Here is a 72,089-nt window from a genome sequence, read left to right on the forward strand (position 1 = left end):
AGAGAGCTCGGTCGCTACGTAGCGACCGAGCCATGTACGTGCTCTAGCGACCGAGCTTCAGTGAGAGCTCGGTCACTACGTTGCGACTGAGCCGAGCGACCGAGCTTCGGTGAGAGCTCGGTCGCTACGTAGCGACCAGCTTTTGCGCTGGTTGCTACGCGGCAACCTTGTTCGAGTCTTTCTCCGAAAGATTCCTCGTAAAAATAAATGTTTTTCTAAGATTTATTTTTCGTAAAAATGTTCATGCCGATTTTTACGGACTTTCAGACATTGATTCCGTCGTGACCGATTTTGACCCCAACATGCTTGTGAAGCTAAGATGAAAGGCTCGAATTTGTTGTACCTGCAAATTAAAATAAAGAAAACGTTGAAATTAATTTAACCTCATGTATGGCAAAAAAAGAATTTGTTGTACCTTCGTCCACCATTGACATCAACTACACCGAATTTGTTAAACCAAACATCTCTGTTGACGACGGGGTCAAACCATTCACATTTGAAGATGACGCATTTCAGCTTCAATATCCCTGGGAATTCGACTTCAATAATCTCCGTCAAGATCCCGTAGAAATCTGTTTCCCCTTTCACACATATTCCATAGTTACTGGTCGCCCGCTGTCTACCATTCTCATATGTGTGAAAAGTATAGCCTCGTGTGAAATACATCTGTGATGTGGTGACCTTTACAATTGAAGATTGAATTACTTCGTGTAACCATTTAGGATAATCTGCATCATCGTCATAATCAACCTGCAAAAATAAAGAGAACGTTGAAATACAGATAATGTATGAAAAAATTAAGAGTTTGAGTTAATACCTGATTCTTCAATTGATCTTTCCTTTTGTCTACGTCACTTGTGGATATACTTGAGAATGTTTCTTCGACTTGAGAAACAAATAGGCTGTAAAATCCCATTTTATATTAACTAATCTTTGGTAATTATATAATTTATATTTATATGTGTTTAGAAGTGTCCATATATGTTACCTTTCAAAATAACGCATCAATGGATCCTCGCAATTGAGTAGAATATAGGTGTGTGCACTATGAGCGTCTTCTTCACTCGACCACCAAACCTCTTTTAATTTTCCACCGAGTCGCGCAATCTGGCTAAAGATGTCTGGAACACCAGCAACTGCATATGTTGGCGCGACACCACCATCATCATATCTTCTTGGAGCTCTTTTCCGGGTACGTACTTTTGACGCAAAGTAATACGATGTGAAGTGAGAAGTTTCTTCCGTTAAACTTCCAGCAATTATTGAACCTTCAACTTTTGCGAGATTCTTTGCTTTTTCCTTCAAATATTTCATGGCTCGCTCATACTGATACATCCATCCGTAATGTACAGGTCCACGAAGCAATGCCTCATATGGGAGGTGGACAGCTAGATGATCCATGACGTCAAAAAATCCCGGAGAAAATATCTTCTCCAAGTTGCACAATAAGATGGGAATGTTCTGCTGAAGCTGTTCCACGACTTCTTCTTTAAGAGTGCGTGTGCTCATATCCCTGAAAAATACTCCAATGCCTTGTATATCCCAAAAAAAATTAAACACATTATATTAGTCATATATTATTGCAAACTAAACCATTATAAAATTACTGCGTTATAATATACTACCTGCAAGTGTTTCATGTACGTTTGTTGGGAGTAGCTCCGCAAATGCAAAGGGAAGTAGTCGTTGCATAAAGACATGACAATCATGACTCTTCATCCCGGAGAACTTTTGACCCTTTTCAACACATCTAGAGAGATTTGAAACATACCCATCGAGGAACTTCACTTCTGATGCCACCCAGTTGAACAACACCGACTTTTTTTCTGAAGACAATTTGAATATCGGAACGGGAACTTGTCCATTGCTTTTTATATGTAACTCACTTCTTGAGCAAATATCCGGCAAGTCCAACCTCGATTTTATGTTGTCTTTTGTCTTCCCTAGGACATTCAATATTGTATTCATGATTTTCTCATAGAAATTTTTCTCTATATGCATCACATCGAGGTTGTGGCGCAGAAGAAGATCCTTCCAATATGGCAACTCCCAAAATATACTCTTCTTGTGCCAGTTGTGATGAACACCGTAAGAATCTGACATATTACGAGGGACGTGCCAATTACCACCACAACGAACTATTTCGTTAGCTCCGTATTAATCGATTTGCGCTTCAATTTGTTCTCCAGTTAGATATGGAGCAGTGTCTCTGACAATCCTTTTGTGCCTAAACAAATTCTTGTTTATTCGGTACGGATGGCCAATAGGCAGAAATCGACGGTGACAATCGAACCAACTTGTCTTCCTACCATTCTTCAGTTGAAACGCATCTATCGTTCCATTACAATATGGACAAGCTAATCTCCCATGTGTAGTCCATCCAGACAACATCCCATAGGCAGGAAAGTCACTTATGGTCCACAAAAGCATCGCTCGCATCGTAAAATTCGTCTTCGTTGAGCAGTCATACGTTCTCACCCCTGTTGCCCACAAATCCTTCAACTCTTTTATCAGTGGTTGTAGGAAAACATCCAGGGACATTTTTGGATGGTTCGGACCAGGTATTAATATGGTTAAGAATAGCAACTCCCGTTGCATGCACATCTCCGGTGGCAGGTTGTATGGCGCAAGAAAGACTGGTCACAATGAATATTGTCTCCCTGACATTCCGAACGGACTAAATCCATCTGTGCATAATCCGAGATACACATTCCGGCTATTGCTAGCGAAATCCGGATGTACTTTGTTAAAATGTTTCCAGGCTCTTGCATCTGATGGATGAGTCATCTCACCATCCGTTTGAGTATGCTCGGCATGCCATCTCATCTTTCCAACAGTCTGCTCTGCTTGGTACAATCTTTTCAACATGTCTGTAATTGGTAGGTACCACATCCTTTGGTACGGTACCCTATTACGTCCCCGTCCTTGCGGCTTGAATCGTGGCTTCTTGCAGGATCGACATTCTTCTAACTTCTCATCTTCTCATCATCTACCCAGTAGATCATGCAGTTGTCAATGCAAACATCTATCATCTCCGAAGGCAACCCAAGACTATAAACCAGTTTCTGAATCTCATAATAAGAATCAGCAGACACATTGTCTTCCGGCAAATACTCTTTAAACAAGTCTGTTCATTCATTCATGCAACTTTCAGGTTGATTGTGATCAGTTTTAATATTCATCATTATAGCAGCCAACGACAATTTAGAGAGTCCTTCTCTACAACCACTGTAAAGTGGCTGATTCGCCGCATTTAACATTTCATAAAACTTTTTTGCATCTATATTAGGTTTTTCATCTTCATCATGAGCTACGAATGCATCAGCTACCATATCATGAACCCTATCATAATCTACCATCTGCTCTTTCTGATGGTAACTATGTTCATTATGCAAATGATCAACCGGTTCTTCCTGAAAAATGCTATTACTACTACTAGCTTCATTCTGATCATAATTATAACCTTCTCCATGTTGGAACCAGATATAGTAATTTGGCGTGAAACCTCTATTTATTAAATGCTTCCAAACGTTTTCACGATTTGCCAATTTCGAATTGTTGCATTTCCGACAAGGACAGAACATCTTACCACTTTCTTGGGCGAGCGGTGTGGAATCTGCTTGATGCATAAATGTCTCCATCCCCGCAAAGTATTCTTTTGTCACTCTCCCGTTAGCATCTCTATGCATATACTACATCCACCTCCGCAACTCAAAAATATTCTCGGAGCCCGACATTTTTTTTCACGTTTTTTTTTCTTGTTGGTGTGTTTAAAATGATGTTCAAATGTCCATATTTATAGGAAATTTTCGAATCTGGTAGTTGCAATTTTCCTACGAATTTACGACGAAATTTAGTTAGGAAAAACGTGTTATTTAGTGGATTCAAAATTTTCTCGCTAAGTGGACGTAAAATATTTCCTCGTAAATTACACGTTATATTTACGTCAAGTTTACGAGGAAAGAGTAGTTCGTCGTTAAAGACACGTGATATTACACCGGCTTTACGACGTAATCATTTTGTCATAACTTTACAAAGAAATAATGATGATTTTATATTTCCTCGTAATTTCCTCGTAAAATCGACGTACATTTACGATGAATACTTTTCCTCATTAATTTTCCTTGCTAAATTTGTGTGTTTCTTGTACTGAACTTCTAAATTGAATACCCATCTTAGAATATGGATTATTGCCATTTCTTTCTTCGCGTTGTATACAAAAATGTGACTACTACCACCTTGTTGGGTTTACCCGACATATGATTTTTCAATAACTTTTTTAAATAATCCACCATCGAATTACTATTTTTTTTATCCCAAACACACCAAATTCAGATTCAACAGTTATGATGAATGTCATGTTGATAAAGCATTTTCTTTGGAAAATAATGACTCTGCGTTATTACATGTAAGAGCATCTCTAATTATTCTTGTTTATTCTTAAACTCTATTTTAGAGTTAAATTTTTCCCAACCTTTCTCTATTTTCACTTTTAAATTAAAAAAAAAAAACTACTGCTTTACTCCACAGTCCACACCTTGTTACGAGCCTCCACACATTTTATTTGTAAAATTTACTCAATTTTTTAATCATATTTACTTATGATTAAATAAATTAAATAATATTTTAATAATTATTAATATAAATTAATTCATTTATAATAAATAATAATATTATTTATTAAATATTTAATAAAAAAAAAATCAGAATCTGTTATGTTTCTAGAAATAATGTTTTGATCATTTCTGGAAAGTACATCACTATTGATACTTAAACTAAAATCTATTATGTTTTATATTTTATATTTTATAAGAGTTATTGTAGTTCTTTACATATCAAATATATTTTTTAATTATATCATATATGATTATTATTTTTGTAAAATTAAAATAAATAAGGTTAATTTTTAAAGTTTATAAACAACTTATGCTGTTAATATAGTATTAAAAAATATTATAAATATATTTTCTTAGAAAAACAAAATACATTGAAGATGATATGAATTGTGTCGGTAGATAAAGAATGTGAAGCTACAAAATGGTAAGAACTCTGAGCTCTACTTCATGATCTCTTTGCTTACTCGTATACATTTAGACCTAATAAATGTGTGAATCTGTCCCGCGGATCCAGGCTCTCACATGACAAGTTGTCACCACTTGATCATAGAAGGGGACAACATTCCCAAGACCTCACCCTTTGGAAAATTTACGCACCGATTGTTAGAACGGGATGAGGTCCACAGGCCGAATGAGCGGGTGTGGGTGGCTCATTAGCCATGGACGGTTGGGGCATTACAAGTGGTATCAAAGCCATGTTAGCCATCTCGGTTCTAACCGAGAGACGTCTTGAGATCTGTCGTGGGGCGCAACGAGGATGTTGCGTTCTCTGCGTGGAGCTGAATTGTAGCATTCTGATTTTTGGTATATGTGGAAAGACTTAATAGAATTGATTTGACTACCTATGTCCCAAAATTGATTTACTTTTTCCGTCACAAATCCGTTTAGAACTGCAAAGTTAGCGTGCTTGGGCTGGAGTATGATAGACCATGGATTTGACCCACTTTTACCAATAGTTTATAAGTGTTTTAACTACTAATTATTATATTATAGAGTCTATTTAGTATATTTATAGGATCATGAGTGATTTGAAGGAAAGTGATGATTTTGGAGCATTTTGGAGATATTTGGAGTAAGCACTCGAGATGGCCATCGAGCACGGCCATCGGTCAATATTGAAGAGGAATAATGGATCGATGTTCTCATCGTGACATCGATTGACAGCGAAGCGCGCAGAAAGCCCGTTTGGTCTCAGCCGACTTAGAGCCCAAGTCTTCACCTATTTACAAGATTACACCTGACGAGTTTTAACCTAATTATATAAGCTTTGTCAACATGTTAGAGGCAAAGTGTGCTTTACAAGATTACCCCTGACGAGCTTTAACCTAATTATATAAGCTTTGCCAATATTTTAGAGGCAAAGTGTGCTTTTTTGTTTTACTGATTTTACAGCAAAAAGTTTTTAGAATTTTTAGTAGATTGGAGAGAAGATCCAAAGAGATTTGTGATTGGAACTCCATTAATATCTATCTATTTATCTAATGCAGTTTTCATACCTAATTGCTGTTATGAATTGCTTGGCCATGTCTGAGTAGTTCTCTTTGTTAGATTTAGGGTTTAAATAGGTTATGAGGGATTAGCCCCAACTATAGATTTCTAAGTTGTGATATTCATCATTAAGATTGTCATTAATGTCTGTTTCTACATTAGCTACCTAGAACTTGCCCTAGGAGTTGTAGACATAAGCGATAACTTGCATCTCACCCTGAAACCATCCTAACTGAGCTAAGACTTGCTAAGAGTAAGGCGAGAGCTGATCTATTCAGCTTAGTGAGCACATTCAACCCGCGCATTAACGCTTGACCAAGAGCGTCAATCGATATTCCAATAGAATAATTGGTCGACGTTTCATAAAGTGTATCGATAGATATTCCTATAGAATCATCGATCGACACTGGTCAATAGACAAACCTAGAAAGCGAGAGCCTAGTGGTTTGTTTATAAGTGTTGAGCTCTACAATATCAGGCATGCAACTTATTAAGCATCTGTAGGATTATAATCCTGATTACCTGAATAAAAACCCTAAGTCTAGCTATTTTCATATAAGTACCAAAACCTCAATCAATCAATCGAGCAATTAACTTTCTCACAAACCTATCTTTTACATTCAACAATAATCAACCTAGCTTAATCAACTTAATTAGATTTATTAGGTTCCCTGGCTCCCTGTGAGTTCGATCCCTAAGTACTACAACTGAACCTTTTATTTGAGAGAGTAATTCACTCCTTAGGGTAATTTGAGTGATATCAAATTTGGCGCCGTTGCCGGGGAGCTTTGATCGCTTGATAGATTTAATTCGATTTAGTCTAGGTTTCTTCTTAAAACCACTTTCTGACAAAAATATTTTCTTGTCTTTTTAGGTACATGCCCAGCAGTACCAGAAGCAACAAGGAAACTCAACTACTATTCTCATCAGATCCTGCAAGTTTGGAATGTTCAATCCGCAAAGGAATATGCTCCTCATCGATCGACAACAACACCTGTTCGTCGCTCGATTTTCGTCAGCCACCATCGACCCAGACACCAGTCTTGTCAACCGACACTCGCTCATCACCGTCGACCGATGGCACTCTTTCGTCGACCGACATCTACCATCCGACGTCGATCGATACTCTAGTCGAAACATTGATCGATACTGAGCCGCGAGACATTGTTGCAGCTTTGATACTTGTACGTGATGATAATGGAGACATGTAAGACCAGGAGGATCATCTGAGTAATGCAACATGTCAGAGGATAGATGCTCAGGGGGGCTGCAATCCCTGAGCCTGACACTGATACCACATGCACTGCTCGGACTGTAGATGAGGCCACTCGACCCAGAACGCTAGCTGATTACTACCGTCTAGATCAGTTCTACACCAACAAATCAGCTATGCATCCAAACTATCCAGAGAGGGGATTTCGAGTTGAAGCCGCAGTACTACACACTCGTGGGACAGACACCTTACCATGGGTTATCTCACGAGCATCCTATGGACCATCTGGAGAGGTTCGATGATCTTATATCTGCTATTAAAGTCGAGGGAGTCTCTGAGGACTACCTACTTTGCAAGCTCTTCAAGTACTCACTTGCTGGAGAAGCTTCGCACTGGCTTAAGCAGTTACCAACATGATCTCTCACTTCCTGGAGCGACATCAAGAATGCATTCCTATGCAACTTTGTTGATGAGGCGCGTGCTGAAGACTTGAGGAGCAAGATTGTCACATTCACTCAGGAGCCTACAGAGTCCTTCAGAAACTCCAGGATCAGATTCAAGTTTTATCAGAGATATTGTCCACACCATGGATTCAACAAAGTACAACTGCTCAGTACTTTCTTCAGGGGCATCGCAGTGTAGTATCAGATGGCTCTCGATGCTTCCAGCGCTGGGAACTTCAACACCAGGAATCTAGAGGAGGCTGTGAGAGTTATTGAGAACTTAGCATACATCAACATCACCAAGAACACTGATTTTGAGAAGAAGAGATCTGCAACCATCCTTGGGAATGACCAAATGGATGAGGTGAAAGCAAAGCTGGACAGTGTTCACAAGCTTCTCAGAAAGCAGACATGCTTAGTTGAGGATACAGAAGCTGTAGTCACAGAGGGTAGAGCCGAGGTAGAAGAAGATGTGAACTTCATTGGAGGAACTGGATTTCAGAGTTCTGGAAACCAGAATGGAAACTTCTATGGACAGAGAAGTAATTTCAACCAGAGTTCACAGCACCAGAAACCCTACAGCAACAACATGAGTTATGGAAACTCATTCTACTATAAGCCACCACCGCCTACTCAAGATAGCAAGATTGAAGCCATGATTGATAAGGTTCTTGAGGGACAGCAGAGCATGACGGTGGACTTCAATGGGAAGATTGACTCTATCTACACCAACCTGAATACAAAGTTTGAGACTTTGAGCGCTCATGTGAAGAAGATGGAGATGCAGGTTGTTCAGACATGAGAAGCTGTTAAGAGGCAAGAAGCCTTAACAAAAGGGGTAGGAGATGATGTGATGAAACACCACGTGAATGCCATCATAGATGATGACTTTTGGCAAGTGGTGAAGCAGGAGAAGCCTCAAGAAGGAGATTTCGCACTGGTGTCGATCGTCGCTGGACTTTGAACATCGATTGACGGACTTCAATCAGAACCGATCGACATGCTCTCCAGAGCATCAATCGACGACACCTACGGAGTCGACCGCATCTTACAATGCCGTGAGGATCATGACTCATGAGGAGTTCGCAGCAAAACACCCACATCCGCCCAGCCCTGTTTATGTCAAAATTGATCGACACTCTGATCCAGTCATCGATCGAGAGAGAGAGACCGCAATCGATCGACAACCTCCAACGCCCATTGATCGACGCGCACCTCTCACATACTGAGTGCAGATGCCAAAGATAGACGTTGCCCGTCTAAATTCAGTTAGGCCACAACCCAAACCTTCAGATAACCCACCAGAGGATACTAGTCCACACTCAGATGATGCATCAGAACCTATGGAAGTTGATAAGGCTACTATGGGGAGAACCTTGAGGAAGAGGGAGGAAAAGATTGCTAAGCATCTGAAGAGGGGAGCTAATGAGAAGGAGATGGAAAGCTTTCGCAAGAGAGTTTTCAGGATACCACTTGAGAAACCATTCGATGAGGCCTACTTTACCCACAGATTATGGATGTTCTTCAGAGAGACCAGAGAGACTGAAGAGGACATTAGAAGAATGTTCTTTGAGGCTAGAGAAAAGATGAGGAATAGGATTACACTGAAGAAGAAGAGTGATCCTGGGAAATTTGCAATACCATGTGCGGTGAAGGGTATTGAGTTCCCACATGCCTTGTGTGACACAGGAGCATCAGTCAGCATCCTACCTAGGGTTATGGCAGACCATCTGGGTCTGCAGGTGGAGCCTTCCAAGGAATCATTCACTTTTGTGGATTGTTCTCAGAGGAGCTCAGGAGGAATTGTAAGAGACCTAGAGGTGCAGATTGGTAATGCCCTAGTTCCAGTTGATTTCCATGTCTTGGATATCAAGCTAAACTGGAGCATTGAGTTCCCACATGCCTTGTGTGACACAGGAGCATCAGTCAGCATCCTACCTAGGGTTATGGCAGACCATCTGGGTCTGCAGGTGGAGCCTTCCAAGGAATCATTCACTTTTGTGGATTGTTCTCAGAGGAGCTCAGGAGGAATTGTAAGAGACCTAGAGGTGCAGATTGGTAATGCCCTAGTTCCAGTTGATTTCCATGTCTTGGATATCAAGCTAAACTGGAACTCTTCTCTACTACTTGGGAGAGCCTTCTTGTCAACAGTAGGAGCAGTTTGCAACATGTAAACCAACCAGTTGTGCCTGACGCTCATAGATCCTCATGTCCACTACAACCCTATTCCAGTCAAGAAGCCACAGACGTCCTCCAGAAGAATTGATAATCCTGGACTCATCGCAGCATGCCACTGTGGAGCTGAGTATGAGACAGAATATTCGGCATCGATCGAAACTCACACAACCAAATCGATCGACAGTGCCCATAAAGAATTGATCGACAGTCGAAAGAAGAATCGGCCGACAGTAGTCCAAACGATTGGGAGAACGACTACTATAATCCCACCATGGCCGCACACACTAGAGACACCATGCATACAGAGGAGTATGATGAATATTTTGAGGAGGAACGAGCTATAGAGTACAGAGCCATTCTTGATGAGGAAGACAAACTTCTACATCATTCCTCTTGGAAAAGGAACACAGAGTCGATCGACAGAACCGTCTCACCATCGATTGACACCCATCTTCATCAGACAAGCCGAAAACGAGCATCGACCGACATTGCCTACTACCCATCGATCAACACTGGAGTCGACCGTGCACAAGAAGGGGACTACTCGATTGGCAGTTGGGCAGATGATCACCATCACGAAAGTTATGCAGTAGAAACAACAGTACACAATACAACGCCTGAGATCCCATATGATTTGTTTGATGAAGACTACAGAAAGATATGAATTCTCATCCACAAATTCCGCCCTCTCAAACCAGAAATTCAGGCACAAGCAGAAACATATTCACTTCTTGCAGAAGTCTGTGGGAAAGGAACTCATTTCAGCTGAATAAGTGAAGCAGACAGACGTGCAGCGATCGACAGAGAAATACAAGAATCGATCGACAGAGCCAACCTCCCGTCGATCGACAACAAACCTAAATCATCGATCGACATCCGTCTGAACTACCATTCACTGTAAGCGAAAACCTTAATTTTGATAGTCAGTATCTAACACAGGATGAGTTTGGTATTTTCAGGGACCCAGATGGCTATGCAAGAGCAATAGATGGACATGCACTGCAAGTATCCAGATAGGATATTGCAGACATTCTTCAGATGGCTAATGGAGCAGACAATCTCTTCATGCAACAACGCACCGTCCCAGCACATCAGCGGATGGCTACAAATAAGTTCTATGACACAGCCGGTGGCATAGACAATCGTTTCAAGCAGAAGTATAGATATCCAACTCGACCGTCGATCAACGTTGACGTCCCTTCATCGATCGATAGACGTCCCGAATTTGGCAGAAGAGCCTATGATCTTTATGGAAATAGGAGATTCCACTGGGAAGAGAAAGATGAGTATGGAGTCTACAGAGATGATCAGGGATATGCAAGAGATGTAGGTGGACACATCATCCATGTGTCCAAGGATGATATCAGAAAGCTAATGGTAAGAGCTTCGAAAGATGAGCACAGCTACATATGTCTTCCAGGACATGCTAGCTCATACACAGACCAAGCTGGTACCATAGATCTACACCAAGGACGAGATCAATGAGATGTTCTATGGAGTCTGTGGTGCCCAAGAAAAGAATGAAGGTGATTTCCAGATGAAGCTTGATGGAGTCTACTACCCACTGAATGATAACATCAGTTGGTTGACTACATGCATGGAGGAGATGAGGCAAGACATAGCCAAGATACAAACACAACGTGCAGTCGAAGGAACCAAAGCAGCGTCGATCGACAGACACCACTCAACATCGATAGACGACGACCCAAACAACTCATACCCGATGAAGTCTCAACCAGATTTTCACACCAGAGCAGAGATTGATCAGTTGGTAGAAGAGATCTATAGAACTGTGGAAACAACAGAAGAGAGGCTTGATAGGAGATGTGATGACATCTATTTCCCAATGGACCTTACAATGAGTGCTTTGACTTCTCAGATAGAAGCAATACAGAGGGAATTAGTGGAGATTCAAAGATACATTGCCCGTCGACCAGAAGCATCAGCATCGATCGACAGACGTAACAACAAATCGACCGACAATCATAGACATACATCGGTCGACGAAGCTACAAACAGAGGCAGGCTAGTACCAAAGGTGAAATCAGACATGTGTGATACACACAACCATGGCGAGGATATCTCAGCTGACCCTTACGCAACACTTATGAGACATCAGTTCAACCTTGAGAGTCTTGGAGAAGATAGAGAACACAACTGCAACAATGAAGGACAAATGGCGCAGAGGAGATGAAGCAATGAGAGACTTCACTGGTACATGGTTCAACAAGCGCAGAAAAGAGATGGAGACTTGTTTTCCAGCAAGTTCCAGCTTTCAACATTACTAGCCAAATCACCTCCAAAAGTCAAGCTAAATGACTATAACAAAGCGCTGAGTGGGAGGCAACCAACTATTAGGTAATATTTAATTAGTATTTATTAATCTAGTATTTATGTTGGTTTTTATTTATTGCAGGTCATACAAAAAAAATGAAAAAGGTCCTAGTAGACGATTGCCGCGAGTATCGACCGACGAAACACTGCCGACATCGATCGACAGAACATCACATGTCGCGACCGATATCAACACCTTTACATCGATCGACATCCATTCCAGTCTGGTATATCGTTCTAACTTGTTACATTGCGTCCTTATGATTTAGTTATCACCATAACTCCGACTGAATTTACACCAGGGACAGTGTAGTTTATGTCTGAGGGGAGGTTCACTGATAGTAGATTATTCATGAGTTTTATTAAAATGTTTTCAAAAAGTTTTTATTGAGTCAAAAAAGAGATGATGAACTTATTGATTTTGCTTGTTATCTAACCAAACAATTCTAGACTTACTAGTTGCAGATAGTACTAAAGATACCAAAGTGGATCAACCTGTCAACTATGTTACACTTGCTAAGAGTTTCTGAAGGAACCTAAGCTGACCTCCAACCTAATTGAGTTCAACTCTGCTTGTCTTGGGGCTTGGTATACATGGGATTGGATTCTTCAAACAAGTCTAGATGGTAAAGCCTTGTGTAGATTTATCACCCTCTCTCTCTATTTTCGAAATATAGAGATATAATTATAGACATTGAAAAAAAAAATCTATTATAGATTAATTAGGAAGGGATTCGAACATAACTTGGTGGCTACAACCATTAAGACTTGCTTCATAAGAATTCTATAGGTAAAGGATTAGAACAGGACTTGGTGACTACAACCATTAAGGCTTGATTTTCAAATAATCCTAGGATATAGGTTAAAAAGAAGTGAATAGGATTTGAGGCTACAACCATTAAATCTTGATTCATGGAAGCTTGTCCAATCTTGGTCAATGCTCTTGCAATATAAGCAGACTTTGACTGAGAGAGAGAATTAGTAGAGAGAGAGGATATGAACTATTGTTTACCTACAGATCCATATACTTGTTTGAGCATCCTTGCATCCTGTGATTGATACCCCCAAGGTAAAGCCTACACTTTATTTATGTAAGAATTGAGGTTGGTAGAGGGGATTGTCAGACATGATTTGCTAAGTTGTTGACTAGATGAACTTGGTTGCTAGACTAGGATATGGTATAGTGTGGTTCTGAGACTAGGACTGTTTAATGTGTTAATTCTAGTTTAAAATTATGTGAGTCCCTGCTGTTTTCAAACTTCTTTCAGAGAGACTGCCAATATGTTTTGCTTGAAGACAAGCAAAAGGGTAAGTCTGAGGGAGTTGATAGACCATGGATTTGACCCACTTTTACTTATGGTTTATAAGTGTTTTAACTACTAATTATTATATTATAGAGTCTATTTAGTATATTTATAGGATCAAGAGTGATTTGGAGGAAAGTGATGATTTTGGAGCATTTTGTAGATATTTGGAGTAAGCACCCGAGATGACCATAGAGCACGACCATCGGTCGACATTGAAGAGGAATAATCGATCAATGTTCTCATCGTGACATCGATCGACAGCGAAGCGCGCGGAAAGCCCGTTTGGTCTCAGCTGACTTAGAGCCCAAGTCTTCACTTATTTACAAGATTACCCCTGACGAGTTTTAACCTAATTAGCTTTGCCAACATGTTAGAGGCAAAGTGTGCTTTCTTGTTTTACTGATTTCACAGCAAAAGGTTTTTAGGATTTTTAGTAGATTAGAGAAAAGATCCAAAGAGATTTGTGATTGGAACCCAAGTCTTCACCTATCTATTTATCAAATGCAGTTTTCATACCTAATTGTTGTTATGAATTGCTTGGCCATGTCTGAGTAGTTCACTTTGTTAAATTTAGGGTTTAAATAGGTTATGAGGGATTAGCCTCAACTATAGATTGCTAAGTTGTGATATTCATCATTAGGATTGTCATTAATGTTTGTTTCTAGATTAACTACCTAGAACTTACCCTAGGAGTTATAGACATAAGCGATAGCTTGCATCTCACCCTGAAACCATCCTAACTGAGCTAAGACTTGCTAAGAGTAAGTCAAGAGCTGATCTAGTGAGCTTAGTGAGCACATTTAACCCGCGCATTAAAGCTTGACCAAGAACGTCGATCGATATTCCAATAGAATAATCGGTTGACGTTTCATAAAGTGTATCGATCGATATTCCTATAGAATCATCGATCGACACTGGTCAATAGACAAACCTAGAAAGCGAGAGCCTAGTGGCTTGTTTATAAGTGTTGAGCTCTACAATATCATGCATGCAACTTATTAAGCATTTGTAGGATTATAATCCTGATTACCTGAATAAAAACCCTAAGTCTAGTTATTTTCATCTAAGTACCAAAACCTCAATCAATCAATCGAGCAATTAACTTGCTCACAAACCTGTCTTTTACATTCAACAATAATCAACCTAGCTTAATCAACTTAATTAGATTTATTAGGTTCCCTAGCTCCCTGTGAATTCGATCCCTAATTACTACAACTGAACCTTTTATTTGAGAGAGTAATTCACTCCTTAGGGTAATTTGAGTGATATCAGAATAGTGAAAGGATGGGTGACCTATCGGGAAGTGATTCGTGATACCGTTTGAATGAGGTCAAAACACGGGAAAAGGTCGGTGGTGATTCCAGAGTCATTAAACAATGATTTCTAGCCTTTGGAAAATTTACGCACCGTTGGAACGGAATGGGGTCCACGGGCTGAGTGAGCGGGCGTGGGTGGCCCATTAGCCGTGGGCGGTCTGGACGTTACAAGTTGTATCAGAGCCAGGTTAGCCATCTCGGTTCTGACCCGAGAGGCGTCTTGAGACCTGTCGTGGTGCGCAACGGGGGCGTTGCGCTCTATGAGTGGGGGTGAATTATAACATCCCAATTTCTGGTATATGTGGAAAGGCTTAATAGAATTGACTTTAGCTATCTATGTCCCCAAAGTTGACTTACCTTTTCTGTCACACATTTGTTTAGAACTCCAAAGTTAAGTGTGTTTGGGCTGGAGTAGTGAAAGGATGAGTGACCTATGGGGAAGTAATTCGCGATACTATGCGAATGAAGTCAAAACACGGAAAAAAATTAGGTGGTGATTGCAGGATCAATAAACAATGATTTCGAGACTTGGAAAACTTAATGTACCGTCCGTCCGTGAGATGGGCATTAGCCATGGGCGGACAGGGGCGTTATAAAATGTTTGATTATTATGAGTTTATCAGACTCACTAAATAAATAATTTTTTTCTAGATGTATGTTTATATATTTTGTGGATTCAAGATATAATGAGCAAACATTTTTTTTTAATGAGCAAACATTTGACCCAAAAAAGTAAGATATAATGAACAAACGATGTAAAAAAGGATAAAAATTTCTAAGTTGTATCACTTTGGAATATATAATACTTTTACCAGATGAGTTTTAATTTATGCTGGAAGGAATCATGCTCGTTAAAAATAAAGATTGATACATGGTAGAAGTCAAATGAACAAGAATCTCAAAGATCACACGGTTTCCATTATAAAAAGTAAACCCATAGTGAACGTTCCAAGATAAAAGTAGAAAGACCTTTATGACTACTGAAATTTTTGACTATAAACAGAAAACCGAAGATAAAAGTAGAAAGACATATGACTACACGATTTTCTACAATTTTCTTCGTACGTCTTTTAAGTTTCATTATTATCACAAGGAGAAGGCATTTTGTTTTTGCAATTTGTTTGTCTCTTTGTATTCCTTTCCAGCAAAAAAACATGAAACTCTTTCTTTTACTTTCTTTCAGTGCTCTCATGTTACTGGAAGCATACAAGTTTACCGATGAAACTGATAAGAAATCGTTGCTCGAGTTCAAGGCTCAAGTATCTGAAGGCAGAAGATCTGTCTTGTCCTCATGGAACAACTCATCCCCTCTATGCAACTGGACAGGGGTTACATGTGGCCGGAAACACAAAAGGGTTACTGGTTTGGACATCGGAGGATTGCAATTAGGTGGGGTAATATCACCATCTATCGGTAATCTTTCGTTTCTCATATCACTTAATCTTGAAAATAACTCTTTTGGTGGAACCATCCCTCAAGAGGTTGGAAACTTGTTTAGACTTCAACACTTGTTTATGGGATTTAATTACCTCGAAGGAACGATTCCAGCTGGTCTTTATAACTGCTCTAGATTATTGACCATTGATTTATTTTCAAATTTCATTGGACAAAATGTTGGTTCAGAAGTAGGATCATTGACGGAACTTGTTGTTTTAGATCTTGGTCTAAACAAATTGAATGGAAAGCTCCCTACATCTCTAGGAAACTTGACATCCCTCAGAGAACTTGGCCTAGGAGATAACAATATAGAAGGAGGAATCCCTGACGATATGGCTAGGCTGGCTCAAATGGTAAATTTTGATTTATCAGTGAACAGTTTCTCAAGTGTTTTTCCTCCTGTGGTTTACAATTGGTCCTCACTTGAGTATTTGAACATTTTTAGAAATGGTTTCTCTGGGAACCTGAGGCCTACTTTTGGTAATTTACTACCAAACTTACGAGGGTTATATATCGGAAACAATTCTCTTACTGGTGCCATTCCAACAACACTTCCCAATATCTCAACTCTTCAAGATTTAAGAATGGAAGTTAACGGTCTAGTTGGAAGTATTCCTCCGGGTTTTGGAAAACTACGGAATTTGCAATCCATATCACTTCATAGTAATTTTTTGGGAAGTAACTTTTCTGGAGATCTTGACTTTCTTGATGCTTTAACTAACTGCACCCAGCTGCAAAGCATAAGTGTGGCTAACAATACACTTGGGGGTGACTTGCCTACCTCCATTTCCAATCTATCAATCAACCTCATGGAGTTAACCCTTCAAATGAACTTTATTTCTGGAAGCATTTCTCGTGACATTGGGAATCTCATAAGCCTACAATCACTTTGGTTGGGAGAAAATATGTTAACAAAAACACTTCCAACCTCCCTTGGGACGCTTTCGGGATTGGTAGAATTAAGTGTCTATTCAAATAAAATGTCAGGAGAGATACCATTTTCTATAGGAAACATTACTCGGTTAGAAAAACTCTATTTGTCCAACAATAGTTTTGAAGGAATCATTCCTACAAGTCTCGGTAACTGTAATTATTTATTACAGTTATATGTTGAGAACAATAAGTTGAGTGGGACTCTACCTCTAGAGATTCTGAAGATTGTACGCCTTGTTGTCCTAAGCATATCAGACAATTATTTGACCGGATTTCTACCAAAAGATATCGGAAGACTTGAAAATCTTGTTATGCTATATGTTGAGCATAATAAACTATCAGGAAAGCTCCCAGAAACTTTGGGAAAGTGTTTCTCAATGGAAGAACTTCAGCTGCAAGGAAATTTTTTTGAAGGAACCATTCCAGACATAAGTGGGTTGGTGGGTGTTAAAGAGGTTGATTTCTCCAACAATTACCTCTCCGGAAGCATACCAATATATTTTGCAAACTTTAACTCGTTGGAGAATCTCAACCTATCTATTAACAACTTCGAGGGAAAAGTGCCAACAGAAGGAAAGTTCAAGAATGCTACTATAGTTTCAGTATTTGGAAACAAAAACCTATGTGGAGGCGTCTTGGAATTGAAACTAAGTCCATGCTTATCGCAAGAACTTGAGAAAAGGGCGAAACACTCATCTCTTTCAAAGAAAGTTGTGACTGGAGTAAGCATAGGTGGCTCTGTATTTATGATATTTTCCATAGCTTCAGTTTCTCTTTGTTGGTTCAAAAACAGAAAGAAGAACAAAACAAATGCAGAAACTCCGTCCACCGTTGGGACTTTCCATGAACAGATAAGCTATGGAGATCTTCGAAACGCAACAGATGGTTTCTCTTCAAGTAATTTGATGGGGTCAGGCAGCTTTGGTGCAGTGTTTAAAGCATTGCTTCCAGCAAAAAACAAGGTTGTTGCAGTGAAAGTTTTAAACATGCAGCAACGTGGAGCAATGAAGAGCTTTATGGCAGAATGTGAATCCTTGAAAGACGTAAGGCATCGTAATCTTGTGAAGCTGTTGACGGCTTGTTCAAGTATTGATTACCAAGGAAATCAATTCAGAGCTCTGATCTATGAGTTCATGCCAAATGGAAGCTTGGATATGTGGTTACATTCGGAAGAAGTGGAAGAGATTCATAGACCATCAAGAACTTTGACACTTCTTGAAAGGCTTCGCATAGCGATAGATGTTGCTTCTGTTCTGGATTATCTTCATGTTCATTGTCATGAAGCTATAGCTCATTGTGATCTTAAGCCAAGCAACGTCCTTCTAGACAATGATCTAACTGCGCATGTTAGTGACTTTGGTCTAGCTCGGATCCTCCTTAAATTTGACCAGGAATACTTTCTCAATCAACTCAGCTCTGCTGGAGTCAGAGGAACCATCGGCTATGCTGCACCAGGTAAAACTATCCCATGTCTGTAATGTTTTAATTATTAAAAAATAGTATAAATTCCTTGATTGCTATTATTTTTGATTATATGAACTATGGTACAGAATATGGACTAGGAGGGCAGATATCAACACACGGAGATGTGTATAGCTTTGGGATTCTTGTTCTGGAAATGTTTAGTGGGAAACGACCAACCAATGAGGTGTTCGGAGAAAACTTTACCCTATGTAGCTATGTCAAATCTGCATTGCCAGAGCGAGTATTGGAAGTCGCAGATGAATTTATTCTTCACAGCGGCCTTAGAATCGGCTTCCCTGCAGCCAAGTGCTTGACGCTGGTTTTTGAGGTGGGACTGAGGTGTTGTGAAGAATCTCCAGTGAGCCGGTTGGCAATGAGTGAGGCTGTAAAAGAATTAATCTCAATCAGAGAGAGTTTCTTCAGATCCAGAAGAAGAGCTGCGCGTTGAAGTGTTTGTCCTTCCCTCCACAAACTTGAAGACTTATTTGATATAATTGTCATGTATATTATGCTTGAACGTTTTGAATGTATGCTATCTTGCTGTGTAATTTTCTGACACTGGATGAATGTTGTTTGACCAAGTTTTTTTTGTAATTTCTTACATTTCACATTCAGCTGTGTTTCAAAATACAAATTAAAGAACCATATTTTTACAACAAAGGCCGAGACATTCTCTTACAGACAGATAAGAACCATCTCAAGACCAATATATTCGTGGTTACATGATTACAATAACAACCAAAATAAACAAAAAAAAAGTAAATAAAAATCATTTACTCATTTGCCATAATAGTGTTAAGACTTGGCTTCTTGTATCTCCTAAGAAGCAAAGAAGAGCAAACTACACTAACCGAAGAGAGTGCCATGCATGCTCCGGCGGCCCATGGCGGCAGTTGCACTCGCAAAAGCGGGAAGAACACTCCTGCTGCTATAGGGATCGACACTACGTTGTAAGCCATGGCGAAAACGTAATTCATTCGGATTCTTGTTAAAGTTTTCCTTGAGAGATCGATGGCTATAATAACATCTTCCAAGTTGTTTCTCATCAGAACGTAATCAGCTGCTTCTATCGCTACATCAGTCCCTGCACCGATAGCCATTCCCACGTCCGCAGCGGCTAGAGCCGGCGAGTCATTGATTCCATCTCCAACCATCCCCACCGTGCTTCCGTCTTTTTGCAGTGAACGGACCACTTCTGCTTTCCCTGCCGGCATTACTTCCGCTCTCACGTCTTCGATACCAACCTACTCATGCCACACACAAAAAAAAAAATTAACCGAGATATAAAGAACTACAGTAACCAAATTAAACAGGAACCAAACACAAAGAAAGGAAATGATTCTAACCTCTTTGGCCACTGCTCTTGCTGTTCTCCAGTTATCACCTGTAACCATTATGGATCGAACGCCCATTCTACGGAGAAGCTCCACAACCATAGGGGCTTCTCGCTTTAGTGGATCAGCAATTCCCATCACGCCGACCAGTTCGCCACTATAGGCTATAATGACTCCCGTCCTTGCGCCTTCTTCAAGCTCCCCAACAAACTTGTCAACGTGGTCGGGGATGGTTATGGAGTTCTCCGACATAAGTTTACGGTTTCCCACCTAACCCAAGAAAAAATATTTTCTTTCAGTTAATTAACACATAAACAAAAGCAAAAGAATTTGAGCTCTTAGTCATGTACCTACATACTTGGTCCAAACCATATATTATATCAATTTTTTTTTTAGTGTTCCAGAAAAGGAAGTTGATATGATATATGGTTTAGACCAGTCCTATAAGATGTACAGGACTAAAAGCTCAAAACCTCCTACGCTTTAAAAAAGTATATATCTCTATTAATCCAAACCAGAATCATCTTGTTGTTGACTAAGCACTGAATCCCTTTTCCGGGAAGAGCAGAGAAATCTGATGTATCGAGTAACCATCCAGAGTTTTGAGACTCTTTGCCGTCTTCAGCTGATTTATCAGTGGAGTGGAACTGGCTAGCGTAGTCCACTATAGCTTTTGCCAAGGGATGTTCACTGCTAGCCTAAGGAAATCAAGAGACACAAGTGAAATGATGTTAAATTGTTAATGATTAAAAGTCTCAGTTAGTTGAAGAATTAATAAACTAATACAGAAGAAGCTAACTATTCACTGAGAAACTAAAGAAGCTAATAAAGAATATTGAACTTACCTCAGCTGAACCAACAAGTGTGAGGAACTCTCCACGGTCCATCTCTGAGAACACTTTTGCGGTTGTAACGGTAGCTTTCCCTTGAGTTAAAGTGCCTGTTTTGTCAAATATTATATATTTCAGTTTGTGAGCTTTCTCCAATGCATCACCTCCTTTGATCAGTACCCCATTGGTTGCACCAACTCCTGTTGCCACCATAACAGCGGTGGGTGTTGCCAAGCCAAGTGCACAAGGACAAGCAATTACGACAACAGATATTGAGAACATAAGCGAGAACACAAAGTGAGTTCCGTTTTCCGGTATCCATTCTTCTGGGTAACCTCCAACAGCTCCAGCAATTGACCTACAAAATCATTTGATTCTAGAAATGAGAACAAACTAAGAGAGATTGGTAAAAGCTAAGGTACTGAATCTCACCAGCCCACTAAGGTGATCAACGACAAAGTAACCACTACCGGAACAAAGATACTTGCAACCTACACATGAGAAACACAGAATATATTTTATGCCTGTTAATAATTATATCACAAACTAACAGATGACACGACTACTTACATAATCTGCAAATTGCTGGATAGGAGCTTTAGACATTTGTGCCGTCTCGACCAAACTTATGATCTGGCTTAGAACTGCATCAGATCCCACTTTTGTAGCTTTAATGTGAAGAGCACCATGCGTGTTAATAGTACCTCCAATTACTGGTGAACCAACCTCTTTAGAAACAGGAACTGATTCACCAGTCACCATACTTTCATTGACGTAACTTGAGCCCCACACAACAACACCATCTGCAGGGATCTTCCCACCAGGAACAACTTTTAATGAATCACCAGGCTGAATCAGCAATGCATCTATCTCCCTTTCCCCTACAAACTTCTCTCCTATAAAATAGAAGAAATAAATGGAAATAAACATTAAAAACTTAAATACTATTACTACTAAGTAAAGATAGGATTAGGACAAGTAACTACCTTTGCCTTCAATTAGTAAAACCGCTGTTGCTGGAGTAAGTTGTACTAGTTTCTTCATAGCATCTGAAGTTTTCCCCTTTGCAAGAGATTCCAGATACTTTCCAAGTAAGACAAATGTTATCAACATAGCGCTTGCGTCAAAGTACGTTGGTGACCAAAACCCAGTGACTGCACCATATAAAAGAGCCCCAACAGAGTAGAAGTATGACGCGGACGTGCCCAGAGCGACCAGAACATCCATGTTAGTTGAACCATTTCGAAGAGCTCTCCATGCAGCAACGTAGAAGCGCTTACCAATAACAAACTGAATAATACTTACCAAGCCCCATTTAAACCAATCACTCATCATGAAAGGTCCACATCTCCATACCAGTACGTTATTCAAAGCAGCAATGTAGGGGCAGATTACTTGGATACAGAAGAGAGGAATCTGGATCAAAAAAAAATATTGTATTAAATGACATAAGATAACAGATTTAAGACGGTGAATTCCCGGGCCGGCTCTAAGATTTTTGAGCCATAAAAAAATTATTAAAAACTTTATAAGAAAATTTATTATTATTTAGAGGTTTATATCTATGTATATAAATTGGTGTGTGCATTAGAAGATAAAAAAACTCACAGCCAGAGAAAGACTGCAGATAAAACGACGAAACATTTTCGAAGCCTCTCCAGTATCTTTGGAAGTCAACCTTTCGTAAGGGCTCATGGCACGCAACTTGAACTTCCCATAACCTTCTCCCTCAATATCATCAACCAACGTTCTCGAATTCACAACCTCCGGATCAAACACCACATCAAGCTCTCCTGATAAACTGTCAACGCGAAACTGTCTAACCCCGTTCAATCGGGTAAGTATACCTTCAAGAACCTGAGCGTCAAGCTCGTTTAGCACACCATCAACTCTTAAAAGGAGTTTGTCCTGCTGATTGCTCTGCACAAGGGACCCCTCGAAGCCAGCATCTTCGATCGCAGTTATAATATCATCTTTGTTGATTATATTTGGGTCATACTCAACTTCTCCCAACGATGTAGCTAAAGCTACCACTGCTCTTTTAACGCCAGGAAGGTCTTTTAGAATGCCTTCAACTGAGTTAACACAAGCTGCGCATGTCATGCCTCCAACAGTAAATTGTCCCACTAAAGTTGTCTTCGTCCCGGCAGTAACAGGATCTGCTAGAATCTCTGCCTCAAATCCGGCATCCTCTATAGCCTCTTTAATGTCCTCTTCCTGCATTAGAAAGAAAATAAATAAAGATGAAATCATCGGGAAATAAATAAAAATGAAAACAATTAATTTAAAGAATAGGCACGGGCTTTCGGATAACCATTCGAGTTTAAATCGAAGTTTGGGTTTTTGGAATTTTCCTATTTAGTCTCCTAAGCCTTTTCGGATTATGTATATGTTCATGTCAGGTTCGGTTAAATTTAGATAGATTTTATACTACTGTAAAATTAATTTGGGTTCTAATTTTTTTTGAGCTTGGTTAATAATACTTCATATTCTGCATTTTAAAATATTCTATCAAAACAATATCAAATTAAGTATTTAATTATTTAGTTAGAATTTGAATGGATACGAATTTATATTCGATTTGCTATTTTAGGTTTTCCTAATATTCAGGTATTTTTTTAAATGTCCTTCCGGGTTTGAGTTGGGTTTGATAATATCCATGATCCGAAATATTATTTTACAAAATCTATTAGGGTATTTCATCAATGAAATATGAAGTTGAGTTATTAAGTTCGGGTTATGTTCGGATTTTGGGTTTGATAATATCCATGATCCGGAATACTATTTTACAAAATCTATTGGGGTTATTTTATCGATCAAATACGAAGTTGAGTTATTAGGTTCGGGTTGTGTTCGGATTTTGGGGTTCACTTAAAGTTTAAGTGTTCAGGCCGAAGAAAGGAAACAACTAATATTTTTTTGGACAACAACGAAAACAATTAATTAAAAAGAGAAAAACCTTGATTAATTTGGGGTCGAAAACGACATCGGCTCTGTTCTGTAGTAAAGCGACAGAGGCTTTGAAAACGCCACTAACGCTCATCAAAGCTCCTTCGACAGCATTAGAACAAGCAGCACAAGTCATACCGGTTATTCCGACCTGAATCTTCTTCAAACCGGAATCTCCGCTTCCACCCTCTATCTTACTCAGAAAATGAGCGTTCTCTTCGTCGTCATCATAGGAATCAAGAAGACGAACTCCCTCCATCTCTTCGTTCTCCGCATCCGAAGAACCAAGGCTGTGTCCGGTGATCCGTGTAAGCTGTATATCTCGTCTACTCGGCGCCATTTTTACGTTTGTGAGATTCCGACGTCAAGCAGACGGAGAAAATGGATCAAATTGATGAAGAAGGTGAAAGAGGAGAACTTCTTCCGCGATTGATGTTTGAATTTCTGAGACTCATTTGTTTCCTTTTAAAGTATAAAAAAATTAGAGGATTACTTTTTGTGAGATGGAGAAAAAAAATAGATTATTTTTTTACTGGCAGAATCTATTTACCCGAGTGATATATATAGGAGACCTTTTCGGTTTAGAGGAAAAATAAGGAAAATGAAGCTTTCTGTGGGGATCAATCAAACCTACGGCCTCGGGATTAAAAGTCACGCACTCTACCATTGGGCTAAGAGGGCTTTAATGTTTACATACCATTCTTATGATATATCATAACTTTTGAACTATATATTATCACGAGAAGAGGACATGCTATTTTGTTATTATAAATGAATTCAGGATATATGATTACCCCAGTTTCGTAAAAGCCGGATAAAACAAAATTAATCTTGTTAAGATTTGAGAGAAGATTTATGAGAATGTGTTGTATATTTCTTATTGCTTACATCACTATATATAGTGGTTCATACAAGGTGGAGTCAAATGGAAAATTGATTACAAAGATAATCTACATAATGACATGGTCAAACTCATAAAGACTAAGGTTGAATGGGTCTTCCATGTGGCTGAATGTAAACCCCCAATGGACTCTAGTCTTGAACTTGTATGGTCTAGGTTATGGACCATCCACTTCATGATTCATAACACTCCCCCTTGGATGCCATAACCATATAGGGTTTGTAACATGCTAATGTTGCCTCATTAAAACCTCTCCCGGAAAATCCAAAACCCAATGTGGTAAAAAGGGAAACCAGAGAGAGGAAAAAGAGTACAACACACATTACTCCCCCTGATTTGGACATCACTGAAGGTCCTTGAGTCTACACGTGCCAATCTTGTTGCATGAACTTCATGAATGTGCAAGAGGGCAATGATTTGGTGTAGAGGTCGGCTGAGTTTTCACTAGAGCAGATCTGAAGGACGTTGACCTCTCCAGTTTTCTGCAACTCATGGGTAAAGAAGAACTTGGGTAGAATACGTTTGGTTCGGTCACCTTTGATATACCCGTCTTTGAATTGAGCAATGCAAGCTGCATTATCTTCATATATGATGGTCGGACCCGTTGGGTCGCATATGGACGCATAATGTGGTCCTATACCTTTTGTTCAAAGATGAACTTCGATCTTATACCTTATCTTTATGATAGCTTATTCATTCATACCACAGCTTGGTTGGTTCATGCTGAGAATTCGACCAACCATAAGTATTACCAAAATTTGGCTAATTTGTGGTGATGGTCTATAACATTTTCTAAGGTTTAATGAATAACCATTTAACTTATCTTAGGCTGGTTAGTATAAAACACAAGGAATTTAAAATTCCTCTATGGACTGATTTGAATTGTTCTTATAGAACTCTTCACTTGCTTACATGTAGTAATTTAATTCAGTCCATGAACAACTTTAGGAAAATGTTGTTCAAGAGAACTTCTTTTCTAATCTTTTGATTCTGAGCTCAATACCGTTTGGTAAACCTTTTGGTACCAATAATATTATCATCATCATCCAGTGAGTCATATATAGCATACTACATCTTTTGAATTTCTTCCAGACATCATATGTAGTGAAATATGTAGTAGTATCCACCACATTGGATTATATAGACCTTTCCCGGTCTGTCTCAAGATTTATCCTTCTTTCAGGATTTATATATTCACTGGGCATCATATGGCGTTTACATATTCATGGCCAATATAATACGCCTTTTATATATCACTTTAAACCCCACGTTTCTTTCATTATTCATTATGAGTACTCTTGTGTGGGTTTATGATCCTCGATACATATCTTTGTATTCATGTGCTACATACTTGCGCATTTTCTATGAATGTATGTGTCGACACACTTATATATATATATATATATATATATATATATATATATATATATATATATATATATATATATATAGTTCCTTTTGGTTCCAGACATGGTATAAATCAATTTGATCTAGGACCTTAATAACCTTATAACTTGGCATCCCAAGCTATATAGTATGGTACCTAGTTGTTCAGCTGGCCAGCCTTATATCTCAATGTCTGGAATGGTTTCCTTTAATAAAACTCGGATTTTATCTCATGCACCTTTCTTTCTTTCCGAGGTACCTTAGAATTTATGGAACTTTATTTGGAACATTTATTTGGTCTATCATATATAGACTTTGTAGCAACTTGGTTGTGTCTTTAATACATCAAAACCGTGTGGTGCTAAGCTGGGATGACATAGTCATTCTTTCTCTCGGGTCAATGTGTCTGGCATTTTATTTTGCTATCATTGTAGCATATGGACGTCTATAAATTATTTTCTAGTCCGAGGATCTTTGCCAAGACATTGATGGTTGATATCAGATGGTAGATACCATTCTTTATCATTCTTTATACCAGCTTATTACTTTTCTCCTTTCATTGTTGGATATTCGGATTCATAAACCTTATGTATCAGCTATAGGAGGCCTCATCTCATTATTCTTTAGCTCAATGTATCTTTTCTGAAGCTTGTCAAATCTGTTGATGGTATCTTTGATTTTCTGCTTTCTTTGTTCAGAAGCCGAAAGATATGACAAAAGGTCATTATAAGTGGTGAACTTCTTAGCCGTGTGTAGCAACAGCACATCCTTTGGATGGAATGTGGAGTAGGTCTTATATAATAAAGAATAATGTGTTATCCTTTCACCACATAGTTCAAGACTATAAGCAATATCCATCAGAGCAGAATTATATTTGTCCACGGATTCAAAATCCTGGAATCTGAGGATCTCCCATTCATGGTTGGCTTTTGCCACGATACCGGTTTGAACCTTTTCCTTAACTGTAACCAAAGGTCACAAGGATCCTCAACATGGAGATACAGGTCTCTTAATTCCTCAGTGAGATGATAACGAATAATCGTTATAGCTCTATGCCTTTCACTATCAATGATATCATTGTACTCATTGATGCATTGTCTGAGCCTTCTGATCTCAGGGAAACAAGAGTATTCTTTACCCATTCTAGGTAATTATCTCCAGAGAGATTTAGGGCAGAGTAATCTGAGGGTTCAAATCTCGACATCTGAATATTTAACGAGTAATTCAAGCACTCAGAATTCTATGTAAGCGATAGAATAAATCAATGTATATGATTTCAATAAGGCTTTTCCCCAAATCATATAATCTATTTGATTAAGCAATCTTAGTATGAGAATGATCAATTGATCATTGCATCTAGTAATCTTTTTAATTATAATTCAAACTGGATTGATTATATATATAGGGTATTAAGGCCCTTTAGAATTTGAATAAGGATCAATCATCATTTTATTAAATGAGATCAAGCAAGATGGGTGAAATCAAGCAAATGCATGGATCAAGAAATAGCTGAATGCATGTTCAGAACTAAGCATTGGACTTAAACAATCTATATGTGATTCCTAATGCATGAGGATATTTGGTTTTCAAAGATCATGAAGCAAAAACCGATTCTTTCCCCCTTTTACAGGGTAAACCAAGACAAATTTTTTTTATAATTTTCAGGATATATCTAGAACAAATTCAATTAGATTTTCAATCAATCGGTTTCAAAGCTGGTTTATTATTTCAATTAAAGCAAACATGCTTAGTTTAAACAATAACCGATTTAATCTAATTAGATGCAAGCAATATGAATCAATTAGATGCAAGCAATATGAATCAATTAAATTTTAATTTAAATGCACCATGATCAGAATAGTCAATGATATGCAAGCATGCATGATCGGTTTTAACAAAATGACAATCGGATGCATGGAAAAAGGTTGGTTCAAAATAATCCAAGTTTGATCTAATGATTTACTAATCTAATAGATGCTATCAGGTATGCATATAAGATCAGTATATAATTCAATCATCACAAAATCAGTCTTCAAGGATGGTTTTAAATCAAGATTAATTTAACAAGCAACTAGGTGATCAATGTTCAGTATATGATTTAATCATCACAAAATCCGATTTTAAGGTTGGTATTAGATCAAGATAAATTTATATCATTTGTTCAAACTATAATGAACCGATTTCAAGGCCGGTTAAGATATAGATAAATTTTGACAAACAATAATGTGATCAAATGATATCAAACCAGAATTTATTTTATCTTATGACATATTAATTTAAATCAAGACTATAGGTTATAATATTTAAAATACTACCTAGTCAAAGATATGCATTTATTAAAATCAAATATGCATTTATAAAAATTAAATATGCATTTATAAAATCAGAAAAGTTTTTAAAATTTTATCAGTTACAAAAACAAACATCAATGGTCAAAGATATGCATTGATTAGGATTTATTTCGATTTTATTTGGTTTGACTGATTTTCAAAGAATCTAGCCGATAATGGCTCAGGATGTTTTTGATTGTTTTGAATTTTGGATTTGCTGGTTGAGAAAACCAAGCAAGAAGGATTTAGGGGATTGATATGTATAATGGCCATCAAGATACATATTTAGATTTAAGGATTTTGATGGTGAGGTTTTTGATGGCCGGCTTATTCATTCTGCTAGAATAGCTGGTGATGCGGATGATCAAAGGGTTTGATTATGGGTTTTGATCCTTTAGACAATCCGGATTTAAGGTCAGATCAAATAGGAGAAAAAGGGAGAGCCGATTTAAAGGCTTATGATTTTATGATTTTCTCTAATATTTTTTATGATTCGAATAGTTCTTAGAAACAAGATTCATATAGATCTTAGATTATTAATAAGTTTTATAAGTTTTTAGAGATTCTTAGATATTTAGAGATTCAAATAATTTTAGAATCAAAATTCATATAGATCTTAGATTCAAGATTAATATTTGAGATAATTTTAGATCTATAGATTTTTATAAGTTTTAGGATTCATATAGATCCAAGATTCAGATATATGATGTTCTTAGATCTTTAGGTTTTGATTAGTTTACCTTTTACACCACAAGGATTCTGAATGGACCACCGTGAGAGAGAGAGAGTGATCCGCGGATTGAGGTGGTTGAGAGAGAGGTGGAGGAGCTGGCCGGAAAACCGTGAGAGGGATAGACTTGGCCGGCGGAGCAAGGCTGGGGGCCGGAAGAGATGGCCGGAAAAGAGATGATCGCCGGCGGATGGGATTGCTCAGGTGGAGAGAGTCTCGTGCTGATAACGTGTTAAGATTTGAGAGAAGATTTGTGATAATGTGTTGTATATTTCTTATTGCTTACACCACTATATATAGTGGTTCATACAAAGTAGAGTCAAAGAGAGAATTGATTACAAAGATACTCTACATAATGACATGATCAAACTCATAAAGACTAAGGTTGAATGGGTCTTCCATGTGGCTGGATGTAAACCCCAATGGACTCTAGTCTTGAACTTGTATGGTCTAGGTTATGAACCATCCACATCCACTTCATGATTCATAACAAATCTGATTATATTTGTTTTATAGGATTAATTTGAGTTATTTACTTCGTATGGGGACAATTGATGAATGATGACTTGCACAACTTTGGAGATTTTCTCCATCAGCGAATGTTTTATTTGTGGAAACGTATAACGGCAACCCTAAACTAAACGCAAACAAGGAGAAGAAAAGTGAAGTCGTTGGACATGGCCAGAGGTAATTTTGTAATTCTGAGACCGATGATATTTAGTTGAACATAACGTCAGCTGGGCGGGCTAACTAGAGCTGGTTTAGTATCTGGGTGTCAATTTCTAAAGCATTTTAAATGTCAGAAGAGAATGGAACCTGCTAGACTGTTCAGAGTCTTTCAAACTTCTTTTCCCATAATGAATGCATCGTCCACCCTGTCTGTAGAAAATCCAGAGCAATACAACTGACGGCTGATTGATATCGGTATTTAATAGTTCGGGAAGGTCATACATGGCCAGAAGTAAGACGATTTTTAACTGAAGCATTCTAGAATCTACATTATCTGGTATTACACAATCCAAACAAACCAGTTAGATCATTATAAAATAAGCTTCGTCATTCTCTTACACAAGTTTTACAATCGAGAAGAATTTAAAAAGATAAAAATGGTGAAAGTCCCAGTACATATACTGCTTCTTCATTGAGTTGCGTCATACCTACAAAACTTAATAGCCATATAGTACCCACTTTGATAGCAAGGACCTAAACAAAGCAACACTGGTATATTTTCAATTGTAAACTTCAATTGTCACCTGGAGAAATATCAATCACCATCTTTACGGATTCTCCTTTATCTTCTTGTTCTGCGTCCATGTTTGGAGTTTCAGCCTCTGTGGGCTCACATTGCTTGTTTGAGGCATCCTCCGACTGTTGTTCTTCTTGCTTCACATCCAAATGCTTATCGTCTGAATGAATCATAAGTTGATCAGCCTCATTTTTCTCACAGGTTTCTAAATCTGAGTCTCCATCCTCGTTGGTAGATTTTGGTTCAGAGATTTTGCTCTCTGGCGATACTGATTTTGACGTACCAGTAACTTCCTCTAGACTTGGCTTTGGAACTTCAGATGGTTCTTCTGCTACCACAGAATCTTCTTGAGGAGCTGGAACTCTGATTGGCTCGGAGGAAGATGGTTCTGTGATGTTTAAGTTGTGGTGTGGTGAAGTGGCTTGAGAGGACCCAAAAGGTTCACCTGATAGCGATGGTGGAAGCAAAGGAGGAGTTGGTGGATTGCCTTGAGAGCTGCTTTCTGCTACATTATGGCTGCTACTAGCAATGTCTGTAGTCATTTGGCTTGATGGACGTGATTTACGTTTCTTTTTCTTTCTCAGACTGTGTCTTGGATCTCTGGGAACAGGAGGTGGCGGCTCTGGTATCACAAACGGTGGAATGGAAGTAGAATCTTTACCGTATAAAACTCGGACTGATTGAGCTATAGCTGACACGGTTGGAGGTAAGGTGGGTGGTTCAGGTGACTTGGCAGCGGGAACAGTCACAGCATCCCGTAACCAATGAGGTAACTTGTTCTCTGAAGTGCTAGTACCTCCCAATACGTCTTTCCCCATCGGATTGGAGAGATTCATCACTCGGTTTGGATCAAGGAGAGATGGATTGGCTGATCTTCCCAAGAACACATTGTTGCTTGAATCAAGCATTGGAGGTAACTGCATATCTAGAAACAAAGGCAGTTTCCCGCGCTTAATGGCATCACGTCTTTCATCAGTTCTCTGTGTGTTTAAGGAGCTTAAACTATCCAAACCCAGCGAACCTAAGTTTCCCATTCCAAGAGAGTTGAGTGGAAAAGGCTTGTCACTGGGAGTATTTGATGGTCCAGCAGAAGGATCACCAGAAAGGTCCAGAGGAGGAAAAGGCTCACTTCGCAATCCCAAGTGATTAGAGGACTCAAACAACGGAAGGGTAGATGCTAGATCGTTGAATCCGAGCTTTATGTCTGTGAGGTGAGACTGGAACCTTGGAGGAGTAGCATATTTAGTTCCATGTAAAGCCCGGTTCATTATACCTTGAGGAAGACCAGGAAACAAGGGAGTTTTGGTGGACTTATCTGTCCTGCTTGACTTTGATGGAAGAGAAGAAAGACTATCCAAGAATTTACGCTGCTCTTCTTCCCACCTCGCTGCCAAGTACTCTGGACATTTGAATTTGGAAAATTTTAGCCTTGGATCTCTAAGAATTGTCTCCCAATTTCCATACCCATGTCTGCGAATCCCAATCCAGAGAGAATCTAATTCATCCTCAGACCATGCGTCTACTCTTGTTTTCTTTTTCTGCAAGTGCCCAAGTCCAGAGCCTGTTCTCAACATTATGTTCTCCAGAACCTTTCGATGGTTCTCCGGAATAGATGAAAGAGCTGATGAAAACTGATCCAAACCCAGAGGCGGTAACTCCTCTTGTTGGCTGAACACAGGTGGGTCCACAGGAGGGACTTTCATATTTGGTAGAAACGGCATTGGTGGCATGGAAAATAGGTCTTGCATAGAATGACCACTTCCTTCAAATCTTTTCCTCAGCGAAAGATTGGCCATGATTTCCTGATGCGAAGTTCCCATGTTTCTCTGCTGAAATGGAAATCGAGGAAGCAGCTTATCATCAAATGGTAGGTTAAGTAGCGGAAACTTCTCCTGGAACTCAGCCAAAGCAGCACCAGAACTTCGGGGACGCTCAAAATCCCCTGACGGAGGAAACTGCAATGTGCATATAAGATTTAACACAGATATAAGTATACGTTTATTTTTTATGCGTGTGTGTATGGGAAGTAGATGTGTTAGGAGGTAGAGGAGAGAGGGAAATACCGGACGAACTGGAAGCCAACCATCCATATTACTAAGAGGCGGCTGCTGAGAAGGTTCCTCCTTTACATTATGTGGTTTTAGATTACCCATAGAAGGCTCCTGGTTGTTTACTTCCCTCTCAACCGAACCCGATCTTTGGGGTAGACTGAAAGGAAAATGAGGTCCTGGTATGGTCCTGTTCTGTCTACTACTTGGACGAGAATAATTTCTCCGGGAGGGTTCTGGTTGCGTAAAATTAGGAGCACACAGTCCAAGAACCGGCAGATTGTTCGGGGGTAAAGATGGTGGACATTCTGCGCCATGATGATGTTGACTGGGAAGATCTGGTGTAGGATCTTGTCTGGATTTTCTTTTCTGTGCATCACATTGTTGGCTATCGTCCAAGTCCATCATTACAGGGCTTTCTTCGTCTTCATTAGCTGCTTCAGTTACCTGATCCACATTGCCATTAGGAATTGAGTCTTCAACAGCATTCCTTTTTGCAAGCCGATTTTTTTGCCTTTCTCGCAGCTTTGTGCTGTTTTGCAGAAAACAAAGATACCGTTATTCCAGATCTTGAAAGAAAGCATGAAAGGGAGTTACAGAGCAGCAACTTAATATGAAAAATCCAAATATCCTCTAAACAAATTATACGCAAATTGACACTGCTACAGAATCTTATGTCATCTTCCCATCAGGAGAAATCAGAATCTCAGTCTATGCAAAAAAAATATCTGGAAAGGAGGCATGATTTTATCTAAAACTTGCAAATGGAGCAAAAATTTACAACTTCACTATTATCAACCAAGCAAATGGCGAACAACCAATAGATTTAGAACTTAAACTTACAACTTGTCTTTTAGGGCTCGGCCTGCAGGTGTATATTCCTTTTTAAGTTCTGGTTCTTTCTCATCTTCACCGCCATCCTGCAATAGTTATATGATAGGAAAACTAGTAACTGACATGGCAAAGGTATTCATAGCCACAAAAAGATGCTCTTGTCTGTAGAGTAAAACCGTTACCTCGACTACAGCTCCACTGGTATTTGGGGCATATGCTTCCCTGTATGAAACAGCCTTTCTCAAACGTTTTCCTCTACCAAGCGTTGCTTCTTCCTCGCTCTGATATCTCTTCCATCTACAAGTACAATTGCCAGTACGAAAATCAGCAAATAAGTAATAACAAGTAGTGAAAGCAAGAACATATGCTGCGAATTTCGTTTAGACTGAAGCAAATAAACATAGGTAAGTAGCTGAACTAAGAGTAAGAGGGAAGCCGAACCTCATACGCAGAAGCCTGTCCCAGTCATTTTCTTCCGTAAAAGTAACTACATCATCATCTTTCCTTTCTGAACTATGTTCATCAGTATCATCAGCCACCAGAGGAGGTGATTCAGCTCCAACTTGTTCTTCAGCTGTTTCCTCATTCCATTCGACAGGCTGATTAAGAAGAAATATATAAACCATCGACAACAGAAGCAATATAATTATCATTGTGGACAAAAAACATAATAACGAATTCAACTATGTATCTTAAAGCAACCAAAAGTATTCTTCAGGTAAAACAATGGTCATTTCAGTTAATAAGCTAAGTTTTCCTGTCTACCAATTTCAGATGGAATTTTTTCTGCAACATGAGCACAAAATTCAAAAGAAAATCTTGCATCTAGAAACCATATTATAGCAGTGAATATGAACATGTCATTTAGCAAGACAAAACATGATTCCTCACCTTTACGGAGCCGAGCATATCATTCTCCAACTCGGTATCAGCGCCATCTGTGGAGGGTGATTGAATATTTGTCCGATCAAGCAGCTTCATTATTGCAGTCTCGTCCCAAACAATCTTCCCATTTCCATCTGTACATTTGTCCTGGTAAACATCTCCGAGGCCACCACCCTTTTTCCGGCTCTTGCTTTCTAAATCCATGATTACATCTAAGTTGCCATTACTTTCAGATGTATCTTTTTTGTTCGCACCAGCAGAGTCATTGAAAAGTTCTTCAGTCCCCCAGCGCAGGATATCTTCAAATTCCTTCTGAGATCCGGACTTGTTTACAAATAGCTGATCGAGCATCAATTTCTTCTTGGCCAGCTGCAGAATACGCTCTTCTACACTGGCACGGACGACAAGTCTATATACCAGAAGCTGTTTGGATTGTCCAATTCGATGAGCTCTATTCATGGCTTGAATATCAGCATGGGGGTTGAAATCAGAGTCATAGATAATCACAGTATCAGCCGTCGCCAGATTGATACCAAGACCACATGCTCGTGTAGATAACAGAAAAACAAACCGATTTTTGTCTTGGTTGAAACGTGCAATAGCTGCTTGACGATCAGCAACAGCAACAGAACCATCCACCCTTTCAAATGTTTTAGGCCCAAATTCTACGTTCAAGTAGTCCTCCAGAATGTCTAAAAGCTTTGTCATCTGTGAAAATATCAGAACTCTGTGGCCTTCCTTATGAAGCACCTTGAGCATGGAGTGCAACAGAGTCAACTTAGCTGATGCTTTTATTCTCATATCATGAAGAAACTCCAAAGACCCAGACTCGGGCTCCGTGCCTGGTATCAGATATGGGTGATTGCACACCTTTCTCAGCTGCATCACTATGTTCAACATTGATTGTTGTGCTACCCCTTTCCCGATATTTCGTAGTATCTGATAATTCTTAGTTAACATTGCACGATAATATTCAGCCTGGATTGATGTCAACTCAACAGGGACCATCCTCTCTGTCTTTGGAGGAATATTCTGCATGGCATCTTTTTTAAGCCGTCGAAGCATATGAGGAGCAACAAGTTTCTTCAGTTCCTCTACTTTCTCAGCACTTGTCAGATCATGAAATTTCTCCTCAAAAGAAGACAAAGAAGGGAATGAAGATGGTTGCAAGAAGTTGAGCAGATTATACATCTCACCAATGTTATTTTGAAGAGGGGTCCCAGTCAAAAGTACACGGTGTTGAAAAGAGAATGTGTTGAGCAAGCTAAACAGCTTACTTTCTGAATTCTTTAGACGATGCCCTTCATCAACCACAAGAACTTCCCAGGGAACTCCACGTAAATGAGATGAGTCGGCCAGAACCATTTCATAAGTAGTTAAGAGGACATTAAATTTGTAGGGCTTCATCTTCTTGGTTGTCTCAGTAGAGCTCTTAGCATGCCACTCATACTCTCGAATGATGGCTCTGGCTTTTGCGCCTCCGTGATACTCCACAACATTAAGGAGTGGAGCCCAAAGAGAAAACTCGGATAGCCAGTTCGGCATTGTTGAAAGTGGAACCAAAACCAAACAAGGTCTTGCAACTCCAAATTCAAAATAAAGTGAGGAGAGAAACGCACTGGCGGACACTGTTTTTCCAAGCCCCATCTCATCAGCAAGTATTACATTTTTCGATTTATGCCAGCATCTACGCAACCAATTCAGGGCCTCAAGCTGATGCGGAAACAGGGCGCCTCCCCTGAGTTCTGAAGGCTGTTCTGTGAGGGTAATGACTTCACTTTGCTGACCTTCACCTCTTGTCCTTGGGGAAATACCCTTACTTATATCCCTTTCCAATGTCTTCCGCTCATACTTCTGAAAGAGATCCATCAAATGGGGTGATTCCCTAAGAATAGGCTCCTCCAAGCTCTCCCATGTGCATTCATCATAAGCTAGACCAGTCCATTTTACATAAGCTTCTTGATAACCTTCTTTTGAAACCCGGAGAGCAATTATTCGCTGAGGCTGCTTCCATTTATCTTCACAGATATTTATAACAGCTGTTCCGTACTTTGATTTGTAGTTTTCTAGTTTTCTTCTAGCTAGACTTTTGAGGTCCGCCTCAGAAATCCAACTGTTATGGATATTAGATTTTCCCACCCATTTAACAAGAAACTCATATGAAACAGTTTCTCCAATAAGATCTGCAACTTTAGCGGCAACAGGCTCCTCAACTTCTTCCCTTGCCACAGGGCTCTTTTCCCCCATTTCGTGATGTGCATCAACAGAGACAGGTGTTTCACTAGCTTTTTTATCTTCATTATCCACATGTCTACTAACTGTGGCATCAAAAGTGTCTTCTGAAACCATATCTTCTTTCTCATCAACCAAACACTCAGTACCTACAGCAGATTCATCCATATCTCTATCCTTCAGACGTGAATTTCTGGAACTTTTACCTGTCTCAGAAGAGGAATCTGTTCTGTCCTCGGCAACCACTGTATCAGCATTAGTATCTTTCACTGTGCTACCTCGCTGGTCATTATCTTGTAAATTATCAGAACATAAGTCATCTGAAAGAGCACCATACAGCGAGGTCTTATTAGGATCTTGGACTCGACATCCTAAAACACGATCCACCTGATAGGAACCACAAACAAAAAGAAATCAAATATTAACAACCATGAGTAACACAGCAAGAAAATTTCTGATGGCAGTGACACAAGGATTGATTACCTGTAGGTTTGTAGGAGGAATAGAGTTTTTGGCATCCAAATAACTAGAAGATTTATCTGCGTCACGTATTGCACGACGTTCCTCCTTGGAAAGCTTCTGCATTATTAACACATATAATTGGATAAGAACATATACTACATGAAAAAGATAATACAAGATCAACTGCGAAAAAAATGTAGCCAATAAGACAATTAAACAAGGTTCGTTAGATATCTCAACTGTATCTAAAATTGCTTTTAAGAATCCTAATGAATATACGACAAACTATTTCCACTTGAAAGAGATGGGCATGGAGACTAAAAAATATACAGATGTTAAAAAATGTTAAGCAGAACAAAAATGTCACGCTGATTAATAAGAAACTAAAATAATTATTCACAAGAGCACAATCTCCAGGACAGAACAGGAACATTATATGCAGTATTGACCAAGATACACTAATGCACAAGATAATCATCATTAAATACAGAATGTCAGACAACAATTCTGAATTCGTAAACTTTATTAACGATATCTGATCTACGATCTCTATAAATTTGATATCTTTTATGCTACAACACACTAGAGACAAACGCGTGGATGCAACATTTTAAGGTTTCATATATTCCCCAATATAAACACAGAAAGCATGTCTACAGAAACTACAATATTTAAGAAAACATACCTTCACTTTCTCTGGTACTTCCACCTTGGACTGAGTTTTGGACAAAGATTTTAAAGTCACTCGATTTTTCTTTTTCTTCTTCTTCTTCGAAGACTCCGATGTTTTGGTTTTCGGAGAACCCACTTTGGACAAACTTTTCTTTGTACGTTTCTTGTCAGCCTTGCACTCTTTAACAGTTTCCCCATCATTATGTTCACGCTTCCGTTTTTTCCTTTTACCTTTTCCAGTCTCTGCTTCACCAATCGTATTGTTTACCACCATCTCACTGCAAGCATGTTCCACTCTCTCCACGGGTGCTTCATGACTTTTTCCGGTATTTGATAGTTTAGATTCGGGGAGATCTTCGCAGGAGGGCGGATATGCAGTGGGTATGACAGGTGAATCGGGTTGGTCATCCGCAGATACATGACCAAGCTCAGCAGAACACCCATCCATCACTTCCTTTCCTATGGATTTGCTCTCTCCAGCCGAAATACTTTTTCCTTTCTCTGAAGATGGTTCTCCAGAAACAAGAGAACTGCAATATATCTGTGAAGCTCTCTCGCTCTTTGGCCTGTCTTGTGAATTTCTTTTCGAGGTTTTTGTTCTTGCCCGCTTTGAAATGGCATCTAGACGTGTGGTAGGCTTCAGCGCACTGCTGTCTTGGGAACACTTTGGGCAGATCCACTTGCCATTTGGAATCCGCTAGAGGGAAAGAGATAAGGAGTAAGATAAGTTATCCCAATTTGAGTATAGCGAATCTACGTCTACCATTCCGGAAGGACAAATGTACAAAAGGAAAATAGCTTTACCTTAAGAGGAGGAGTGAGGCAATCGGTATGATAGGTCCGAGGACAACTATCACAGCACAGCAAATCACCACCAAGGTCACAGATCACACATTCAAAATAATTCTGTAACCAGCAAAAAAAAAGGAAGTCATTACTAGAACAACAAGCATATATAAAATAAAGAGGAAATTTGAAACAAAAAACTGGTAAGGGAAATTGAGGTTACCCCGTCATGTCCCTTCCTTTTAGAGGAGGTCCCTTCAGGAGTCAAATCAATGCTGGGCTGCTGATTAGTTAGCTTATCAGAAGAAGTGCATTCCGGCGAACCAAAAGCCAAAGAATTATTTTCAGGAAGGGACTGTCCCTTTCTTTTCGAGGTCCGTTCAGGAGTTGGACCAACCTTAAGCTGATGCTTAGTTGGTTTATCAGAAGAATCAATAGCCGCCGCAGAAGAATCCCCTTTTTGGTCTAACAAATCCAGAATAGACGGAAGCTTTCTTCGTTTCTGCTTCATGACCCAATCTCTATCAAGCATTTCACTGCCAGAATCTGTCATATTCTACTTGTGGTTTCATAGCATCTACCTGACAATGCAATGGACAGACCTTCATGTGTAAATCAACAAATACTGGTCTCGGAAGAACTTTGCTTCCACACTATAATTACAAAGAAAGAAACAAGTAGGGTAAATGTTAGTTTAAGATCAAGAGACACTGAAACAAAATTATGTACATGCGTAGAGACATTGCACAAAAAAAATAGTGCCAAGGTAAAAAACAGAGTACCACTCAAATCAGTATTCATATAAAATGGAAAAGGAACTCTTTCCTGATTCAAAAGGTTGTGCACAATCATCAAAGAGAAATAAAGAAGCTAAAAAAACTAAATGATATACGCACTAAACACGTTAGTGGTAGATTATAACGCTAACATCATTTAACAGACTAAATCACGGGTCTTCATTAAAGATCGAAACGCAAACCTAGTAACGAATCTAAAGATAGTTAAACGACTTGATCCCTCACTACTTAACCTTAAGCAAACCTCAAAATGGCAATCACATTAAAGAGATCAAGCCAACCAAAATCACTGGGAAAAAAAGGGGTAAGAGATGAAGCAAAGCAAGTCACGAGCGTTCTACGACACACATTGGCACTAACCATAAGGCTTCATTGATGATAAACCCCAATTAAACCATAACAATAACCTCAGCAAATCAACATCGGAAAAATCACGGAATTGAAATCAACGACAAGGAGAAAAGAGCTTACAAATCTCGAATCGGGGGGGGGATAAGAAGTTAATTCAGATGATCGAAGGGCGATAAATCAGGTGACGGAAGCTAGGGATTGAAGTCGCGGAGAGGAAAGGGGGCGCTTCTAGGGCACGGCCTCGACAAGAGAGAGAGAGAGAGAGAGAGAGAGAGGTTGCGATACGAAAGGAAAGATAGAGACGCGACACGCGAAACGATAAATAAGTAGAGAGAGAGAGAGAAAGTCTAGAGAGAAGAAGGGGGGCCACATGATTCGGATTCGCCGGGCTCATAGGGGAACGGACTCTGACATGGCATGCACCTCACACGAGACACAACCGGAGACCTCACTGTGACCTATTTACACGCCACGTGTCCCTCTCTCACCAAACAATCAACTACAACCTCCTTTTTTTTTTTTGCTTTTGCATTCTTCGTCCAAGTGAGGTTTGATCTCAGAACAACCAGCCATGGATCTTTCCTTTACTTTTTTTCAAAGTTGTTCACTAGAGATCTTCGGTTTCTACTTTTGATGTTTTAGTGTTTTTAAACGGTTTTTCGGTTTGTAGCTTGTTTATGGTTAAATTCGTTTTTTAGATACGACAAGCTTTATCTTTAGTTTATTGATTAAATTGCTTTTTAATTAAATAAAGTTCTAAATGAAATCTTCTGTTTTTATTACGCCGCCGAAAACCATTCTGTAGAAGAACTACAATCCTTTTAACTAAATTTCAAAAAAAAAAAATCGTTGGTAAATTTTTTTTTCCGTTAACCTCTTTATTCTGGAAATAAAAAAAAGTTAATGAGAAATGTAAAGTGGACCATCAAGTTTTTTGGGCTGCACTTAGGTTACATGTGTAGTTGACTGTCATTTGGGACCCATTTTGAGGCCTTCAAAGTTAGAACTCTCATATAAAATCGTTTTCTTATAAATTATTTTACTTTGTTGGAGAAAAAACTAATTTTATTCGAACTGGGTGTTCTGTTTTGCATCTAAAACTTATGACATAGTTTGATAGTACAGTTGGTCGTTTTGTGATAATTAATTATAATAATATTTCACATATAAGTATAATTAGTTTTATTCTCTTTTGGTTATTCCACATATATTAATTAGAATAATATTTTACATAATAATTAAAAATATTATATATATGAAATTTAATGAGAAAATGTGTAAGAGGAAATAAAAATATCAATATATTCAAGAAACACATGTATATGACCAGAAATAAGTTTGTGTGTTTAAGATACTTCATTCTAGTTATTATCATAACTGAAGTAAAAAAACCTTGAAAATGTTTTAAATATTATATATGCATGAAAAAAAATTGGTGGTAGGATAAGTATATAATCTCTAATAAGAATAACAAACCATAAATTGTGAAAATTAATGTCATTTTAGAATGAGAGTAAACTAAACATTTTCAAATGCTCATTTAAACTTTAAGATGTTTTATATTGATCACTAACTCGTAGTACTAATCTATATATATAAAACTTGTTTACTCTCTACTGAACGCGCCACGTCATAAAGTCGAAGATTCATGTGCTAACATGTGTCCCGTTAAGAAAACCGCAACGTTTCATTTATTCTGGTGTACATTCGGTTTGGGCTTCGTCTACATTCGTGGTCCTTATTTTGCTTCATGAAGTATATTTTTATAGAGTAAGTCGATATGTTCAAAACGCGACGTTTTTTATTCTATGGGTCGAACCCGTTTTTCATCTCCTTCCAAAACTGTCGTCTTCTCCAATCCCTAATTTTGCTGCTGTAAGAATGTATGTGTAACGTTTGTAATCCTCATTCAAACATGTCATAAAGGGTCTCCTTTAACTCTCTGCGACCGTCTATCCCATTAAGTTGATTTTAATTACTCTATGGTGGCTCTGTTCTTTAGCAGATCATGACGTCGTTCCCTGCTTTGTAATGAGTTTCATGAATTAGTTCTGAATTGTGCAAATATGACTTGATTTCAGTCTGCTATATGGTGGGATAATCGCGGTACCCCCACTCAGACTGATCCTAAAGTGCTTTTTTATCAGGTTCTTGGTGTTACCAGTTTGTGACGTAGTACATGAGGTAGTTCAAGATATATGTCAAGATGTTGAATTATTGAAATTGCTTATAAGGAGATTGTCTACTGTGACTGCGTGTGTAAGTTGAATTTGGAAAAAGAAAGAGAATATCTTGTTGAAGACAAAGAACGTTTTTCATTAAACTAACTGGTTTTATTTGGAGAGGAAGTGTTACTTGCAAATGAATAAGAAGTTTTCTTACATGGAAATGGAAGTTCATTAAAGTGCATTTAATGAACTTGGAGAACAAGTTTATGATTTATTATATAAGCAGAGACGTGCCTTAGCATCCAGAGATTAAAGTGACAGAGAGTTTTCATTGTGTTCTTGTTGAGTATTGACATTGGTGTTGACGTAATGTCTGAAGGAGTGTTCCGTTGTAATTAGCGTTGTGACGTTGGTGCTGACGTTTTGTGTGGCGGGGTTGTCCGTTGTGTTGTGGTGATCAAGTTGTGTGTTGGTGTTGACGTGCTCGATGGTATCCTTGGTGTGCGTTAGGTGTTGACATACTCGGTGACGTACTTGGTGAAATATTTGGTGACGTACCTTCAGAGATTTGGAGGTTGAAGTCTAGACTCAGGGGGAGTGTACCTCAAGATTAGGTTATCATGATAAAGTCTTAACACTGGGGGAGTTTAGCTCAAGGTTAGTTTACCTTGAAAAGTTTATGCTATAGAAGAGAGCGGTGATTCAAGAGGGTTGTCCGTGTATTACGCGTTTGCGAATTGGTTGTAATTTACTTTGTCATTGTAGTGGATTCAAATTATGGACGAGGTCCCGAAGATTAGGAAACGAACTTTGTTAACAAACTTTGTGTGTCATTTACTTTCTGATTTATTTATTTATGACTCATCCGCACTTACAATTGATATCAGAGCGGAGTTTGATAGAGTTTAAGTCTAGTTTTGAGTAGAACAAAGGTGAGGACAAAAACTGTGTCAGGAAGTACGATAGAATTTGGAAACCGGTCTTGATGGAGTCGTATCAAGAAAGGACGTCTATGACAAAGTCACCAAGCTTGATTCATCTAATTATGGATTTCCATCAGAATGGATATCTGAAGATAACCGAAAATATCTATACTTAACTTTATATTCATAGTTTACTTTTCTTATTTTATTTAAAAATTTATATAGATGCCGCACATGGTTCAAAATCAAATAAAATATATATAATTGAAGACAAAGTGATTTGTTACTCACTTAAAATATGTGTTATCCTTCTTGTTTCATGCATTACCAAAATTTGCATCTAAATCTGATTGTTGTTTTTAGAATTATTTTTTTGATAAGAAAAAAAATCTAAAACCAACAACCTGATTAGTATCTTTCTATTTTCAAAGTTTTATACTCGTACTTATTAATCGTCCAACTTATTATAAATTATAAAATAAATTAAGTTAATGGTCAACTTTGAAGTACAAGGTATCCTAAATATCTGAAACCACTCAAATAGCCGAACTCAAATTAAAAATATTTGAACTCAATCTGATATATAAAAATACTCGGAACAGATTTTAGACCTCAATATTGAGATACCCGGAAATCCGATCCGAGCGGAAGGCCCATGCACATCATACAACGGCCTGATTAACCCAGACCATCATGATTTAATTTGAACAGCTTTATAACCGAATTGCAATGTTTATTATCTTGGATAGTAATAAAGTAACCGAAACCAACATGATTTGAAAAGAACTTCTAAAACAAATTTTGCACAAATATTATTGTAAAACAAATTTTGCACAAATATTATTGTACACTATATTTAAAAACATGATAAACCCGTAAAGTGATGAAATCAAAACTAATAAAGTGATGAAAGTAAAATAGTTTTGATGACACTGATAAAATAAATTATAAAGATTAACCAAAAGAAAGTAAGTTGCATTATCCAAATTCACAATAAAAAATAGAAACAAAAAAAAAAACTACTCAAAGACATTATCCAAATACACCACTGAATTTCCAGAAGAGCGAACAACCAGAGGCTTAATGTCTTCAAATGTTAAGTGGAAACATTTCTAAGACCGCCAGCTCTCCTAATAGGTTTGTTTTTTTGCTGAAAAGCTCTCCTAAGAGTTCCTGGAGCTGAATTTTGCGGAGGGAATGTTGATTCAATTGATAGTGGAGAAGAGGGGAGTTGAGGGAAGCTGTCTTGTGTCAATTCATTTGCAGTTACATAGATAGCTGATGCTGAATCTTCATATTCAATGAAATCATATCCTTCATAAGCAGGGGTTGGAATGTTTCCTCTGTTCTGTTCTGAAACTGTTTCACCTAAACTCAGTTCATCTGCCGTTACATAGCCTTGTGATGTTGAATATTCACTTTCTGTCGTACCAGATTCTTCAGAACCAGGACCTGAAATGTTTTCTTCATAAGCAGGGCTTGGAATGTTTCCTCTGTCTTGTTCTGTGATTGTTTCATCCAATCTAATACTCTGTGGTGTTGAGTCTTCAGCTTGTATGGAATCAGATTCTTCAGAAGCGGGGCTTTGAATGCTTCTTTTGTCTTCTTCTGAAATTGCTTCACCAGATAATGACAGGTTCAATTCGTCACTGAGAGAAATAATACTTATTACACCTACCTGAGCGGTAAGATTGGATCCATCTGATAGTGGTGAAGACGACTCAGAATCAACAATTTGGATACTGCACCTCCTCGACATGGACATCGTGGTAGCACTGCAGCAGAAAAAAGCAAGGAAGCTTCCAAACAATGATGCTCTACGTGAAGTCTTTCCTCCCGAAGGAAGAGATGGATCATGAACTGATTTGTTTTCATTGATATCATCAAGAACTTCAACGACGGGAGCCAAGTCTCTTTCCATTCTTTAGCTTGTTCTGACTTTGTTAAGAGTTGCCTGAGTATAAATATAACTACATGATTTATTTATTTAGTGACAGACAATATAAGAGACGAGATAACATGGAAATTACGTCCAAGAGAAAAGGAAAAACAAAATAAAAAAATTTGAACCAGTCCAGATGCCATAGCCAAATCCATAACCAGGGCCAGGTCTTGTATGAAACCACGTCTTAATAGACTTTTAACTTGGAGTCAAACATATTTGAGGTCAGAGCTTGAACATGAAAACAGAATAATGTGTTCAAATACTCTCATATATACAGAGTGTTTCAAGCAATCAAGACTCCGGTTTAAGAAGATTGAGCTAAATAATTGATGGTCTAAGACCTGTTATGTACATCCTCTCTCGAGTGTCAGAGAGCTGAAGTCTTTTATCTATTGGATTTGTTAGGCTGAGTCTAGTCCAACAACGGTGTGAGAGAGCTCAAGTCTTATATGTAAGTCGTTTAGAGAAAGTCAAATTTCAGACACTTGCAAAACTAACATTTTATCTTATACGAATTACCGGGAAATCTTCTCTGGTATTTTTGAGATTTTTTTTTTTAACAAAGAAAAGTTGGAAAATTTCCAGAGAAGTCGTCTCTAAAAACACACACAGAAAGTCAATTGCAAAACTAACTTATGCATTGACCAGTAAAACTTACATAAAAGTCTTCTGACAAACAAATCCGAAAAAATTGATTTGTAGCTTCAATCAATGAGATAACTTTCTTAGCTTTCTCCAACCACACAAACTTCACCACCAAAGCGACCCACTTGTTAATGACGAAGAATAATGAGCTTGAATGGCTCTTTGAATCTTAAAAAGTTTAGAATCAAAATCTTGGATCTTTTGGATAAATATAGAAAGAAAGTGAAAGATATATTGTTTTAGGGCATAAGAAATAAGATAGGAGGAGTGATGGTTTGATGGGAGCAAGAAATATTAGACCTAGTCTATCACCTCTACATTCGGAATTAATTAGAGTCTTTGATATGGGCAATGAAATGTATGAGGAATTTACGGCAATTTCATGTAACTTTTGCAACAGATTGTTCTCAATTAGTGAAGATAGTTTCAGAACCACATGATTGGCCAGCCTTTGCAACCTATTTAGAAGAAATCAAGAATCTCAAGTCAAGTTTCACACACTCGGCGATCATCCATATCTCAAGAAGACATAATACAACGGCGGACAGACTCGCACAAAGTGCAAGAAAGCAACCGTCATTTATAAGTTTGTTTATGCTGATGAAAAAAAATTGTACTTCCAAAATAAGATCATACCATAGACACATTAGTCCAATTTCAACAATTGTGTTAGACGAAATAGTCAAACGCATAAGGTTAATGTTTGATCGGAAAACGGTAATAAAGAAGATGTGGGTTTAACAAAGACGTCTTATTTATGGTCGGGGCGAACGTTCAGTTGGTTACAAGAGAAACGAAGAGAATGCGACAGAGAGGAAGCCGGTGGCTCGATGAGCTACAGGAAAGGTACAACTAACGGCGAGATGAAGCAAAGGTGAAAACCCTAATCTAGCCGCCAAGTGTTAGTCAATGATTTCGGATCCCCCTCTCGTTGTTTCCCCTTTCCCTTATATAGACGTCCTGATGTTTCGTCCTTGACCTAATTTACGCCATCTCGGTGGGCCTCCTTTGCTGGGCCGAGAAGCCCGTAGACGTCCGAGCAGCCGCTGAGCCGAACATACTTCAGTCGATGATGATCGACTAAAAGTACTCAAGAGTCAAGCCGAGAGACCTGACTCTTGAGCCGACCGATCGAGCCGTCGCTCTACCTAGTCCGGGCCAGGCCTTTCTATTCTTCGGGCCTTGTGGGGTGGTCAAATCCATCCTCTACAGTAAGTCCCCCTCAGTCCATTAGCGAGCGAAGTGCTTTCTGGCTCGTGATGGATTCTAAGGTTTGAAGGTTTGAGGGAATAGAAGGCCTGTCGGAAGGTTGGAGCGATTGGTCAATGAGTCGCACAGCGTCGTTCTCTCGGAGGCGAGCAGGAGAGGCTTTATCGCTCTCTTTGGTCGTTGTGTCGCAGGGAAGGTTCTGGAATATTTCCGCTTGAGATCGATTAGTCGCGGATATTCAGGTCCCGACTGACGTGTCTAGATTAACCGTTGGTTTATTCTGATTTTAAGATGACCGACATCTGATTTAGACGAGAAGCTGAAACGTCGCGAGGGTCCGCTGGACATTTGGGAGAGTTTCGAGGCCCAAACTGGCCCGTTTGAATTTAATGATGACGCCTCGAGTTTCCCCCCTTCTCTTCCTTCCATAATATGTCTAGAAGCGGAATCGTCGCGAGGGTCCGCTGGGTTTTTATGGTGGATTTCGAGGCCCGTTTAGGCCCGAATAGACCTAATGATAGCGCCTCGAGTTCCCCCCCCCCTCTCTTTTCCTTATAAATACGCAGACCCCCTCTCATTTCTTCAAGTTCTCCTCCGCGATCAAAGGTACTTTCTCTCTCCTTTCCTTATCTCTCTAAGTGTTATAGCCTTCTTTCGACGCATTCTTCGCCGTCTTGCTCCACCATGTCGTCAGTTCAGAGACTATCGAGGCAGCAGAAGGCGAAATCAGTTGCGGCGACGTCGGCTCCGGCTAGGAATCCTGACGGCGGTTGCACCGGGGACCTCAAATCGGCTCATCATACGACGATGATGGATGCAGTCAATTTGTCTCGCTCCCAGAGGCTTTTAGTCGCAGATGCGACGAGGCTTGCGAGAGAAGGAAGTGAGAATGTCGCTGTGAGGGACGCGACGGAGTGTGCGAGAGATGGACAGAGCGGGGCGGTGCCCGTTGACTCGATTACCTTGAGAGCTCGCGCAGTGGAATACGTTCCTTCGGAAGACGACGATTCTGAAGTCGAGTTGTTTCCGACGACCTTCTATCCCGAAGGGATTTTCGGGGAGTTTCCACGACTACACCCTGACTTATTGCGTCCTGCTTTCGTGGCTGGTCAAGATTGGGACGGTGTGGACGAGACTAAGTCGACCCCGAGGAGCGTGAAGAGGGTTCTTCGGGCCACGAACGCTACAGGCGTGACCTTCCTCATTCCTACGAAAGAGCAAAGGCCTTGGTCTCCTCCTATCGGGTACCAAATGGTATACGAGTCCTATTTTCAGGATGACACTCGCTGTTGGTTCCCCGTCCCGCGACTGATCACCGCGTACGCTAGGCGGCGAGATCTCGCGATTAGTCAGTTATTGAACGGCTCGCTGCGACTGGCCGTCACTTTATCAGTTCTAGCGGAGCAGATTGACATGCCGATGAGCGTCAGGTCGTTCGAGGAGATGACCTCGATAACCGACATGAAGGACGGAACCTATTCGGTGAAGATGCGACCAAACTGCAATGTGTGCGCCGGTCATCCAAACAAAACGCAGAATTGGCAGCGTTCTTATTTCTTCCTCAAGTCCGACGACTCGGCTTTCGAGGAGCCTCCTCGAGAGGACTATCGGGTTCTATGGAACCGTTCTTGTGGTAGAATATCTTGTCACAAGCTACGTCTGACTTTGTCGATCTTAACGAAACTTTCTTTTTGTTGTGCTTGCAGTTGGCCATCCTACGTCTCCAGTCTATCCCGAGGATTTCCTGAAGAGCGTTCGAGCCGTCGCTTTGCTTCGAATCTACCGTTGGTCCGAAATTACCGTCGAGAGGATTCGCGAGCTTAAGGAAGATCTCACACTTTCTCCTCTCGTATTGGACTCTCAGTTTGTGGATGCTCGAATCTTGGCGAGTGATCCGTATGGGTCCAACGCCGGCTTGATCGATCCGGAGACTGCAGCGAGTCTTCACGTTCCACCTACTCATCCGACTGAAGCGCGGCGCGAAGACCTGACGCCTCTTCTTGAAGGCCCTTTGGCTGATCCAGAGATCGTCCCGAGATCAGATGAAGCGCGTGTTTCTCCGGCTGATCGTGAGTCGAGCGTCAGGGCTTCGGAGCTCTCCGTCCTCAACGATCGTGAAAGCGACCGGGAGGACTAGCTTCTCTTGTATGTTATTTCTTTTCAGTCCCGGAGGACTTGTGTTGTTGCTTTTTAGACTTTTGCCTTTTGAGGCTTCTACTTTGTTGTTTTTCTTCTGTTATTTCCAACTCTTCGAATCGTATTAAACTGTTTATCTTTTATTGTACTTGTCTATCAAATGCATGATTTCTCAAGATTCGAAGTGACTTTGTTTGTTTAGTATAAACATTATTCGAGATATCGAATCGTGGTGGTGTTAAGCTCGTCATGACTTTGTCTCGGTCGATCGTTTTGACTCGCGATCGTTCGTCATTTGAGTTTCATTGTTAATTGCGAGTTTTCGACGTTGACGGTTCCAAATCGATCCTAATGTAATTTCCAAGCGTTCGGTGGGCCAGACCTTACTTAGTAAATAATAGGGTGAATTAGAGTCATTGTCTCGGCCGTGTTGGTTTGAATCGCGACACGGTCGACTCCCGTGGATACGTGTCTGATCAGGACATATCCAACGTGGGATGCGAGTACCAATACACTTGTTCGAGAAGTCGGGGCGTTCTCGTGTAGGCATCGCTCAAGTGATCATCTGCTTCGGGGATCGATTCCTCGGGGAGGGGGGTTTGTCGTTTTTTTTTATTTCGGCTGGAACCTTTTCTTTTTGGCTGCCTTCGTATCCCTTTGCGGGAATCAAGCCATTCGTAGTTCTTGGGTTGCGAGTAAAAGTGGCCTTAGAGGCGCATTTACTCGGTTTTTTTTTTTTTTTTTTTTTAAGAGAGACCGTGACCGTTGGTCGTTCTTTCGCCGTTTGCAGAGAGCAAGTAAAAGTGGCCTTAGTGGCGCATTTACTCGGTACGGCGTTCGTCTCGACTAAGGGTGGAAGAGGCGGAGGTGTTTGGAGTTCCAAGCTCTCGGTATTGCTTCGCATGTTGAAGTCTCGAGGCGGTATACTCCTGGTTTGATGACTTCGACTATCTTGTATGGTCCTTCCCAGTTGGCTCCGAGCTTGCCGGCTTTCCACTCCTTAGTGTTTTCGAAGACCTTTCTTAAGACAAGGTTGCCCATTTCGAGAGGACGCGATTTGACCTTTTTGTTGTAGTAGCTCTCGATTTGATGCTGGTAGTTCTGGATACGGAGTAATGTTTGGTCGCGCTTTTCCTCGATGTCGTCGAGTGCGTCGAGGAGCATGTCGCGGTTGAGTTCGGCGTTTTGTGGCATTCGCGATCGGCGCAGACTCGTCACATTTACCTCTGCGGGAGCCATTGCCTCGATGCCGTAGGCCATCGAGAAGGGTGTAGTTTTCGTCGCTCCGCGAGGAGTTGTTCTGTGGGACCACAGAACACCGTCTAGTTCATCTGCCCAGCAACCTTTCTTTAAGTCGAGTCGTTTCTTCAGACCGTCGATGATGGTCTTGTTCGTCGACTCGGCTTGGCCGTTACTTTGCGGGTTTCTCGGGGTCGACGTGTTGAGTCGAATTCGCCATCTGTCGCAGAATCCCTTGAAATGATGCGAGATGAATTGTGAACCGTTGTCTGTGATGATCTCGTATGGGAGCCCGTGTCGGCAGATTATGTTCTTCCAGACGAAGTTTTGCACCTCCTTGTCGGTGATGCTGGCATAGGCTTCGGCTTCAACCCACTTGGTGAAGTAATTTGTGAGGACGAGGATGAACTTCTTTTGGCGAGATGCCGGCATTAGACCGATGATGTCCATTCCCCATCGCATGAATGGGTATGGAGCAGTTAGGGTATGAAGGAACTCCGTTGGGCTGTGTATGGTGGTAGCGTGACGCTGGCATTTGTCGCACTTGCGCACGTATGTCTCGCAGTCGGCGTTCATGGTTGGCCAGTAGAATCCGAGATTCTTTACTTTTAATGCGAGAGCTCGTCCGCCCGAGGGATTGCCTGCTGCTCCTTCATGTGTTTCGGCCATGACTAGTCTCGTTTCTTCGCCGGAGATGCATTTGAGTAGCACCTTCGTCGCGGTCCATCGGTGTAGTTCCCCGTCCATGACAACGTAGTGTGCACTACGTCGCTTCAGTCGCCGCGCGTCCCATTTCTCGGTGGGCAATAAACCTTCAGCGAGGTAATCGATGAGTTCCTTGCGCCAATCTGTTGTCTGATCATCTTGCGAAGGAGGTTCTGCTTCGTCGATGTCCATCGCTTCGCTAATCGCTGCTGCAATCGCAGTCTGCTCTGCCTTCGTGTCGATGCTCGGTTTCTCGATTTTATGGATTGGGATTGTCCTCTTGACTTGATCGTGTAGCTTACTTCCTAGAGCAGCGAGGGCGTCGGCACATACATTTTCTCCGCGAGGAACCTTCGTGAGTTCGAAGAACTCAAAGTCTCGCGTGAGGTCTTGGACGAGTTTGAGGTAGGCGTCCATCCTTTCGTTGCGGACGTCGTAATCGCCGAGGTACTGGCTTACGACAAGTTGAGAGTCGCAGTAAGCGCTGATTCTTTTGGCTTTCACTGCCTTGATGAGACGGAGCCCTGCGATGAGGGATTCGTACTCAGCTTCGTTGTTTGACGCCGCAAAACCAAAACTAAATGACTGCCGGATGAGTTCTCCTATTGGTGATTGCAGTTGCACTCCTGCTCCCGACCCTTTACTCGTGGATGAACCGTCGACGTGTAGGATCTAGTTTACACTTGGTAGGATAAGGTCTTGCTCCAGCTCTGGTGTTAACTTGATCAAGAAGTCGGCAAGGACCTGTGACTTTACTGCTGTGCGATTCTTGTACACGATGTCATGTTCGCTCAGTTCCATCGCCCATTTAGTCAATCGTCCTGACTGGTTAGTATTCTGCATAACCGTTCGGAGTGGTTGGTTGGACAGTACTTCAATCGTGTGCGACTGAAAGTAGGGTCGCAGTTTCCTGGCCGAGGTGACGACAGCTAAGGCCATCTTTTCGAGTGTTGGGTATCTCGTCTCCGGCTCTGTTATTCTTTTACTGGTGTAAAAGATTGGTTTCTGTTCTCCCCGATCTTCTCGAATGAGCACGCTGCTGACGGCGGAGGATGTGACGGCTATGTAGAGAGACAATGTGTCGCCGGCTTCTTGCTTCGATAGTACTGGGGGGGTTGTGAGGTAATGCTTGAGTTGATTGAACGCCTCCTTGCACTTTTCGTCCCAGACGAACCTCTTATTGCCCCTTAGTAGCTCGTACAAGGGAAGAGACTTATCGGTTGATCGTGAGATGAACCTGTTGAGAGCTGCTATGCGTCCGGTTAGTCGCTGTACTTCGCGGCTGTTCTTTGGGCTTGGAAGGTCGAGGATCACCGAGATCTGCTTGGGGTTAGCCTCGATTCCTCGTTGAGTGACAATGTAGCCGAGGAATTCTCCCGAAGTGACACCGAAGGTACACTTGGCCGGGTTGAGCTTCATCCCGTAGTCGTTCAAGATCTTGAAGCATTCGCGTAAGTTGTTTAGGTGATCGTCGGCCTTGAGAGATTTGACTAATATATCGTCGATGTACACTTCCATGGTGTTGCCAAGCTGATCAGCGAACATTCGGTTGATGAGTCTCTGATAAGTCACGCCGGCGTTCTTTAGCCCGAAGGGCATCACCTTGTAGCAGTAGGTCCCTCTATCGGTGATGAATGTTGTCTTCTCGCGATCGTCGGGATGCATCAAGATCTGGTTGTATCCCGAGAAAGCGTCCATGAAGGTTAGGAGTTCGTTACCAGCAGTTGATTCGACGAGACGATCGATATGAGGGAGTGGGTAATTGTCCTTTGGGCACGCCTTGTTGAGGTCCGTGAAGTCGACGCATATGCGCCATTTGCCGTTTTTCTTTTTGACGACAACCGGGTTAGCCAACCATTCGGGGTATCGGACTTCGGTAATGAAACCCGCGTCGAGGAGCCTGTCGACTTCTTCGTTTACGGCTTTAGATCGTTCTGGACCGAGTTTTCTTCGCTTCTGTCGGATGGGTTTGAACGTCGGGTCAACGTGCAGTTCATGGGAGGTAACTGCGGGGTCGATCCCCGTCATGTCGGAAGTCTTCCAGGCGAACGTCGAGGCGTTGTCTTTGATGAAAGAGATGATCCTTGAACATATGTCATCGGACAGGTAGACGCCAACTCGGATGATTTTCGTCGGGTCGGACTCATCAATTGCGATTTCGCGAACTTCCTCCTTCTGGGGGTATATCTTGTGGAGTGGTTTACTGACGGAGTTGACAAGGGAAGCTTGTTGCTGCATCTTTATAGTTGCGATCAGTAGTTCTCTCGCGGCTTGTTGATCTCTCCGAATCGTCTGTGTTTTGCCGTCTTTTCCGGGAAACTTGACGCATTGATGATAAGTCGAAGGAACGGCTTTCATAGAATGCAGCCATGGTGTTCCGAGTATGGCATTATAGGGTGCTTTGGCGCTGATGACGGAGAACTTGACGGTGCGGGTTATACCATCTGCGTAGACTGGAAGACAAATTGTCCTGATCATTTGCTCCGAGGCTCCGTTGAAGCCGGTGAGCGTGCGAGAGGAAGGCTTCATATCCCTTAAATCAACTCCCATTTTGTCGAGTGTGTCGCGAAAGATGAGATTGACTGAGCTGCCGGTATCAATAAGGACTTTTCCGACTAGGCATTCAACGATGTCAAGGTCGACGAGGAGAGGATCGTTATGTGGCATGTGGACGCCCTTGGTGTCCAGTGCCGAAAAAGTGATCTGGTGATCATTTTCAACTGGAGAAGGCCACTTCTTAGAGGTGGTTGCTTGACGTTTGTAATCTTTGACGGCTCGAACCGAGTCACCGCAAGGTGGTGATCCGCCCATTATGACGCTAATGTGCGGGGCTCGGGTAGCTTGCATTGATTCGAGTTGCTTCCTCAAATCGTCAGTTGTGTTCTCGAATTTAGGAGTTTTTGATTCGAGACGTCGCCGCAGATCGGACCCTTTCGAACGGTTGAGTTGGATTCGCAGGTCGTCGGCCTTTGAATTGAGCTGGTCACGAAGGTCGCCAGTTTGACCGACTCTGCGGGCGTTGCATTTTGAGATGGTCGCACGAAGGTCGGCGGTTCCTGTTTTTTTGCTCGTGGCGCTCTTTCGCTTCAATAGAATGCGCAGGTCTTTATCTGTTGTCGAGGGAGCGAGAGACTGCTTATCCTTGATGTCCAATTTATCGCGCGGATCTGGTTACACTGTCGGGACGTCATCATCAGAGGAGTCACAAGGGCGAGAGAGTATGACTTCGACTCGTCGCCGGCGACGCGGGTGTTCGTCTTCTGACGAATCATTGGCGGGGCCGACGTTGTTGACCGCAGGGCTTGCTCTTTCCTCGCTCGGGGCCGTGTTCTTTTGAGACTTCTGTGCCTTCTTCTCCTTGTTCTTACTCCAGCTTTTGGTGTTTTTCGGTGTCGTAGGAGAGGTGGGCATTTGGATTGTCCCATTAGTGATCCCTTCGAAAAACTGCCCGATGAGGACCTTGCGTTCCTTCGTGTCATGGGAATCCCTTTTGTGGTAGAGGCACCATTTTTTTGGCTCCTCGGAGTTTGAACTCGCTGGTTCGGATGAGCTTGAGTGCTTCGGAGCGGAGTCTCGATCCCAGTGGTTCCAGCCTTTCTGTCGCGTGATGGCTGCTGATTTTGGAGATTCCTCATCACCGACCGAGCCAACGTAACCTCGCTTCTGAGTGGTATTTCCACCGGAGGAGTGCTGGCTGGGCTCAGGGCGGGTGTCGTTTGTTCGGGAGGGTTTCTGTTTCGCTGCTGCTTCTTTTGCGAACTTTGCTCTGGTGTCTTCTTCCATGCGGATAAAGTTATGCGAGCGAGCGATGGCGTCAGAGACAGATTTTGTCGGGTATCGGTAGAGATCTTGACGGAATGTGGAGTCGACGTGCAAGGTTTTCATCAATAATTCGACGGCGATATGGTCGGGAATATCAATCTTCGAGACAATAGCTTTGAATTTCTCCATGAAGTCGCGTAGACTTTGGTCGCTGGCGTGAGTGAGGTTCCACAAATCTGACACGGTCGCTTCCTGGTTGGTGAACATGATATAATTCTTAAGGAAAGCCGTTGAGAGGTCGTGGAAACAGTCGACGGAGTTTTCTCTGAGGCCGGTGAACCAAGTAAGGGCCGGTCCTTCTAGGGTTTCGACGAAGAGTTGGCAAAAGCTGGCGTCTTTGTCTTCGTCGGTCAGGTTTGCGCGTCGCATCGCTATGTTAAAAGACGTGACGTGAGTAGAAGGGTCAGAGAGACCTTTGAAGGTTGGAAGACGGAGTTTTTCCATCTTCTGGAGCCGCACGCCGGTAACCTTTTGCGTGAAGGGTGTACGAAGAGATTCCGCGAGTACATGCTCGATTTGGGGCGCGGACGTCGTCACCTGGTGGATCTTCGAATTGATGTCGAGGACCGACTGTTTTAACGCGGCTAGTTCGCTTGCGGTGTGCGCGTTGATGTCGTTACCGGCGCTTTGGTTATCGTTATCCCGCGTAGGTGCTACGTCGGTGGTTCGTTTTGTGGCGAACAGGTGTCGACGATACTGCGCTGTTGAAGCTTCGGCGTTTGCAGTGATAAGAGCAAGGATCTTTGCTATCGCCGTGATTTGGTCAACTGCCGCCATCTGCGCCACTTCTTGTAGGGCGAGGCGTGCCAGGATAGTTTCTATAGACGCAGGAGGGGGAGTGGAGTTACTGGTGTAGGCGTAGGTGTCACCTCTGGAGCCGGCGTCACCTCGAGAGCTTCGCGCTCCTCGCCTGACGAAGAACTGTCGTTGCTAACGACCATAGTGCTAATGTTACTTTGCTAGTGGCCCCACGGTGGGCGCCAACTGTTTGATCGGAAAACGGTAATAAAGAAGATGTGGGTTTAACAAAGACGTCTTATTTATGGTCGGGGCGAACGTTCAGTCGGTTACAAGAGAAACGAAGAGAATGCGACAAAGAGGAAGCCGGTGGCTCGATGAGCTACCGGAAAGGTACAACTAACGGCGAGATGAAGCAAAAGTGAAAACCCTAATCTAGCCGCCAAGTGTTAGTCAATGATTTCAGATCCCTCTCTCGTTGTTTCCCCTTTCCCTTATATAGACGTCCTGATGTTTCGTCCTTGACCTAATTTACGCCATCTCGGTGGGTCTCCTTTGCTGGGCCGAGAAGCCCGTAGACGTCCGAGCAGCCGCTGAGGCGAACATACTTCAGTCGATGATGATCGACTAAAAGTACTCAAGAGTCAAGCCGAAAGACCTGACTCTTGAGCCGACCGATCGAGCCGTCGCTCTACCTAGTCCGGGCCAGGCCTTTCTATTCTTCGGGCCTTGTGGGGTGGTCAAATCCATCCTCTACAGTTAAGATGCGGAAGTGTTTCCATTAAACAAAAACAATTATAGGAATGAATGATAATAATTAAATAGATCACTTTCACAAACACATGTTTCAGAGCAAACAAAAACCTTTTTTATTAGAGAAATTACTTAAAATGACTCTAATTAATCATAAAATGACTAGATTAACTCATATAATTTTGAAATTACTAGACTAACTTTTAAAGCATACAAATTTACTATTTTGACACTACTAATAATTAAGCCCTAATTAAAAAGAAACACATTTTAATGTCAAAAAAAGGAAAAAAGGTTGAACACTTTATCTTTGACGGGTTTCTTCCACAAGGGCTAGGAAACACTCTTCTTGTTGTCTTGTCACCTCCATCTCCGACCGTCCCTTTTCCGTCACAACCAGCTTCGTCTCCATCACCTCTAACGTAACTCAACTTTCTCTCCAGCATCCTCCACGATAACTCACCTTCGTCTCTGTGTTTCTCGATTTCACCTCAGTCACATCTGGATTCAATTGCAAGCTACTCTAATATGTCAGTCTTTAATTTGTGCTATATTCGAGTTGTTATCATATATTAATTGATAGCATGTTGAAATTTTGAAACCCTAATTCCCAATTTTATATAACCTAAACACGGGTTTGTTGTTTCCTTGATTAAAAAGTACCTGAATAATTCTTTGACGATTGATCTCGTGAGTAATCTCATACCTTCTTGTGAATATATTACTTCTTGATGTGATTTCTTTTTGCTACTTATCAGTCATGTTTATGTATTGCAAGGTTTTATAGTACATTTTTTTTCATTTTCAGACTCATCGTAAAGGAGGAAAATTCATTGTCGTTCAGGTGGCTATGATGGTGGTGATAGTGGTAGATATGGTGGTGATCGTTTAGGAGGATCAGACAACCGTTATTCTGGCGGTTCAGACCGTTCTTCCAGTTACGGGGGCTTTGGTTCAGGAGGTTCAATCGTTCATCAGGTTTTGGGAGATTTGGTTCAGGCCGTTCACAGTCAAGTGGAAAGAGCAGCTTTGGTGGTTTTGGATTAAAAGATCCTAACAGATCTTACTGAGAAGTGTTGCGCGTGAGTTATGATCTATGCCGGCAATAATGGAGGGCTTGGTGACTTGAGACTTTGAGTAGAGTTTAGTTATAAGCTATATATAAATCTGTACTTAGCTACCTGCCTCATAAATAAACATGTTTTATTTTGAAGTTGTTGTCAACACTAATAATTTATTTTCTACACTGGAAGAAGATTTGTTCCTTTCTATTTGTATTTGGCCACTTTCATAAACTTAGAACGATTCTTTCGTCCACAAGAAAGACAAGAGTAGAGAAAAAAAGCTTACAAGAGATCTTCAACATGATGCAAATAAATTTGGTCAGGTGTGGATCTTCATAGGACTGCTCAGCTGATGCAGTTAGGCGTAGGTCGTGGGAACCGGAATTCACACCGTCGAGATTTGTTAATCGGAGAAAAGCCAAGCTAACCTAGCATTCCCTGAAGGTCCCGGTTATCTGCTGGGTCACGCACAACACAATCAATATGAAAGAGTCGAAATAGATCTAGCTGAGCATCCACAAGTTTGTAAAGGACTCTATTTTCGAAATACTGATCCTTTGGACGAACACAAATCATACTCATCCTCTTATGGATGGAGAAGCATCTGCTCAGCTAGATCTCTGGTTAAAAAGGGCTAATCAAAATAGTGGGAGCAGGAAAATCCATCTCTGTATGGACAGGTCCGTGGATCCCCGCTCCTCGCTCGGGGGGGGGGGGGGGGGGGGGGGGCTGAGTTTCAGAGATCTTCAAGATTTTAATACAGCTCTGTTGGCTAAACAATTCTGGCGGTTAATAGATAATCCAGATTGTTTTTTTTTCACAAGTTTTTAAAGGACTCTATTTTCGAAATACTGATCCTTTGGACGAACACAAATCATACTCATCCTCTTATGGATGGAGAAGCATCTGCTCAGCTAGATCTCTGGTTAAAAAAGGGCTAATCAAAATAGTGGGAGCAGGAAAATCCATCTCTGTATGGACAGGTCCGTGGATCCCCGCTCCTCGCTCGAGGTCAGCAATACCAAAAACAAATACTCAATTTTTAAATCCTTCATTAAAGGTGGAACAATTCATCAATCCGATTGACTGTTCATGGAATGTAGATTTGCTTAATGCTTATATACATGCTGACGATGTGAAACTCATTAGAGGTTTTGCAACCACTTGTCAGCTAGAAAGGGCTTTGCAATTTTTTTTCCTTTTTTCTTTTCTTTCTTTCTTTTCTTTTCTCTCTTTTGTTTCTTCGTCTTCTCCGTCGGCGATCGAAACCACCCCTTCTTCGACGGATTCAAACGAGGTCTTCTTTTCCAAATCCTTCATCGCCATTGTTCTCTTCTCCTTCGTCTTCTTCCTCTCCGTGGACTCACTTGCGTTATGCTCTCGTCCTTGTCACTTCTTCATCTCCCGCAACTTCTTCTTCTTCCTCCAACCCGTGAGTCTCTTTGATCACTCTCTCTCTATCAATGTCATCCTCTTGATCCGCGTTTCCTTTTTTCTGTCGATTGCTTGTTAGATGAGTTCTTGATCAAAAAATAAACTACATTGCTTTGTATTACAAAGCCTGTCTTTTATTTACTTGATAAAGTGATTGGCTTTTGTTTGATAAAGTGATTGGCTTTTGTTTTGCTTTTGTTGTTGTTGTCCTAATGGACCAAACTTGAACTTGTTTGTGATCAGAGCCTAACTTGGTTGATCAGAAATTTACAAGGATTTTCTAATTTCAATTTTATATCCAGGCACAGACTAAAATCAATGTGGTCACGGTTTAAAAGGAAAAAGCCCCTCACGCTTAGCCGGTGGAAAAGATTCTTCACCCCTGATGGTAGACTTCATAACAGAGGAGTTGGTTTGTTGAAGAAAGTCCGGAGCAGAGTGAGTCTAAGCTCCATAGCATTTGTGAAGTTTGATGATAGTGTTTTCACAAAAGTTTATGGAATATTCATTTTTCTTATGTTCTCTTGTAGGGCATTGATCCTAGCATCTGGTCAGAGGTGTGGCCATTCCTTCTTGGAGTGTAAGTATACACATTCATACTCTATTACAACAACAATGTACTTATTGCAATTGATTTGTTATAATGAAATCTTGACCTTGTTTCTTGTGGTGTGTTGATATCAATGACATTGTCTGGTTAAGAAGTATTGTCACACTTCTCATTTACCTTTTGTTTATTTTCTTTCTCTACAAATAGGTGTGATTTAAATAGTTCCAAAGAAGAGAGAGGTGCTACAAGAACTCAGAGAAGGTGAGAAACATATGAATCTCAGCTTGACCATTCTTTTTCTTGTCATTTGTGGCTTCATTTTACTTAACCTTTCAAATGCAGAAAAGCGTACGAGAGACTACGCAGGAAATGCAAAAGGCTTCAAAGACAAGACAGCTGCGAGTTCAAGTTAAACAAGATCAATAAACCTCCTCAAGACAAGCATAACGGTTGGTCATGCTCTAAGGATACACTGTTTTATCTTTCAAAAAACTAATTTAATTTTTTTTAAGAACCCTTAATTAAAAAAACTCCCATTGGAGCACAAAATCTAATAGTTTCTTAACTAGAGTTCTTAAGTACAATTAAATACTTAAATAATCACTAAGAAACCTAATTGGGGTTATAGGGTTAATCATGTTCTTAGTTTACATATAAAGCAATGTTTCTTTAACTGTTTGTAACAGTGGTGAGTTGGTGATAAGGTCGAAAAGGCATAACCCATATAAACTAAGGGGGATGTATTCAATTTAACATTTGATGTGATTTGATTTTTAATGGGGTTTTAGATGATTTCAATAAGTTGCAGAGATTTAAGTGACTTTTGTTAAACTACTCTAGAATATCACCTAAAACTATGGGATTTGAGTTTTAATTTTTTTAACTAAGAAATCATACCCAAACACCCTAAAATCATCTGAAAACTTTAAAACTCCACAGCTTAAAATATTTTCAATAACAGTGGATTTCAGAGTACTTTAAAAAATGTCAAATTCAATAACAGTGGATTTTAAATGAGTTTTTAAAATTCATGTTTCAATAACAGTGGATTTGTCATTTTAATACAAATCACCTGAAACTCTCAATTGAATACATCCCCCTAAATCAAACATTAAAATTTGAGAGTTTTCTGTGATTAGTTTGAAAGGTGTTTAACTTTCAAACTCTTGCTCATTTTTGTAATTTTGAACATAAGAATCTTGGTTTTTTCTTCCTCGAGCTATATGGTTTTTGATATCTCGATTGCGATTCTGATTTCTTATTTTTTTTTGTGCACCAATGTCTTCATTACTAAATTTAAACGATTACAAGACTAATAGCAACATCGTACAATTTAAACGATTTCTTATTGTTGGTTTTCTTCTTTCCATCATTCGCAAGTGGAATACAATATTCAGAATATGAGTATATATGTCTGGTAAGTTCCAGCCCATTACTTAGGCTTTTGTTTATATATGATGATAGTGATGGTAGAACTATATAACATGTTATTTCAGTGAATTACTATAGAATTGTAATAGATTATTGGCATTCAGTTCCAGCCTATTCAGTCTGGTATTCGAACCCAGACATGGGCGTAGAAGTTTTTAAAGCTCAACCATTGGGCTCAGATGCTTCCACATTTTCTACGTGTTTAGCAAATGGTTTTATGGTTTAGCAGAACATCTATGTAGATCTAAATTGAGGATTTAAGATCCGGGACAATACATTATGTGGACCAGTAAATTAGGCATTGTTCTTTGGTAGCTTTCTTTTGTTGAAGTCCAAATTGGATATTGTCGCATGAACCTTTCCAATATAAGAAACATCACCTAAAAAATGTCCTACAATATAAAATGACCAAACAATAATACATTATGTGAACCAATAAATTAGGCATTGATCTTTTTTTTTGTAACACTGCTTTATTATGGTATTACAATTATGAGAATGATTACACAGACGATTCGACAACCGACAATATTATATGCCTTACGAGGATCTACCTACCTTATGAGAAAGATTACAATTAGACATTGATCTTTGGTGGCCCTTTTTTTTGTTGAAGTACAAATTGGATCTATATTATTAAAGCAAAATATCTCCTAAGTTTTTGCCCATAGTTTGACACTATAATTATAGTTCTGTGCCACTGAGAGAATATTCTGATATTATGATGAGACCTACTAAAATCGTTAAAACAGGAAAAAAAAATGAAAAAACACACGGGGCCCACCTAAAACATTCTCTTTCCCGGTTTTCCCGGTCCGTTTGCGATTACCGTGATTTTATTGTTCTCTTTGTTGTTATTTTGGATTTGATTATATAGAAAACTAATGATTGCAATGGTATCCAAACAATAATTGCAATGGTTAGCTAAACGCTGCAATGACTTATCACCAAAAGGTACAATCACCAACAATTTCAATGGTTCATCACTAACTTTTGGCGGTTAACCATCACCAAAAGTTTCTGTCACCAGCAGTTGCAATCTTTCATTTAATCAAACAACTATTCATCGAGAAGTTGCAATCTTTCATTTAATCAAAAAACTATTCATCCAAACCAGTGCAATAGTTCACTTAAATAGTTGTAAAGATTTCCTTAAACCTCCAACAATATTTTTTTATTTAAGTGTAATCAGAGATTTAATAAATAAATAGCATATATATATCAAATTACACATATAAAAACTTTTTTTTTTGGTTTACATATGTTAATATTTAATCTATTAATAAATAGTATTGTCTAAGTAGGCCGGGACATTTTATCTAAAACCCTGATAAACAAAACCAAACAGACTAAAAATATTGCACCAAAACATGATTTTTTTTGTCTATCTGGTGTATTGATTAAGCAACAAGAAAATACAACGATGGACTATAAGTAATATAATAAAATAATAAAATTACCCAACAAACTGAATTACCAGAATGTTCTTAGACAATTTCTAAGATTCTTTAACAATACTTATATATATATATATAAGAAAATAAACGAGAAATACAACTCCTTCAAAATTTATGCAATTTTTAGGATGAAAAACATATTCTTAGACTTTTTGAGAACATCTTAAGATGTTATGTTAATTTTGTAATGAAAAGAAGCATGCTTAAATGAAAATAAACTCCATAAGAATTAATTTGATTTTGAAGAAAATATACGTTTTAAACAATTTTTGGATCCTATTATTAATAGATGAAGATGTAAATTCAAACAGTAACCAAAAACAAAGTTGCATTATCCAAATTAGAAAGAAAAAAAAAAAAACTCAAAAGCATTATCCAAATACACCATTCAGATTCCTGATGTCTTCATATGTTAAAGGAAACAATGCTAAGACGCGTGGGTGTCCTACAACTTGGGAAAGTAGATTCGATAGATGGTCGAGAAGAGGGGCTTTGAGGGAAGCATACGCTTTGAGGGAAGGTGTCCTGTGTCAACTCATTCGCAGTTACAGAGGTTTCTGATGTTGAGTCTTCATATTGTGTGCAATCAGATTTTTCTGAAGCAGGGCTTGGCATACTTCTTCTGTCATGTTCTGAAATTGTGTTAACTTCAGTCAACTCATCTGCGGTTACATAGCCATGTGATGTTGAATCTTCACTTTCTATGGAATCGGATTCTTCAGAAGCAGGGCTTGGAGTGTTTCCTCTGTCTTGTGCTGAAACTATTTCACTTAAACTTTCATCTGCGGTTACATAGCCTTGTGATGTTAAGTCTTCACTTTGCATCGAATCAGATCCTTCGGAAGGAGGGGTTTGAATGCTTCTTCTGTCTTGTTCTAAAATTGTTTCACACTCGTTTGCGAGTACGTATCTCTGTGGTGTTGAGTCTTCACTTTGCATGAAATCAGATCCTTCAGAGTCAGGGTAATGAAGGTTACTTGTCTCTTGTTCTAAAATTGTTTCACACTCATCTGCGAGTACATAACTCTGTGGTGTTGAGTCGTCAGCTTGTATGGAATCAGATCCTTTAGAACCGGGGTTTTGAATGCGTCTTCCGTCTTGTTCTGAAATTGTTTCACCAGATAATGACAGGTACAATTCGTCACTGAGAGAAATAACACTTATTAGACTTACCTGGGCGGTAGGACTTGATCCATCTGATGGTGGGGAAGACGACTCAGAATCAACAATTTGGATACTGCACCTCCTCGACATGGACATTGTGGTAGCACTGCAGCAGAAAAAAGCAAGGAACCTTCGAACCAATGATGCTCTACGTCTACGTGATACGTTTCTGGAAGTCCTTCCTCCAGAAGGAAGGGATGGATCATGATCTGATGTGTTTTGATTGATTTCTTCAAGAACTTCAACGATGGGAGCCAAGTCTCTTTCCATTTGTTCTGACTTTGTTTAGAGTTGCCCGAGTATAAATATAACTACATGATTTATTTATTTATTTATTTAGTGACATGGAATTTACGTCCAAGAGAAAAGAAATACAAAACAAAAAAATTGAACCAGTCCAGACGCCATAGCCAGGGCCAGGTCCTGTATAACACCACGTCTTAATAGACTTTTAACTTGGAGTCAAACATATTAAAGGTTAGAGCTTGAACATGAAAACAGAGGAATGTGTTCAAGCGTTAGTATTGAACTTAAACTCAGAAAAATACTCTGATATATACAGAGTGTTTCAACGGCAATCAAGACTCCAGTTTAATAAGATTGAGCTAGTTAATTTGATGGTCTACGACCGGTTATGTACATCCTTAGAGTGTCAGAAAGCTGAAGTCTTTGGTCTATTGGATTTGTTAGACTAGTCCCAACAACGGTGGAGCATCCAATTCGTTACTTCCTAGTTCCTTCAGCATATCAACAACTACAATGCCTTCCTTCATCTAGACCATAGGCGAAAAGTGAACCAGTGCTTGAATTCTGGCCAGTGAGGGTTATAACATACAAAGCTTTTGGTCGTGACCAAAATGTTTCGAGGGTAAACCTTCGATAGGGTTTGGTGGGGGTCTCCAACCCCAGAAAGAAGAATGACCTCCAGCAGTTGAACCTTGCCGCAGAAGGCAATAAGAGGCGACTATGGCTTTTGTTTAACGTTTTGCCTTTTGATCAATTTTCACCATTAACATTTTGGTAATTACATTCAATGTGCGAGATAAGTTTTCAATTTAAATGTTTGAGTTTTAATGTTTACTAGTTTAAGAAACGCGCCTTGATTAGACCGAATCTTCACTGTTCCACTGTGACACTTGATGACATAGACTCGTAACATTTACTCAATGACTTTTGCTGACACAACCACTTAGACAAAAGAACATTTAGTACATAAACATGCAAGTAATGAGAGAACACGTGTCACACAGATTAATTTTCAATTTTTAAGTACACAAGATTTTGTTTTACCTTTTCTCGTTTGACAACTGTTCGTCAAGTGATCGAGAGGCTGACATAGCTTCTGCTACAGATGCACCCTTCTGCTCTACTAGATCATCACCTGATCATCAGGCTTATTTCATGTCTAGCTTTCGCACAAATATATCCTAAAATAAGTAGTATATTTATACTATATAATAACATAATAATGTTTTAATTAAATATGTCAGTGTACAAGAATAATATAGAAACAAAAAACCTCTAAATATTTATTTAACTATTGCATTATTTATCATTTGATCTGCAGTAAAAAGTACATTGTATACAGAAAAATGAAAGTTATAGAATAATATAACAAGAAAGAATAAAATATTCGGTTTCCATTGTAATATAATGATATTCATATACAACAAATATTTATTTCAATAAATTTTAAAAAAACATTCATGCGGACGCGCAGATCAAAATCTATTTTAAAATATACACTTATATTTCTAGGGTTAACTAATCTAGATCTTAGGGTTTAGAGTTAAGGGGTAGAGAATTCGGAATAGAGTTTAGGGTTTAAAAAATAGTTTCAAAAATAATTTTCGAATTTCAAAAAGAAAACTTGAAAAATAAAATAAAATAAATTTTCAAAAAAAAAGTGAAAAAAAGAAAAAAAAATTAAAAAAAATTTCGAAAACATATAATCTAAAAATTTATTTTTTTTTAATTAATTAATTTATTTGTATTTATATATCTAGGGTATAAGAGTCTTTTTATCAATTAAATGAAATATTTTGGTCATTTTCCTCCTTAAAATCTCTTTTTGTGACAAATGTCTATTTAGGACAATTGCCCATAAATTTATCTATATAAAATTTTAAATTTCATAAAATTAGTTGTAGAATAATATTTAATGTTTATAATGGAGTATTCCTTTTCTGATGTATCTAAATCTAACCATATGACTCATATGTAATCAACATATTTAAAATATTATATAGTTGGAAAACAATTTCGTGTTAAAAGAGATATTACTCAAACATATCAATGATTCATTTTTTGTCGAAAGTTTGATATGGCGTATGGATCAATATTTGTTTCCAACATGTAAACTATTTCAAAATGGTGGTTATAAAAAAAATTAAAATATGATAAATATTTAAAATATTAACTAATAAATATTTAAATAATAATTTTATATATAAAAGTGAAAATAAATACTCGCACGGGTGTGCGGGTAAAACTCTAGTAAATAGTTAAGAGAAAAGGATCGTAAACATTAACAGCAAAATAGAAAGAATTTCCATATCTTTCAAAAACGGCGACATCTTGTTTTGAAAACTGTGATACCATATTGTCCATCAAAACCTCAAAAATACATTTTTCACAAAATATATTTTAATCTTGACTTTTCTAGATACTATTTTGACCAAAAGCCATTTTTTTTTTCATAACCAAAATCAATGTACAAATGAAAATTTGGATCTCAGCTTATAAATTCAAATGTATTAATGTTAATATGTAATTTATTAATAATTCAAAATTGTCAACAATTCAGTTAACAAATGAAACTGTTGTAAAAAACAAATGAAATTAATTAACAATCTAAATAAAATTTGTAAATGTTAAAAAGAAAATTTTTTAAAATTTTTTATTGTAAATATATTGTAGATCCATAATTAGTATGGTTAAGATAGAATCGATACGATTAAAACAGGATTCTTTTTATAGAGTTGCCCTTGATTTTGGGATATTACTTTTTGTGCCATCAATTTTGCCTACAAAAAATAATTCATTAAGGGTAAAAGAGAAAATGAAAAAAAAGACAACCAAATCAACAAGGAAAACAATATTATTCTCTCCCTACTTATATTAATCTTGCATACTAATATACGGATATCTAATAGATTCTTTTTGAACATATTAGTGAACAAACAGACGGCTTAATAAATCTGCTAATAAAAATAATTATGCGCTTTGAATGTGCCGGTCAAAATTTAGTCTACATTATTTAAACATAATACTTAGACTCAATTTTATTCTAGGTAGAATTTTTTTTAATTATACTTTATATATTTTCTCATAACCTATACTATTACTTATTACTCACCCTTAAATATAGCTACAATATCTGCGATTTCTATTAGAAATATTACGAACTTCCATATTTTACTAACTTCCAAGATTTCATAAACCTTTGGGAATAAACTCCAAAACATAATACATTGTGCTACATTTTTATTAAATCACTGTCACTAAAACAAAAAATAGGTTCTTCACTAATAATACTTTCGTCGGATAAATCAAATCAAATCAAAATCAATTGACATTTTCATCAAAATATATTTTACAATAACTGAACTTCAAAATAATTCTGTGAAGGGTTATATCGTAATTAGTATTTAACATGTTAAAAACACAACTCACCGTCCTTCCAAATTATTAGGCCCTTATGTGTGCTTTCTTATATGTAATCTACTAGGTTAAGATTCGCGTCATGCACGGAATAAATATTCTATACATAAATTATATTTATGTATTATTACCTATTTTATGTTTTACTACATATTATGAAATAATAAAAATTAAATATATATATTGAATAATTGAGAAATCAGTAACTGTTACGTATATAACTAAATTGGCACGTACATATAAATCAAATGATCACTCTTGTTTATTAACGATCATTTTACAGTAAATAAATCAAAATAATCAATTTTCTTTATTATACATGATATGTACTTAAATTTAAATGATATTAACATAGATATATAATATATTTTAATATAGCTATTTATTAAATGAAGTTCATAATCATATGGTTTTATGATTATCAGCATCTTTTTACAACAAAATTTTTAACCATTGATAATTTTTTTAGTGTGGGATGTTTAATAGTTTCAGTAAATTAAAATCATTTTTAAAAATTTAATGCATATTTAAAAATTAAAATATTAAATTCTAAATATTTTTTCGATGAAAATATCAAAATATAATTGTGTATTTTATATGGTAATAGTTTAATTTAAATGATATAATATATATATATATATATATACATATAAACACCCATTAAATAAGACTTCTTACTCATGTGGTTTTATAATCATTTCTATCTTATTATAGCAAAAAAATTAAACCATTGATCACAAATTTTATGTGAGACTTTTAAAATTTTAGAAATTTATACTCGTTTTTAATAATAAAGATTTAAACAAAAATGATATAGGGTATACAAATTGGCAGTAAATCTTTATTAATGAAAATCATTAATTTCTATATATTTTAATCACATTAGGTAATTCCGTAGCTTTTATTTAAGGAAATAATTGAGAATATGTTTTTTAGATTAATAAGGATTTTATGGTTTGTTTTTAATGCAAACTATAGTTCATGCTTCAAATGTTGTAATATTTCCCTTGTAATACATAAGAGATTAGAAGAATCAGTCACAAATGTAGTTTTAGAAAATCTAGGTCACAAATGCTGTCAAAAAAAAAAAATGTAGTTTTAGAAAATCTAGGTCATTAATTGTAGACCTTATAAGTATGTAGTATAATATATTCATATCTTTTTCTTTAAATGAACGTCTTAGTCCAAGAAAGTTTTGCTATTTTATTTTCTTTTAGTTAAATTAGTACTTTCATATAAAAGTAAGCAACATATTTAATTATATTATTGTGATTAAGATATTTTCAGATACTCAAAATATTTCAACTAAGGTCGGACCCGATTCCATTTATTTTGATATTACAGTTTTTGACCATTCAAGCATTTTTCCTGGTGGTTCGGGTTCAGTATAACTTTTACGGATCGGGTTGGTTCTTCTAGTGCGGATATTTTGACCGAGCCTAATCAAAAATTAACAAATACATAACAAAATGTTTATAAAGTATTAAAAAAAATATATTTATTTTAAATAGAAACAATCACGCGTTTTGAAAGCTCGGATAAATCTAGTAATATGGTTAAATAAAACATAGGTATTTGAGTCATTTACTTTATAATGCATCCTGGTCGAAATGTAGATTCACAAAAGACTAATAAAAAAATAAGTTGCATTCGGATTAATTAAGTAAATGCACAACAAAAATAGAAACAAAAAACATTCAAATGCATTATCCAAAGACAGAGAGAACATCTAGATGCAATTTCCAGATGAGCAAACAACGAAAGCCTTCCTCATGTCTTCATATGTTAATGGAAACATTGATAAGACGCCCGGCTCTCCTAAGAGTTCCTGGAGCTGAATTTTGCGGAGGGAAAGTTGATTCAATTGATAGTTTTCTTCTTTGAGGGAAGTTGTCTTGTCTCAATTCATTTGCAGTTACATAGATATCTGATGCTGAATCTTCATAATGAATGGAATCATATCCTTCATAAGCAGGGGTTGGAATGTTTCCTCTGTTTTCGTTCTGGATTTGTTTCACAAGTCAAATCATCTAAAGTTACATAGCCATGTGACGTTGAATCTTCATATTGTGCGGAATCAGATTCTTCAGAAGCAGGGATTGGAATGTTTCCTCTGTCTTGTTCAGAAACTGTGTCACCTAAACTAAATTCATCTGCGGTTTGATAGCCATTTGATGTTGAATCTTCACTTTCTGTGGTATCACGTTCTTCTGAACCGGCGGGGCCCGAAATGTTCCCTCTGTCTTGTTCTGAAACTGTTTCACCTGAAGTTACATAGACTTGTGATGTTAAATCTTCACTTTGCATCGAATCAGATCCTTCAGAAGCAGGGCTTTGAATGCTTATTATGTCTTGTTCTAAAATTGTTTCACACTCATCTGCGAGTACATATCTCTGTGGTGTTGAACATTTGCCATGTCTGGCATCATATCACGTCCAGTTGATGACAAGTACAATTCGTCACTGAGAGAAGTAACACTTATTAGACCTACCTGGGGTGTAGGACTGGATCCATTTGATGGTGGTGAAGATGACCCAGAGCCAACAATTTGGATACTGCACCTCCTCGACATGGACATCGTGGTAGCGGTAGCACTGCAACAGAAGAAAGCAAGGAACCTTCGAAACAATGATGCTCTACGTATACGTGATACGTTTCTGGAGGTCTTTCCTCCCGAAGGAAGAGATGGATCATGATTTGATGTGTTTTGATTGAGTTTTTCAAGAACTTCAACGGTGGGAGCCAAGTCTCTTTCCATTTGTTCTGACTTTGTTTAGAGTTGCCCGAGTATAAATATAACTACATGATTTATTTATTTATTTATTTAGTGCAGACAATAAAAGAGGGGGCTTTTTGCAAAAGTGACTCAAAACTTGGAGTCAAATAGAAAACTAACCTTTTCTTTTGACTCCTTTTTTTTTTGAGATTTTAACCCCACACCTGCATTTTATCTACGAAAATGCCATTAACATTTTTTTTTTTTTTTTCGAAAATGGCTTCTTTACTGTCTCAACCTCATCTTCTTCAAGTATTTACAATATTGCCACTGCAATGAATAGTGGCAACAACCTTGTACGAACTGTTTGGAGCTTTTAATGCCCTTTAATGCACGTAAATCTCTTTACACTCTCTCTGTTTCAATTGTTATGAACTAAAAACAACATTTCTTTCACTTTCTCTCTATATTCATCCAAAAAACTCAAGCTTTTGATTCAAAATATGGGCTATGGTTGACAGAGCCATATTTCTTTCGTTTTGACTTACGGTTGCTTTCGTTTGAGGCTCTGGGTGGTTGGAGAAGACCCTGTGTGCAAACGAAGTCATCTCACCTAGTTTAAGGTACGAATTTGAATTTTTTTTCAAGATCTGTTCGCGTAGAAGACTTACTAGTAAGTCATCTGTATGTAGAAGACTTACTGATGAGTCTTCTGGTCAAACGGACGACTTAAATTAAGTCGTCCAGCTTTGTTTGTTAAAAAAAAACACTCCAGACGACTTATATATACGTCGTCTACGAGAAACGGGCTAGTTTTGCATTTGACCGAATCGTGTCAGATCTTTGACTATTTCTGGACGACTTATAATTCAGTCGTCTCTGGGAAAGTTAAAATTTCAATATTTTATGAAAACTTGACGACTTACGTGTAAGTCGTCCTAGGTTAGTTTTGTAATTGAAAAATAAAACTTCATAATTTAACTTTAACCAGACGACTTAATATAAAGTCGTCCCTCCAGAAGACTTAATTTAAAGTCGTCCGGGGAAAGCAAAGTCGTCCAGAATTTTTCCCAATTTTCTGGTCAAACCTTGCTTATCCCGGACGACTTTAAATTAAGTCGTTTAGCTGGACGACTTTCATCTAAGTCGTCTGGAGAAAGTTAAATTTCAAGTTTTATTTTTCAATTACAAAACTAACCTAGGACGACTTACACGTAAGTCGTCAAGTTTTCATAAAATATTGAAATTTTAACTTTCCCAGAGACGACTGAATTATAAGTCGTCCAGAAATAGTCAAAGATCTGACACGATTCGGTCAAATGCAAAACTAGCCCGTTTCTCGTAGACGACTTATATATAAGTCGTCTGAAGTTTTTTTTTTAACAAACAAAGCCGGACGACTTAGAATTAAGTCGTCCCTTTTAATTTTCAATTGCAAAAGTGACCTCTTTAGACGACTTACCTTTAAGTCTTCTGGACGACTTAATGCTAAGTCGTCTGCGGCAATGTTTATTGAACTTCTTCATTTTCTCTATGTTTACTAATGTGTTTTATTTTGAATATTTGCAGATGATTTTTCAGTTACATGCAGTGTATGGAGAATGGTTGTTGAGAGATTTCCGTTGGGATTTTGTGGTTGATGATCTCAAAGGAGCAAGATTGTTTTTATTGAACGAAACCACAATGTACACAACCAGTTGACTAGTTGTCCAGACGACCTAAATTTAAGTCGTCCAGTCTTGATTACCCGTCCAGACGACTAAATTTTTAGTCGTCCAGTGTATTTTATTTTTAGACGACCTTCTACTAAGTCGTCCAGTGTATTTTATTTTTAGACGACCTTCTACTATCCCTTCAAGTGTATTTTATTTTTAGACTACCTTCTACTATCCCTTCAAGTCGTCCAAACCTTCTAGACGACTTATTTGTAAGTCGTCCAGTTGGAAAACCTTCCAGACGACTTATAATAAGTCGTCCAAACCTTCTAGACGACTTATTTGTAAGTCGTCCAGTTGGAAAACCTTCCAGACGACTTATTTCTTCCAGACAACTTATATATTTACAAATCTATACAAAGACAAGCTGAAATACAAATACTTCGCTTGTTAAAAAATCATGTTCAAATGCTAATCATACATGCCCACGAACTTATCACCATCCACATTTTCTTTCAGATGCTGATCAACAAGCTCCTTCCATATATCCACCGCCATATTATCCCTCATTTTCTTCGCGTTGCACCTAGCAAAGTCTTTAGGGTCAAAGGAGACGCCAAGAGCATGACATTCAATGTACTTTACAGCGTACACGCCACAATCACCATTGTTGGCCGTGGGTACACCTTTCAGCGGTCTCTCATATGTGTATGGCTCCAACCCGTATTTGACCCGTATTTCGTCGGTGGCTGCGCACTCAACAAGCAGATAAGGGACCATCTGGAGAAAAGGCTCCATTATCGCATCCCATGCGTCTGGTACACTAGATGAAGGTATGCTGTCCCAGACGACTATTTGCCTCTTAGGGATCGATATCCAAATAGCAACCCAATGCTTGTCGTCCAAGTTCACTGGCGCATAGATATCATCAATGTCCTCCCCCCACTTCTTGTTTGATTGGCAAAATGAAGGTATTGATCCGTCATAAAAATTCGACGCCCCACCAGGTAGAACTCTTCCTAAACCTTTGTGATCAGGTTCCGATGTTTTGAAGAGCTGATACTGCTCTCTCCAAGACTGGGAAAAATTGTGATCCAGGAAGCACATTCGCTCGCTCCTGAAAGCTTGTGGGTTCTCCTGATACCTCTGCCTTAGCACATTAATCCAAG

General features: G+C 39.1%; 4 protein-coding genes across 6 annotated transcripts; 1 reads left to right on the top strand and 3 right to left on the bottom strand.

The window, feature by feature from the left end:
- Positions 1 to 15,325: 15,325 nt before the first annotated feature.
- On the top strand, positions 15,326 to 19,323 carry LOC106345863 (probable LRR receptor-like serine/threonine-protein kinase At3g47570). 2 transcript variants are annotated; one of them, XM_022711590.2, is made up of 2 exons: positions 15,326 to 18,735; positions 18,816 to 18,995. In XM_022711590.2, coding segments are annotated over exons 1-2 (2,811 nt in total). In that variant the 5' UTR covers positions 15,326 to 15,926; the 3' UTR covers positions 18,818 to 18,995. The 2 variants fall into 2 exon arrangements, with proteins under 2 accessions (XP_022567311.2, XP_013640522.2); XM_013785068.3 differs by having other exon boundaries at positions 15,356 to 18,720; positions 18,816 to 19,323.
- A 22-nt stretch (positions 19,324 to 19,345) lies between these two features.
- Positions 19,346 to 24,369, bottom strand: LOC106345864 (copper-transporting ATPase RAN1-like). The gene is made up of 9 exons (XM_013785070.3): positions 23,853 to 24,369; positions 22,502 to 23,110; positions 21,880 to 22,309; positions 21,464 to 21,789; positions 21,326 to 21,384; positions 20,909 to 21,251; positions 20,579 to 20,761; positions 20,076 to 20,333; positions 19,346 to 19,973 (listed from the first exon to the last, which is right to left on the bottom strand). Exons 1-9 carry the CDS (start codon positions 24,180 to 24,182, stop codon positions 19,503 to 19,505), a joined length of 3,009 nt encoding a protein of 1,002 aa, XP_013640524.1. The 5' UTR covers positions 24,183 to 24,369; the 3' UTR covers positions 19,346 to 19,502.
- A 5,837-nt stretch (positions 24,370 to 30,206) lies between these two features.
- Positions 30,207 to 40,080, bottom strand: LOC106345862 (protein CHROMATIN REMODELING 4). Of its 2 annotated transcripts, none has more exons than XM_013785067.3 (11): positions 39,623 to 40,080; positions 38,578 to 39,007; positions 38,373 to 38,474; positions 37,582 to 38,262; positions 36,918 to 37,013; positions 34,209 to 36,821; positions 33,759 to 33,916; positions 33,500 to 33,614; positions 33,327 to 33,403; positions 32,499 to 33,015; positions 30,207 to 32,390 (listed from the first exon to the last, which is right to left on the bottom strand). In XM_013785067.3, exons 2-11 carry the CDS (start codon positions 38,905 to 38,907, stop codon positions 30,432 to 30,434), a joined length of 6,648 nt encoding a protein of 2,215 aa, XP_013640521.1. In that variant the 5' UTR covers positions 38,908 to 39,007; positions 39,623 to 40,080; the 3' UTR covers positions 30,207 to 30,431. The 2 variants fall into 2 exon arrangements, with proteins under 2 accessions (XP_013640521.1, XP_013640520.1); XM_013785066.3 differs by having other exon boundaries at positions 37,582 to 38,265; positions 39,623 to 40,075.
- Positions 40,081 to 53,643: 13,563 nt separating this feature from the next.
- On the bottom strand, positions 53,644 to 55,071 carry LOC106349598. The gene has a single exon (XM_013789588.2). The coding sequence runs from the start codon at positions 55,069 to 55,071 to the stop codon at positions 53,644 to 53,646; it is 1,428 nt and encodes a 475-aa protein (XP_013645042.2).
- Positions 55,072 to 72,089: the final 17,018 nt, after the last annotated feature.

This window comes from Brassica napus, chromosome C9 (genome assembly GCF_020379485.1).
Source record: "Brassica napus cultivar Da-Ae chromosome C9, Da-Ae, whole genome shotgun sequence".
Taxonomy (NCBI): Eukaryota; Viridiplantae; Streptophyta; class Magnoliopsida; order Brassicales; family Brassicaceae; genus Brassica; species Brassica napus.

What these genes read in the sequence shown, in the direction of transcription:
- LOC106345862 (XM_013785066.3), bottom strand. Translation starts at nt 38,907, where the DNA reads ATGACAGATTCTGGCAGTGAAATGCTTGATAGAGATTGGGTCATGAAG. An exon ending in GACAGGCTTCTGCGTATGAG is followed by an intron (nt 33,615 to 33,758) that starts GTTCGGCTTCCC and finishes TTGTACTTGTAG; the next exon opens with ATGGAAGAGATATCAGAGCG. An exon ending in CCAGTGGAGCTGTAGTCGAG is followed by an intron (nt 33,404 to 33,499) that starts GTAACGGTTTTA and finishes TAACTATTGCAG; the next exon opens with GATGGCGGTGAAGATGAGAA.
- LOC106345864 (XM_013785070.3), bottom strand. Translation starts at nt 24,182, where the DNA reads ATGGCGCCGAGTAGACGAGATATACAGCTTACACGGATCACCGGACAC. An exon ending in TCGACCCCAAATTAATCAAG is followed by an intron (nt 23,111 to 23,852) that starts GTTTTTCTCTTT and finishes TTTCTAATGCAG; the next exon opens with GAAGAGGACATTAAAGAGGC. An exon ending in TCCAGCAATTTGCAGATTAT is followed by an intron (nt 21,385 to 21,463) that starts GTAAGTAGTCGT and finishes TCTCATGTGTAG; the next exon opens with GTTGCAAGTATCTTTGTTCC.
- LOC106345863 (XM_013785068.3), top strand. Translation starts at nt 15,927, where the DNA reads ATGACTACACGATTTTCTACAATTTTCTTCGTACGTCTTTTAAGTTTC. An exon ending in CATCGGCTATGCTGCACCAG is followed by an intron (nt 18,721 to 18,815) that starts GTAAAACTATCC and finishes ACTATGGTACAG; the next exon opens with AATATGGACTAGGAGGGCAG.
- LOC106349598 (XM_013789588.2), bottom strand. Translation starts at nt 55,071, where the DNA reads ATGGCGGCAGTTGACCAAATCACGGCGATAGCAAAGATCCTTGCTCTT.